This window comes from Camelus bactrianus, chromosome 21 (assembly GCF_048773025.1).
Source record: "Camelus bactrianus isolate YW-2024 breed Bactrian camel chromosome 21, ASM4877302v1, whole genome shotgun sequence".
In the NCBI taxonomy this organism is placed as follows: Eukaryota; Metazoa; Chordata; class Mammalia; order Artiodactyla; family Camelidae; genus Camelus; species Camelus bactrianus.
Genome location: NC_133559.1, coordinates 5886126 through 5957498, shown reverse-complemented (window position 1 = coordinate 5957498; position 71373 = coordinate 5886126). Strand labels below are relative to the sequence as shown.

At 46.3% G+C, this 71373-nt stretch overlaps 2 protein-coding genes, 1 long non-coding RNA gene, 1 other non-coding gene and 1 pseudogene across 4 annotated transcripts; 3 read left to right on the top strand and 2 right to left on the bottom strand.

Moving 5' to 3' along the window:
* Window positions 1-22881: 22881 nt before the first annotated feature.
* Window positions 22882-46611, bottom strand: LOC123617870 (uncharacterized). Its single transcript, XR_006726147.2, has 3 exons — window positions 46392-46611; window positions 27164-27476; window positions 22882-25173 (listed from the first exon to the last, which is right to left on the bottom strand). It is a non-coding gene; the product is annotated as an uncharacterized LOC123617870 (long non-coding RNA).
* S100A11 (S100 calcium binding protein A11) lies at window positions 39580-44407 on the top strand. The gene is made up of 3 exons (XM_010958397.3): window positions 39580-39736; window positions 43083-43235; window positions 44084-44407. Exons 1-3 carry the CDS (start codon window positions 39734-39736, stop codon window positions 44237-44239), a joined length of 312 nt encoding a protein of 103 aa, XP_010956699.2. The 5' UTR covers window positions 39580-39733; the 3' UTR covers window positions 44240-44407.
* A 6979-nt stretch (window positions 46612-53590) lies between the features above and the next one.
* On the top strand, window positions 53591-54873 carry LOC105071783 (small ribosomal subunit protein uS10m pseudogene; annotated as a pseudogene).
* Window positions 54874-60819: 5946 nt separating this feature from the next.
* Window positions 60820-70902, top strand: S100A10 (S100 calcium binding protein A10). The gene is made up of 3 exons (XM_074349443.1): window positions 60820-61053; window positions 67452-67604; window positions 70489-70902. Exons 2-3 carry the CDS (start codon window positions 67473-67475, stop codon window positions 70648-70650), a joined length of 294 nt encoding a protein of 97 aa, XP_074205544.1. The 5' UTR covers window positions 60820-61053; window positions 67452-67472; the 3' UTR covers window positions 70651-70902.
* TRNAT-AGU (transfer RNA threonine (anticodon AGU)) lies at window positions 66337-66412 on the bottom strand. Its single transcript has one exon. It is a non-coding gene; the product is annotated as a tRNA-Thr (tRNA).
* Window positions 70903-71373: the final 471 nt, after the last annotated feature.

The following is a 71373-nucleotide window of genomic DNA, read 5'->3' as shown; positions in this document are numbered from 1 at the left end:
TGGAATCACCATTTGCCTTGTCTCTTTTATTCTCCATATCTAATCTACTGTAGACTCTTCCTTAAACCTGCTTTCCAGGGCCATCTTTCATCCTCCACTCTCTACGGGACTTCAGGTACCCTCCACCTAAACTAATCTCTCCCTTCCCTTTTACTGAATGTCCCAATCCTGCCCATCCGATGGGCTCCAACTGCAATGCCACTTCATTCAACCGTTCCAAAATTTTTACTGGAAAATCCATGTTAATTCCAAACACTGGGTGAGGCATTCGAGATACAGCAGTGACAAAACAGCCTTCATCTTGGAGCCTGTGTTCTAATGAGGGCGGAGGGGGGCGAACAACAGACAAGTACAGCCTTAAAGAAACAAGGTCATTCCAGGCAATAAAGCAAGACGGTGTGACAGAGAGGGGCAGGGCAGCAGGAAGGCAGAGGCAGGCAGGAGTGCTGTTGTAGGACACGACTTGTGCAGCTGAGCAGGACCCTGGGGGGCCTTCCAGGGTCAGACCCCTCCCTCATATCCTCTGCTGCCGCTCATCTCTGAAGCACCCAGGTAATAGTATCTCATGTACATTTCCTGAGTTTATCAGATGCTAAAAATGTCACCAAAGAGAAGAAATGAACTACTTGATGATCAAGAGTATGTGGATGCCAGACTTTCTGGCACCCAGGGGTTGATAGTGTTGACCACCCTGTTACCTCAACACCAGCCGATCAGAGAATTGTGCCGGAGCTGATCTCACACCCTCGACAGCCGTCTCCCTCACCTGGCCTCTCACCTGGCCTTTAAATATGCTTTGCTGAAACCCTTCAGGGAGTTTGGGGTTTTCTTGGGCATGAGCCACCCCGTCCTCCTTGCTCCCTGCAATTAACCTTTCTCTGCTCCAAACTCCGAGGTTTCAGTTTGTTTGGCCTCATGGCGCAGCGGGGACACAAACTTGCCTTCTGTAGCACTTTAACCTCTCCTGGTGCCCAAAGCAAAGCGGACGTTGTCCTCCCTTGAACTCCATAGTCTTTACTTGTGCCTCTCTTCTATTTTAACTTTCTCCCTTGAATTACAATTATTTGTGTGCGTGTCTTAGCTCCCCTTCCAGATGAGCAGCATCTTGACGGCAAGGTTCACAACTTACACATCTTGCTATCCTCCCTTAACATGGGGCTTAGCACCGAATATGTACTGCGATTTCAAAAAATCTGTGCTGCGTAAGTAAATAAATACCAATATTGCAACAGTCTCCTAGCTGGTCCCCCTGCTTCCATTCCTCATTTAATCACTTGTGAATTTTGCAAAGCGCTGTTTTCATCTCATTTCTCGCTGTTCTATAATCTATTCCTCTGATTACAATTTCAATTTTCGGTAGAAAGTTTGCTGAGAACATGAGTTTGCTCATCTAATTGTCTTTTAACCATTTCCTTGATCATTTAAATCTTTTTTTTTCCCTAGTTTTATTTTATTTTTTCACTCTAAAATTACACAAATATTTACATACTTAAAAACAGAATTTTAAACAAACAAACAAAAAAATAACCCTCCAGATTATTTAAATTTTATCCTACTAAATTGACAGGAACATTGCTGAAATTGAATGCATTCACTCATTTCATTTAAACACATTTATGAAGCAGTCACTATGCACCAGGCATAATGGTGGGCAATGAACGTGCCCTGGCGAATGGAACAGGCATGGACCCTGCCCTCACGAAGGATACAGCCCTGCATAAGACACCTGTAGTCCTACAAAGAGCTATTCAAAGGCAAGGTGTGTTCGTCATATTATTACTTTCATCTCCGTGCCTCCGCTCTGGTGGTTCACCTTCTCTGAAATGAATTTTCATTTTCTCTCTACTTCCTCAATGATACCTGTCCTTAAGTCCTAGAATAACGCCCACCTCCGCCAGGAAGCTCACACTGATCCTTTAACTACTGTCTCATTCATAGCCTGCACCACCCCGGTTAATATTTTAGTTCTTACTGGATCATATTACTGACTAATTGTTCTCTGAGTGTTATTTCCCCAACTAAATGGATTATAAACCACTGGAGAGAAGAAATAATCCTTATATTCTAATATTCCACGTGTCTTTGAACAAGTTATTTAATCTCTCCGACCTCAGTATCTGCTTGTGTAAAATGTCATTATAATAACTCATAGGGTTATTGTGCAGAATTTTTTTAAAATAGAATATATAAAGGATGCCTATAAGTCAATGACTAAAAGCCTAATTTCTAAAAAAAAAAAAGGGGGGGGGAGACGTAAACAGGCACTTCAGAAAAGAAGATATCAAAAAATCTAATGAAAAGATATCCAACCTCATTAGATGCCAAGTAAGTGCAAGTTAAACCACAGTGAGAACCACTCACACATACCAACGTCTGAGATTAAAGAGTGATTTCAAGTGTGTGCAAAAGGCAGACACCTAGGACTCTCACCCTGGCAGCAGAAGCACAAGTAAATACGGTAGTCATTCTGGAGGACTGGAGGGCAGTATCTGCTAAGGCTGAACATATGCAAACCCTACGACTTAAGAAATTCCACCCCAGACACATACAACATGACAGAAATGCACCAAAAGCCGTGTCCAGAAATATTCACAGCAGCATTGCTTGTAACAGCCCCAAAGAGAAGACAACCCAAAGGTCCACCAGCTGAGGAGAAACCAATAATGTGCACTACATTCATATAAAGGACTGTTTTACAGCAAGAACACGGAAAGAACTACAGCCAGTAACACACAGCATGGTGACTCTAGTTAACGATGCTGTGTTGTGTATTTGAAAGTCACCAAGAGAGATCTTAAAAGTTCTCATCACAAGAAAAAAAAAATTTGTAATTACGTGTGGTGACGGATGTTAACTAGACTTATCATGGGGATCATGGGGATAGTATCTACGAATATCAAATCATTATGTTGTACACCTGGAACTAATACAATGTTATATGTGAATTAATCTCAATTAAAATAGAAGAATTTCATAAGCATGATGTCAAGGAAAATAAGGCCAGACGCAAAAGAATTCACGCTGAATGACTGCATTTACCTCAAGTTCAAACAGAGGAAAACCTAATGTAAGGTGTTAGAAGTTAGGATGATGATGCCACTAGAGAGAAGGGAGGGGTTACGTGTGGACACACGAGGGACTCCTGGGGCACCGGTTACTCTCCATTTCTTGATTTGGGTGGTGGCTACGTGGGAGTGTCTACCTTGTGATAATTTACCAGCTACATACTATGACTTGAATGTCATACTTCAATAAGAAAGTTTTGTTTGAAAAGAATAAATGGAATAATATATGTAGACGTGCCCAGCAAAATACCTGGCATTAGTTAAGTGTTCAACGCATGCGTACTTACTATGCGCTGTTGGACCTAGAGTGGTACCAGATCCTCCAGAGGCACTTTGTTCATCTGTCAACTTAACAATCAGTCACCTACTGAACTATATATCCAGGGTATATAGGGATGAACAGAACAGACATAATTCTTGACCTCATAGAGCATACGGTCTGACGGAGGAAGTGAGTCATTTTAAAAGTTAACACAAAAACAATGCGCAATTACAGACGGCAGTAAGCGCTATGAGAAAAAACCAACAGAGAGAACTAATCTAAATGGAGGGGCCTCTGGGAAAGTGGCACCTCTTCACGATCGATTACTGACTCCTAGGACAGCAAGGCTGCCCCACGAAACACGTGCACGTGTGTCTGCGCCGATCAAGGGGCATTACTCCTACTAGTTATCATGGCAAAGGCGAATAAAAATTCGCACTTCTTCCTCGGAATGCCAAGAGGGAAGTATCTAAGAAGTGAGGAAATGAAGAAAAAAGGTGACCTGGTGGTGGTTAAGGGCGTGCACCCAGCAGTCAGACTGTGCCTAGGTTACAATCAAGCCTGGGTCCGCCACTCACTCATAGTGTGTCCTTGGCCAAGTTACTTAACCTCTCTGTACTTCCATTTATGCATCTGCTAAAAGTGTTGCATAAAATCTCAGGAAGTTCACCAATTAGTCCTGGACGTAGGTTAGTAACCCCTTTCTAGGGATTCCTGAACTTCAGAAGAAGAGGTCAGTTCATAGTCTACAGAAAGGCTAAGTGAAACCCAGAGAAGAAAGGTCACCTAGCCTCTGCTGGGGAGGCAGTCTCATGCATGCTGTCTTTCAGACTCCACTTGGCCACCTAAGAGTGGGCCTGGGACCCAGAAACACTTTCTTACCAGGAGATAAGGAGCCCACGAGCCTGCACTGGACTTACCACTTACTGTGGGACTGTCTTTCCCTGCTTCAGACCCACTGTGTACTCCTTTGTTCTGCTTAAGCATGTGCATCATATGACACCTGGCCCACTGCTATATGTGTCCCCCGCAAGGAGGGGACAGAGTCCTTTGCTCTGTGGCACATGAGGGGTGCCTGTGGGCCAATAACCCTACATCAGCTGCCAGAGCTGAGGCTGGGCCACTGGCTTCCTGAGTTCCCACCCTGAGCTCCTTCCAAATACCTGATTTGGCCCCCTGGGCACAGGAGACCTTGACTCACTTCATTGTTAGACCCCCGGGAGAACATTCAGGTCTGCACCCGTAAGTCTAGACAGCACACAAACCGAAAGATGGAGTGATCTAAAGAAAACAGCTGCACAGAGGCCACCTCTCCCCTCCAGCCCCGCACCCTCCTGGAGACACTGTCCTGAGTCATGACAGCACCTGGGTGCCGCCAGGGATTGTGAGGATCGACTGAAGGTGGCCGTGCCCTGAGTAACAGCCCCTGATCAAAGCCCTCAACAGGGCAGGCGAGCCAGGTTTCCAAAGCCGATCAGAATCACCTTGTAATTAAATCTAACACCTGTTCTACTTGTCCAGCTGATCCACACGAAGTGCCTGCTGCTTTCAGTCATCCTGACACTGATTACACAGAGTGCGGTAGGTCAGGGATTCTACTAATTAAGAGAAAGACTGACGCGGCCCTCATGGCCCACCTGCCTGCACGGCCATCTGTCCTCATCAAGGTGAGAGCACTGCTTCGGCACCTCGATTTTCACGGCGTCACCCTTCCTGACACCGGCCCTTCTGGTTTGTGGGGCATGAAGGCCCACCCTCCACCACACTGCTGAGGGGGCACCCGCATGCCGTGCTCGTCAGGGAGGACGACCTGACCCTCCTGCGGGGGAGTGGTGCTCATGGATGGCTGTGTTTGGAGCACAAACCCCCCACTCCTCAGGTAGCCCAAATTCTATCCCCGGCCTAAGCTAAATGCTGAGAAGGCCACATAAAGGGACCACGTTTATCCGTGCTTCAGAGTTGCCTTCACTGAGTTATCTTTTAAAATCACACACCCAATTTTTTTATACCCATTAAAAAACAACTCCCCATTCACAGCCTCAATTTTTGTCAAAAAATAGACACTTGAAAAAAAATCACTGCTTTGGCTGTTGAAACGCTGTTGAGAATTTTGTCCATTTCATCCTTTTATAAACTCTCACGTGAGATTTTTTTTTTTTAGAATTCAATTCTAAGAATGCTTTCGTTTCTCATAAGAAGAATGACAGTTTTATCACTTTACAATCACGAGGGCCACGTAACTGACAGTGTTTTCTTTTCGGAGCCACAGCCAGAAAGTCTGAATTGTAAATTGTAACAGCGATTGTGTTGACCCTTATGGTTGGTGTATTTGAATTCTCCTTTCCCCTAGTTATAATTTTCCACTTTTAAAAAAGCTTTTTCTAGTTTATTCTCTATGTATCTTACTGTGAGTGGCTTCAAATCTATCTGAAGAGGCTATAAATAAACAAATACATTTAAAAGGGAAGAATACATTTTCTCTCAAAGATTATAAATAATGAATAAAGACGTACTCTGGTTTATAGCCATTGATATGTATTTTCAATTTTACAACCACCCTTAATGATGGGAATATGTTTATCAGAATTCAGATTAGGATGGAGGAAGGAAGATCCAAAGGACATCAAAGATGTCACAGTCCTGCAAGCAGGACCCTGAATTTCACACAAAGGTCCCAAATCATCTTCCAACAGTCAAGCCCACTCTGTCCTTAGGGTCAGTCTGAGCCCACCAGGAGCTGCCATCAGATCAGTCAGTCACTAGGCAGTTAGTGACCACACACTGTGGCTCCACATTCAGCAAACTTTAATCCTTCTGTGGAATATGCTAGGGTCTGAATAAACAAACAAACGAATAACTACTCCTGGAGCTATTCTCAAAACCAGTGTAACCAGGGAAAAAGGAACCATCACGCTCCCCAGAAAATAAAGTCGCCTGTACTCACTCTAACAATGTCATAGTTCTTATTAGCTTGTCATTCCCACAAGGAGGTCTCTTTGATACATTTGACCTTGTAGCCATTAACAAAATTATATAGGACTAAGAGAAATCCACAAAATTAAGATGAGTGGAAATTATTTTTATCATCATAAGAGATTCCATAGGAGTGCATCTACCCATAATAATCTCTTTAGAAACTAAGGGACAATTTGTAAGCTGGTAAAACTGAAAATGGTTTTTAATAATTTTTTTTAAAACTTCCTTCTAGGTTTATACAAAGTTCAAGTGAATAGAGCCTCACAGAAAGGGGCCCACATTGGCAACATTCTATAAAAGCAGTGAAACTGCAACGGACCACCAGTAACTCTGCAGCCCACAGATTCTCTCCTGGGCCCGACGTCTGCTGCTAGGAGCATCAGAGGAGAAAACTATGATCTCTGATGTGGTGTGAGCAGCCGATGCCTTGACAGCAGACGGACCCAGGGAGAGGGGTCATGAGGAACAGAGCCACCAGCTTGGGGAACAGGCCAGATGGGAGTTAAGACAGACCATACGTGTGTTTATCATTACAGGAGAGCAAGCATATAATGTAATTGGACACTTCAGCCCCAACGTAGCCAAATCAAATATGCTGGTGCAAGCTGTGAAGGAGACCTTGCTTGGGTCTGAAGTGTCTCAGAGTAAGAATCAACATATTTTACTTTCAGGAGCTGATGCCACTGTTGGTTCACAGGGTTTTTCTTGAGAGAAGTTCGGCACACTGTCAGCACACTCTGATCGATGGCGCCATGGCCTTAGAGTGGGTGTGAGATGCAGCTGTCCCTCCCGGGCCAGGCTGCAGACAGAGAAAGAATGCAAAAATAGGAGTGGTATTCAAGGAAATGCTGAGATTAAAAGCCCGCTGGAGAAGAAACAGGTGGAATGGGGTTTGGTTGGCAATGAATCAGTCCATTATACACCAAGGGCGTTGTCTGCAAAAGATGTCTGGTTAAAAGGTGCAATTAAAACTCCTATATAAGCACCAGCATCCCCAAACCCAGTATCCCACAAGCTCTCGGCCCGAGGCCTCCATTTCCCTTGGCAACCTTGATAAGTCTTTCAAGAAAAAGATTCTATTTCTGTTTGTATAAATGTTTCCTTTTCTGGGTACTCTTACATAGACAAACTGTGCTGTTGTAACTGTGCCTTTCTGGAGAATTCTACGACATTGCCAACAATGACATGTTCTTATTAGAATGAGGGGCAAAATCCTAGTGGACTTTGCTTAAAAGGAATTATTTTGAGAATACTCCTCTGTCATCTTCAAGAAGGATAGCCCCTGAAAGACAGTTCCTGTCCTTGTCTCCAACCACTGCTATGTGTCTGCTATCGGACTTCACTGGGCTAACCCTGTATCTCCTCCTCCGGGCATTGAGTTCCTTGAGAAAATGAATTGTTTCTTATCCATTTCACATTTCTAGAACACACCAGAGCAGTGGCCCAAAAGGAACAGTTAAATGCTTGTTGAACCAATTAACTCATCACTATTGCTATCATTGAAACTTCTGGCTGCAAAAGACCTCAGTGTTCAGGTGGCCATTGATTCTTGAAGCTACATCAGAATCAGCCAGGAGCATCAAAATCCGGCCAGGGTCCCACTGCACACCTACTGAGTCACTACTTCTGGAGGTGGGACCTGGAGTCTTTATTTCTGTAAAGGTCCCCCTGGTTCTAAAGTACAAGGTGTGAGGACCACAGATCGAATCCAACAAATCACTCAAACTCGGAATCATTCGTTTGTTCATGTATGCATTCATTAAACACTTATGAATTTCTACTACATTCCAGGCACTAGGATAAATGTAAAATAAATAAATGTAAAATGGTCCTGGCGTTCACAAAACAATCTCTGAAGGCGTCAGATAAGAAATAAGTGATTAATGTGGTGATGGTGTCATTGGTTTATATATCCATCAAAATTCATCAAATTCTACATTTGAAATATGTGTCGTTAACTGTACGGGAACCATACCACAATAGAGGTGTTTTTTAAAAAGAGAAAGAACCGATTACTATACAATGTGACATGTATCATAACAGGGTTAAGTACAAAGAAAAAGATAATTCAATGCAGATGATGCTCTCGACCTGCTTTTGACTTCCTGGGCCAGGTAGTGCAGTGCAGACAGCCCTCGGGAACCCTCCCATCAGCACTATCCAGGGGGGACGCTTCAGGTGTGGAAGCAGGGGCTGTGCTAATGTCGGTCCCGGTGACGTCTGTGCAGGGCATTCACGGCCACAGCGCCAAGGGAGCCTGCTCAGCTTCTGCCCTCTTCTTTTTAGGGATTATAGTAAGAGTCTATCATTGGAAATGAAATATGAACTAAAAAATGCCAAATTTCACTAATTTCCAAAGCCAAGTAGACATCTGGCATTACCAGTAGGTCAGATCTTTACATTGTAACCTGCCTCCAAGAGATGGAGAAAGAAGAGATCATAGCAATTCAGGAATATGAAACAAGTTGGCAATTCTTTGTCCCCTCCCAGGTGCACTCCAGCTGGCTAAAGAAGACGCCTCTCTGTCTTCTGAAGAGCATCGTCAGTATCATCAACGTTTTCCACTCTTATGCAAAGGGTGATGGAGGCTGTCGGAGGCTGTCAGAGGCTGAACAAGACAGAACTTAAGAAACTTCTCCAGCAAGAGTTTGGAAATGCTCTGGAGGTGAGAAGGACCGTCACTCTCCGTGCCCACCTACTCTGCTACTTGGGACTGTCTTCTTGGACCCAGTGGCACTGCCCTTTCCTGGTCTTCCTCCTACCTGTCCACCTGTTTCTTCTCAGGACGATTTCAAGTTCCTCTTCTCTGCCCATTACTGAAGGGCTGATAGTCTCTGGGATTCTCTTCTCACTCTATGTGTTCCCCCTGCTAATTTCACTAACTCTCTTTGCTTTAACCGCCGTCTGCATGTTCAGTCTTTCATTCTCCTCATCAGGTCTCTCTCCTGAGCTTCAGACACACTGAGCATCTCCCCTGGATACTGCACAAGCATCTCAAATTCAACCTTGGCAAAACTCCCCCCTCAAATCCTGTTCTCTTTCTCTATCTCAGCAAATACAGCACAGTCACCCCCTCATTTGTCTAATCCAAGAACCTGGACACCAGCCTTGACAGCTCCCTCTCTGTTACCTATCAAATCTAATCCAGTCACCAAGTTCTGCTTATTCTGAATTCCAAGTAAATCTCTCTCTCAGACCTGGCCACTTCTCTCCTGCAATGGTCCAGGCCGTCACTTTCTCCACCTGGATTATTACAGTAGCCTCCTTCCTGGTCTCCTGCCCCGTTTCTTGCCCCTCCTGTCGCCACCACCTGCAATGTATTACCTAACTGCAGCCAAAGTGATCTGGTTTAAGCGTTCGTTATACAGGCTCCCATTTCACCCCATGGCACTTATCAGTCTGTCAGAATTGCCTGTTTGCACATCTGTGATCTTTCCCTTTGTATCCCTGGCACCTGGAACCATTTCTGGCACATATTCATTTACTCATTCATATTTACTTAGCATCAATTATGCGTCAGGCATCTTTCTAGGCTCTGGGGAAAATTCTCAAGCAAAACAGACATGAGACATGAGAGAACTCTACTTTGGTGTCTTGTATTTTATTTCTGAATAGGAAACAGACTCAACAATGTGAACTGGAGAAAAAGGGGGGTATTAGTGACTCATGAGTATTTACTAAAATAATGTTATATTTTAGTAATACTCGTTAGGAATAAATACTACATACATGGTCATCTCAAATTATAAAACTATACATAATACTGCCATGGAAAATATTATCCAGTGAAGTAACTAATAAAAAGGACAAAAAGAACTAGAAAACAGAACTGCTATGTGTCCCCTAAGTAATTGTCTAGGCAGCAAAGAAGGCGTAAGAAGAAAATAGCAAATGATGAATATACTACGTCCTTTCTTTTTTTTTTTCCTCACAGAATTCAAATAATTCTGGGACAACAGAAAAAATCCTCCAACGGCTGGATCAAGATGGTGACAAAACAGTGGATTTCAGTGAATTCATTTTACTTGTGTTCGGAGTGACAAAAGCCTATTATGCATGCATAAAACCTCTTCTCCGCCCAGAGTTAAAGGAAAGGGACAGAAGATCTGAAATTCAAGGACAACAAGCAACAGATCTGGAAGGCAGGCAACTGCAGAAAGAAAAATTCCAAGAGAGAGACCAGAGCCAAGAGTCCCAGGGTGTGCAGAGATATAAAGTGAGAGACCAGACCCCAGCACTGAGTGATGATAAGAGTCATGGAGTGAGAGAACAGAGCCTAGAGTCACACGACGTGCAGAGACATGAAGTGAGAGACCAGATCCTAATACGCAGTGCTGATGAGAGTCAGAGAGTGAGAGACCAGAGCCTAGAGTCACAGGATGTGAGAAGACACCAAGTGGGAGACCTGAGCCCTGAACCACAAGATGCTGGAAGACAGAAGGTGAGAGACCAAACCCAAATACCAAGGGATGACAGGAGGTACCAAGGAAGATGCCAGAGCCTAAGATACCAGGATGATGGGAGACACCAAGTGAGAGACCAGATGCCAACACCAAGGCATGAAGAAAAGCATCAAACGAGAGACTGGAACTCAGAATCCCGCGATGTTCACAGACACCACATGAGAGATCAAATCCCAACACCAGGAGATAACAAGAGCCATCAAGTGAGAGACTGCAGCCTGGAACCTCAGGATGTTGGGAGACACCTAATGAAAGATGAGATCATAACACTGAGACACAATGGGAGTCATCAAGTTACAGATCATAGGCTAGAGTCGCCAAATGTTCCACAAAATGAAGCAAGACACCTGAGCCCTGAATCCCAGGATGGTGAAGGACTCCAAATGAGGGGCTTGATCTTAATACCAAGGCATGATACAAGATATCAAGTGAGAGACCACGGTGTAGAACCCCAGGATGCTGAGAGACTCCAAATAAGAGATATGAGACCTAAACCTCGGGGTCTTGGACAAAACCAAGTGAGAGACCGAAGCCCTGAGACCTGGGAGTTTAGACGAAACCAAGTGAAAAGCCAAATCCTAACAGCAAATGATGATGGGCAACTACAAGTGAGGGACCCAAGCCTAGGATCCCAGGACTCTGGGAGATGTCATAGGAGAGGCCAGATACCAACACAAAGTGATTACAGGAGTCCTCAAGTGAGAGACCAGAGACTGGGACACCAAGATTATTCAAGACAACCTAGTAGAAATCAGATCCTAGAACCAAGAGTTATGGAGTGTCACCAACTAAGAGTCCAGAGCACAGCACCAGAGGATGCTGGGTGGCATCAAGTAAGAGAAGACAAGACTTTAGTATCTCAGGATGTAGCAAGCCAACAAGTGAGAAACCAGGTCCTGGCTCCAAGCAATGGTGGGAGACGTCAAGTGCAAGACCACAGACCAGAACCACTAGACCAGCCAAGGCAGCAAGGTGGTGTGCAAACACTACAACCAAGCGTTGACAAGAACATCCAAGTGGGAAACCAGAGCCCAACCCCAATAAATGAGAGGAGCCATCAAGAGAGAGACCAGTTTCAAAAACCACAGGATATCAGAAGGTATCAAGTGAAAGGCCAGAGTCCAGAAACCCAGTATAATGCAAGGCAACAAAGTAGGGAGCGGAACCCAACAGCAAAAGCTGGTCCGTGTCACCAAGTAAGAAATCATAACTCGGAACAAAGCAATAGTGGGATACAGATTGGAGAACAGAAATCCAAGGAAGGAATGAAATACAGGAAGTTAGTGATCAGACCTCAGCACCAAGCAATGATGAGAGAAGATACCCAGTGGCAGAGCTAAGTCCACAAGCCAGAGATAGGAAAGCACAACAAATTAGAGAACTAAGACTAGAGATGAAAGATGATGAAAGACAACAGGTGAGTGCTCAGACCTCAGCACCTGTGGATGAAGAGAGACATCCAGTGAGAGAGCTGAACTCAGATATTCAAAATAGTGGAAGGCAGCAAAGTAGAGAGCAGAGACCATCTCCAAGAGAGAATGAGAGTCTGAGAGTTAGTGGTCAGACTCCTATACCACAGGAAAATGGAAAATACAAGGTGAGGATTCACACCCCAGTAAAAAAGGATGATGAGAAAAACCAAGTGAGAGACCTGAGCCCGGAGCCCAGGAATAATGGAATACACCAGGTTAGAAAGCAGAGCTCAGAACCTAGAAATGATGCCAAGCAACCAGTGAGAGACCTAGATACAGAAGACAAGAATGAGAGGAGAATTCAAGTTAGGGGTCAGAGATCAGCTCCAAGAAAATATGAAAGATTCCACCATAGTGACCAAACTGCAGCACCAACAGCTGATGAGAGACATCAAGTGAGAGAGCTGAGCCCAGAACCCAGGAATGATGGGAGAAGCCAAGTCAGGGAGCAGAGATCAGCTCCAACAGAAGATGAAAGAAACCAAGTGAGAGACCAAACCCCAGCACCAGGAGGTGAAAGGAGACATCAAGAGAGTGAGCTGAGCCCAGAACCCAGGCGTGATAGAAGCCTAGTTAGAGAGCAGAGACCAGCTCTAAGACAATATGAGGGATTTCATCTCAGAGACCAGATCATCACACCAATGGATGACGAGAGATACCAAGCGAGAGACTTGTGCCCAGGACCTAATAATAATGAGGAATATGACATTAAGAATCAGAGATCAGCTCCAACAGAAGATCAGAGATAAGGAGTGAGAGACCAAACCCTAGCAGTAAGGGATAGTGAGAGATGCCAAGTGAGGGACTTGAGCCCTGAACCTGGGAATATAGGAAGAAGTCAGGTTAGGGGACAGAGATCAGCTCCAAGACAGTATGAAAGATTCCAACATAGAGACCAGATCCCTGCAATAAGGGATGATGAGAGAAACCAAGTGAGATACCTGAGCTCTGAGTCTACGAATGATGCAGGACACCACCTTAGGGAGCAGAGACCAGGACCCAGGAGTGATGAGAGAAGTCAAATTAGGGAGCAGAGAACAACTCCAACAGAAGATGAGAGATATGGAGTGAGAGTCCAAACCCCAGAACCAAGGGATGATGGGAGACACCAGGTAAGAGATGTGAGACCAGACCTTGGGAATGATGAGGGGCACCAATTTAGAAGGCAGACACCATTTCCAACACAATATGAAAGATTCCAACATAGAGACCAGGTCCTTGCAATAAGGGATGATGAGAGAAGCCAAGTGAGAGACCTGGGCCCTGAGTCTAGGAATGATGTAGGACACCACCTTAGGGAGCAGTGACCAGGACCCAGGAGTGATGAGAGAAGTCAAGTTAGGGAGCAGAGACCAACTCCAACAGAAGATGAGAGACAGAGAGGGAGAGAACAAACCTCAGCACAAAAGTATGATAGGAGACACCAAGAGAGGGACATGAAACCAGAACTCAGGAATGATGGGGGGCACAAAGTTAGGGAGCAGAGACCAGAACCTGGGATTGATGGGAGAAGCCAAATTAGGGAGCAGAGATCAGATCCAAGACAATATGAAACATTACAACATAGAAACCACACCCCAGTACCAAGAGATGATGGAAGACCTCAAGTAAGAGACCTGAGCCCAGAACCCAGCAGTGATGGTAGAAGTCAAGTTAGAGAGCAGAGACCAGCTCCAAGACAGTATGAAAGACTCCAACATAAAGACAAGATCCCTTCATCAAGGGAGGATGAGAGAAGCCAAGTGAGCCCAGAACCCAAGAATGATAGAGGATACCACCTTAGGGAACAGAGACCAAAACCCATGAGTGATGAGAGAAGACAAATTAGGGAAATCAGGGAGCAGAGACCAACTCCAACAGAAGATGAGAGACATGAGGTGAGAAACCAAACCCTAGCACCAAAGGATGATAGGAGACACCAAGTGAGAGATGCGAGACCAGACCTTGGGAATGATGGAGGACACCAAGTTAGGGAGCAGAGACCACTGCCAACACAAAATGAAAGATTCCAACATAGAGATCGCATCCGCACATCAAGGGATGCTGGAAAACCAAGAGAGAGAGACCTAAGCCCAGAAACCAGAAGTGATGGGAGAAGTCAAGGTGAGGAGCAGAGACGAGCTGCAAGACAGCATGAAAGAGTCCAACACAGAGACCAGATCTCTCCCCCAAGGGATGGTGAGAGAAGCCAATCTAGAGATTTGAGCCCTGAACCCAGCAATGAGGAGAGACACCCAGTGAGAGTCCTGAGCCCAGAACCCGATAATGATAGGGAACACCAAGTTAGGGAGCAGAGACCAGAATCCAGGAGTGATGGAAGAAATCAAGTTAGTGGAGAGAGACCAGCTCTAAGGGAAGGTGAAAGATTTCAACGTAGAGACCATATCCCCACATCAAGGAATGATGGAAGACACCAAGAGAGACACCTAAGCCCAGAACCCAATGACGATGAAGGACATGAAGTAAGAAACATGAGACCAGAACCCAGGAATGGTAGGAGACAAGAGGTTAGAGGGCAAAGGCCACCTTCAGGAAAGGATGAGAGTCATCTTAGAGGCAATCTTGAGAGGAACTCTGGAGGAGGGATATCTCTGAGGGAAACTGACTATGAAACAAAAGAGAAGCTGGGGAAGGAACAAGATCAGAAGCATTTCCCCAAGAAGAAAGAAGCTGAGCCTGAAGATCTACATCCTCCAGGATCTGCTTCCACCGGAAAAATTGGGCCAATTACCTGCGAGGTATACTTTTTTCCCAAACAGAAAGGTAACTGGTTATGTTATTGCTTACATGACCCATCAGAAATAGGAAATACAAGAAACAGGCTCGCTTATACAGATTTGGGGATGTTTAAGGATCACAGGAGTGGAGGAAGTTATGTCTACTCCCCAATTTGGGATCCAGAAGAAGCCTGTTTGTACCAAGACGAGGAAGAAAGATGGGAAGATTGTGTTGACGACCAGCAAGACAAACATTATCACATTTGGAAATCCGGCAACTGCAAGTGTGAGGAGAGCCATAGGGTTTCATATGAGTCCAGCTCCTCTGAGGATGAGATTCGAAGGTCCTTCCAGCTGCTCCAAGAAATGCAACCTCCCCATTGGCTGAGCTGGTTGATTTAGGCATTCTTGGCTTTTTCTTTCTCCATCAATCTCAGACATCTAGCTGTAACGTGTAACAGGTAGAATTGCTCAACTTTTGGTTCCTGGGACTCTAACATCTTTTAGGAATGGCTTACAGTGGAAGGAAGAATTAAATGTTGTATATTATCTTCCAATAACCCTATGATTTTGACATGAATGAATCATAACTTTAAAAGCTTATCTGAAGGGCCTACATAGTCAAATTATAAACCTTTTAAAAATTAACAATAAATCTTTAGCAAGCATTAATTTCTCCTTGGTTTTCTTTTTTCTACCTTTTTTAAATTCATGACCCTCAGATTGAAACTGAGATGAAGCATCATGTCACAGCCTCTAAAACAGGGTTTGTGTTTTCACCCAGAAAACATGTATTCTTTCCTCAACTCATTCAATAATGTCCAAAATAACATCCATGTTCCACTATTGGAGTCCAAACACAGCAAAAAATAATTCCTGCTATATGCTGCTATGAAAGAAACCTCTAAAACAGAAACACTCAGTTTGAAAGTTAAAGAAGGGACAAAATAGAATGTGTAAATGCGAACAAACAAAGCAAAGGTCACAACATTAAAATCAGACCAGTACAATGCAACATAAGAAGCAATAAATGAATCCGTTTTTAATTATTGAAGGGTACAGCCCACCATGAAAATGTAACTATCACGCAGTCACTGAGCAGCTACTATGTGCCAGGTGTTGAAGATGAGCTGAAAACAAGAAAAGGCCTTCCCCCACATTCTAGTGGGGGAAGTAATGTGTCAAATGCGCCTAATAATACAGCATCCAAATAAAAATAAGGAAACACAGAGTGGAACTGACAGGAAAACAATAGGAGTGTGGGCAGACCTCTCTCCAGCTTTAGCAGAAAAATAGAAAATAAGTAAGTTCATAGAAAGTTTGTTTAAAGTAGTGATGAACAGCATGCACTCTGTAGGCCAGCCAGTCTGGGGTGGTTTTCTGGCTCCATCACACTAGCTTTACGATGTTGGGCAAAGAAACCTGTCTAAGTCTTAGTTGCCTTATCTGTAAAATGAATTTAATAAAAATAGTATTACTTACTGAGATCATGTGTTAAATGTATTTAAATGCTTCATATAGCGCTGACACACAGAAAGGGCTCAATATATGTTAGTTAATACTTTTTTTTTAACTATTTATGATCTAAGAGGTATGTATGAACTCTACACAGTTCAGAAAATACACAGATTTTTAAGCACCTATAAAAGATTTATGGGGGGAAGGGTACAGCTCAGTGATAGAGGGCTTGCTTAGCATGCACAAGGTCCTGGGTTCAATCCCCAGTACCTCCATTAAAAATAAATTAATTATTTTTTTTTAAAGATTTATAAAAGTAGGGGGAGAGAAATAGCTCAGTGATAGAGTGCGTGCTTAGCATGCATGATGTCCTGGGTTCAATCCCCAGTACCTCCATTTAAAAAAAATTTTTTTTTAAGAAATTTCCTAAAAAAATTGTAAAAGTTAACCAAACACAACTTTTTATTGTGTTTTATTGTGTGCAATAAATTCAGGTCACATCTTTGACAATAATGCTATAGAACTAGAAATTGATAATAGATGAATATATCAAGTATATTTGGAATTTAAAAGCATTCTTTAAATAACTCAGGTCATTTTAAAAGAATTTCTTAAAAGAAAGGGGAAATTGCAATTAAGATGACATTTTTTTTAAGTAACAATAAAATGTCACCAAATATTAAAATCTGTAGCTGCAGCCTTAAGCATTTTATTCACTTAATGAAAAAAGAATAAAAATGGAATAAACTAAGTATTCAATTCAGTAACTTAAAATTCAAGACACAAAACAGATAAGAAAAGCAGGAAGAAGGAAAATGCAAAGAAATAAGTAGAAGTTCATCACTAGAAAACAGAACAGCCATGTAACTAATAAATGAAAGAATCCAAGGTTATTTGGAAGATCATTAAAATAATTAAGAAAGAAAAAAGACAATATGTACTTGGTGAAACCAAAAATATTTGACTACAAATAAAGAATAGAGTTGCAACAACTTTATTCTTAGAAAGACAGAAGAAAGGAGGAAGGAGAGAAAGGAGGGAGGGAAAGAAAAGAAAAGAAAGTCCAGGGAGGAGGAGGGAAATGGATGATTTTTGTAGAAAAACTGATTCCCAAAAAGGTATAACTGTAACCATCGGAAAAAAATTGAGAAGATTGTCAAATAATTACCCTCTCAAAAGCTTTAGGCAAAACTGTTTCACAGGTGAAGATTTTCAAACATTCGTGGAACAAATAATTCCTACACTATTTAAACCAAATCAGAGAATACAAATATAAAGAAAGCTTTGTAATTTTTTTTCAAAGGTAGCATAACCTCAACATCAAAAATCTCAAAGTGCCCGAAAACTACAGATCAACCCCATTTATACACAAAGACAAAGCGCCCTAAACAAAATACCAGCTAAGGGCAGTGTTCCTTTTCACCTGGATGCCATGAAGGCATAACGCGCACCATCACATGTGACTCGCCTCAGGAAGCCAGTTCACGGAGGGAAACTCATTTACACCCCGCATCCTAGAACCTGGCAGAAGGGAAGAACTGCGCGATCATCTCTCTGAAGGTTTGAGGGGTTTAATCCATTTTTTTTAATTTAAAATAGTGAAAGGAAAGTTGTAAAATCAACAGCTGGCATCGTGCTTAACAGTGAAACACAGCACATCATTAAATTAGGGAAGTTCTCGCACTCCCTGAGTATTTACAGAGCGCCCACTATGTGACAGGCGAGGGCAAGGCATCGTCTACATGATGGAGAAACAGCTTGGCAGCTTGCAGCCTCCTGAGGCTTGACATTAGAATTATAAAGCATAAGGAGAGTTATGCAGGAAAACAGCAGATGCCATAAAATAGAAGAACAGGAGAACAGCTCAGATCAGAAAGCCCATCTGAGAAAGTGACATGAGAACAAGGAGTCTGCACCGACGCAAGGGGACCAGCAGAGAAATTAAGGACATGAATTTAGAAAGGAAGAGACAGAATGATCATTATTTATATACCATAACATAATATATATACAAGATACCACAACATATATATGATACTATAACATAATAAATATATGGGATGTGTATGGGTCTATGAATACGTTTATAAGCCATGACATATGTATAGATATATATTATATCATGAAACACTGTATACATTATTATTAACATATACCTTAACACGTAGATGTTAAGATTTCTACCTAGGAAATCTAAGGGAATAGACTGAAAAAGCATTTAGATACAGAAAGTTTAGTAACATGCAGTTATGGAATAAGCAAACAAGAAAACCCACCAACACTATAACAACAGTAACATGATGCACTTAGGAGTAATTAATACGAAATGTGTCTACCATATAGAACCAACCCAAAGGATGGAAAGTAGACTCCAAAACGTAAAGACATGTCTTGTTCTTAGATGGGATGGCTCAGCGATTAAAGGATGCCAATTATCCCCTTATTAGTCTATGCCTTGAATAGGAACTGTATAAAAATGATATAGTTTTAGAGCTACATAAAAAATATTTATCAGGAAATTTACAGGCAAGAGTAGGCAGGAAAATTGGGGAAAAGATGTCAGTAAGAGGGCTTACTATACACTACACTGTTATTATACTATAGTATACTATTACATAGTACATATAGTGTTATTACACTGTATTATATTATGTATTAAAGTTACCATAAGCTAAAGTGATTAAAATACTGCAATAACAGCGGTAATTAAAATGAGAATGGTCCATGGAAATAAAGAACAGTTCAAGGATTATATCCAAGTATGACTATGAGAATTTAGTATTTTATGAAGAAGATATTTTCAAATCCGGACTCTCTGTCCAGAAGTGAGGCTGGGAAAGAGACAGGAGATGGGATATAACTACACCTCAGACACCAAGTCCAGGTTCTGACTCACGAGGTAAAATTAGAGGTTCCCCAAGCCCCTCCTCGGGTTCGATTAATTTGCTAGAGCCGCTCAGGACTCAGGAAACCCATTTACTCACTAGATCACCGGTTTATTACAAAAGAATGTAACTCAGGGACAGCAGATGGAAGAGACGCACCGCACACGGTATGGAGAAAGGACACAGGGCTTCCATGTCTCTCCAGGCAGGGCTCTCTCAGGGAACCTCCACGTGTTCACCAACCCAGAAACTCTACCAGCCCCATGGAGTTGGGGTTTTATGGGGTTTCCTTACATGCGCATGGTTGATTAAGTCATTGATCATCCATGACTGATTCAACCTCCAGCTCCTGTCCTCTCCCCAGAGGTCAGGGCGTGGGACTGAAAGTTTCTACCCTCTAATCACGTGGTTGGTTCTCCTGGCAACCAGCCCCCAACCCTAGGTGCTTTTCAAAAGTCACTTCATTAACCTAACAAAAGACACCATCAGGGATTTCAGCACTTAGGAAATTCCAAGTGTTTTAGGAGCTCTGCACCAGAAATGGGGATGAAAACCAAATACTTATTTATTACAAATCACAATATCACACCCCTTTAAAGGCCCTATCGCCAAAGATAGTCACGTTCTGAGGGTCTGGGGCCCAGGGCTTCGACATATGAATTAAGCCCGTCACAACTCCAAAGTCCCTGCTCCTTCCCCGGAACCAGACCAGTTATGCAAACTCTGTGGGAGTGAGGACTGTGTCTGTCTGCTACCCCGCCCCTGTCCCCTACATCTAGGCAGTTGAAGGCATTCGTTCAATATATTGTTACTCTAATGATTGAATCCTAACTTCTCTCCCAGTTCATGCGGCCCAAACCCTCCTCCTGCTGCTCCACGGAGTCTTTTCTTCACCTGGCTCAACCTGCCCACCCATGGTAAACAAGTCAGCAGATCCTTCAAGGCCATGCAGAAAGGACGGCGTCTGGGAGGCATGTGGGCCTCAGAACTTCTTGCCTGGGGCTTGTGCGCCACCTTGTGGTGACTGACTGCAATCGCCCCAAGCAGATTCATCAGTTGGCAGTAAGGAATGCGGAAAGGAACCCTCAGTTCACTTCCCTGGCCCTGGGCTGACAGTGAGAGGTGACACGTGTGTTCCTTCTTGGAACTGCAAATCGACAAGAGATTCTCCCCTTCTGTTCATCTGTAACTGAGGCTGTAGGGTGGGAAGGGCTGCACGCTTCTTAAACCCAGATCGTTTATGGATGGATAGGTGTTCCCACAGAATTTCCTTTATTCTAAAATGTTGTGGGATGTAAGAGACACCACTGATGAAAAAGCAGCACTTTTGCTGAGGGGTAGACAGAGCGCTATATTAAACGTGCATTTCAATTTTAAGACACATCTGAATCAGGAATCTGGTTACATGTGAGTAAATAGGTCTTAGAATGTGACTTTCATCTACAAAATCTGATTGGAAAGGTGGTGTCCACTGCAGGCTGTGTGTTTCTTTCAGCATCTGTGATTCTGTTCATGATCACAGGCAGCTCTAGAGGGCAAGTGTTTCAAAAATCACTACCCAGAGGAGCTCCCCTGGCAGCTACCTGCTGGAAAATGTAGAAAGCTCCTGCATGAAGGAAAGACTAAGGTAGAAATCACAAAAATGACTTGACTTCCATTAGTGGAGCTGTGCAGTGCTAACGAACGAGTATTCGTTTGTTAATGACCACGGCTGTAGACTGAGGACTGGCTGCTTGCTGAACCCTGCAGCTTCCTAAGTAGGTAACGTTAGAGCTAGAAATTACTGCCCCTCCTCACCTCACCCTCTGAGTAGGAACAGGCCCAGGGATGTGCATTAAAGGGGGGTGAGTTTTATTATAACAGCAAAATAGCTCTTTGGAATGGGGTTACTGAGAAAAATGTCTGGACATGAGCTCAGGGTGGAAGACAAGACCCAGGGGGTGGGCACAAGGGATAAAAGATGGCTGATGAACTGCTAGTCGTGGAAAGAGGAGTCCAGGTTTTTCCAAGAGGGGAGAGAGAGAGAAGAGCAGGGAGGAGTCCACAGGTGGGGGGTGGGGCTGTGCGAGGTGGGATGTAATCCTTCCCAGGGCCCCAAATCTAAAAAAACAAAACAAAAAAGAAAACCACAGATGTTTGTGTGAGTGGTTTTCTAGTGGACATGCAAAAAGAAAAGAGGCTGAGTTATGTGTGTCAAGAAGGCAGAAAGCCAATACAGGTAGGAGGCAGCCCCACGAATATGAGCCTCAGGGAGGCACAGAGATCCCCCAGAAGACTTGGGACTACTGCTGGCCAAGATTTAGTGTGGGGCTGGTTCAAGTTCATTTCACTCAGTCCTGAGAGTCAGACAACCTCTGGCTGACCCACGGGCAATACATGTCATGGGCTTCTGCAAGCCTTCATCACCCTTGACTCTATACCTTTAAGTCAAGCTGATGTGCCCATTAACCAAGCCTCCCACAGCACCAGGGCAGCACAGAATAGCACCACTGACATTAACTGACAGACATGACTAGTCCCCTCCTCACTGCTTCCATTCTGATCCTAGGACTCCTGTGTGCTGGCCTTCAGTTTCATGTCCCAGTTCCAAACCTGCCGCTGTCCCTTAGACTTGGTGTGGCATATTCCTCAGTTCTGACTCCAACAGTCCCTACCCCAACCCAAATTCAACTCTCTGATTCAGTCTCTTAAATATCTAGTGTAGCTTCAACCACGTTACCTTGAGGGGAACACCCAAGATCTCCATGAAGTGGAGAAGGCAGTTATGACTATACATGTTTCTCCCAGAAGTCACACCAAAGACTCTCACAGTGGGCTCTGGGACCACCCACCTCACAAGCCCCTGGCTGGGGAGTGAGACTTACTGAAATGCCGATCCATGACCTCCTGAATTAGAGTCTCCGAGTGTGGAGCCAAGCATCTGAAATTTTAACAAGCTCCCCGGGTAAGTTCTACGCACTGAAGTCTGAGACCCACCCCCCTAAACACACGGAACGTACTTGAGTGTCGACGCTGTCACAGTTAGGGATGGCATGCTTTCGGCCGGCTAGACACTCCGACCAAATAGCTTCCAGTTACACCGTGCAGCCATTAGAAACCAGCGGGCAGGAGGTTATTCGATGACATGCAAAGGTATTTACAATGTAAAGTCACATTAAATAATCAAGTGTTGCCCTGCTTCTGAGTAAAACAGCAAAGTCTACGTAGGCAAAGAGCACAACCAGGAAGGACGTGCCCTGAGGAATCAACCTGGACAACAGACCTGCGTGCACTTTCCTCCTTTCCTCCCTGCGATTCCTACATCGTGCGGCAGGTTCCCAGCACTGGTGTATAACGTGGTTTCTGTGGGAGCAGGGACCTCGTTTTGTTCCCTGCTGAGTCTTCACTCCCTAAAATAAGGTCCGGCACAGATAGACCCTCAGTAAACATACTGGATAACTAAGTAATGAAGGGAAGTTAAACTTTTAAAAATATACTCCAAATATAACCTACCTTGAACACAGATGGGCATCTAATACCAGTTTACTGTAGTATAAATAAATGGCTTTGCTGGGTGCCAAGTGAATTCACAGTTAGCCTTACACAGCGATGTTGTTTATGTATTTACAATTGAGTCTTTGAATGAACACATATTCAATTTATGCAGTAACACGAGAAGCATTTAACATTTATCATTTCACCTAACATCTTTAAAATCCCTAACTATGCAGAACTGTGAAAGCAGTTGAGCAATTATTCTAAAGCATGCCAACTATGACTCGACAGACAAGAGGTACCCAATAATTTACAAGAGAAAATTAAGGGGGCCAGGTGTAACACTCAGGACTCCTGGTGCTGATACAGCAGTGAGCAGAGTGGACGTGATAGTGCGACAAAGCGGGCAGTGCCATGCCTTTTCCCAGCACCCAGCACAATGGAAAGCACACAGCGAGGCTCAGTAAGTGCATGTTGCATTTCCAGGACTTGGGGAGACAGGACTTGTGGTTGGGGTCCAGGAGGGAAGTGCACACCCTGGCCAGAAAGGAAAGAAACAGAGTCCAAGGAGGGCAGGAAGCACAGCGCTGGGTGCTGGGGCAGAGCGGCGGGAGCCCTGGGGTGGAGACGGGGCACACATGATGCGTCAGAATCTGCCAGAGGCGTCCTCGGCCAGATGGAGAGCACGCATGAGTCGCCCTGAAGCAGATCCCAGACGTCACCGCAGAGCACCCACGGCTGAGACAGGAGGCAGCGCGGCAGCACTGGACGGCATCGGAGCCAGCCCCACTTCTGTCCCTTTTTGACTTTGTGAGATTTTTTTTTTTAACTCTCTGAGGATCAGAGAAAACGTGTAAAAAACATTGATCCCACATGGGGATTTTTCCCGGCAGACAGTAGGTGCTGAATAAGAAGCAGCTGATATCATCTCAGCGGTGGACGGGGTGGGTCCGGGTGGGGCGCCAGCTAAAGTGGACTCCAAACCTGTGCTTGAAGGACCACAAACCTTCCCGTGGCTGGGTTGCATCTGTGGTGGCACAGTCCGCTCAAAGTACGGTATTTGAGAAGAGCTTGACTTTCCTTCCTCTTTCAGGCATGACAGATTCATCTCTCACAATAAACAAAGTGCTACACTGTGGATTAAAGAAGAAGTAACTGACGCTGTGAAAGCGATGGCAAATCTCGAAGGAAAACAGCATCATCTTAGGTTTCATGAAAGCCAAGTGACATGGTGTGACATAAAAATTAAAATTCAGGAAGGCAGATGTTTAAAAATTCAAAAGAAAGACAGGCATAGCTCCACGTTGTGCTTAAAAAAAAATCACTGATGTACTAATTTGTGATTGCATTGTTTGGCAACAGTCTATCATAGGCTCTCCTAAGCTTTGTTTATAAAATACGCATTCCTATGAAATCATAAAATTTTACTGAAGAGGTTTTTCATTGTTTTTCTTTAAATTTTGAAACTATCAAAATAACTTAGAACAGAAAATGGACTTCAATATGGACATTTTTCTAATTGACTTAATAAAATCTTCAAGGGGAAAGAAAACAGGAGGAGAAGCATATTTGAAGGCGAAGCTACTGAGTTCACCTCTAGGCATATTTAATTTGATGTGGCTGTTGGACACCCTGGTGGAGAGGGCCAGCAGGCTGGTGGAGTGTAGAGATAAAGATTTGGCAGTTGGCATGGGGAGGGTATAGCTCAGGTGGTAGAGCGCATGCTTAGCATGCACAAGGTCCTGGGTTCAATCCCCAACACCTCCTCTAAAAATAAACTAACAAGTAAACAAACATAATTACCACGCCCCTCCCTGAAAAAAAAAAAAAAGATTTTTGAGGTCAACTTATGTATAATACTCAAAACCATGAAACAGAATGAGCTTCCTTCCCACCCCGTCGGTGGGAGAGGGGAGCGGGGTGTGCACAATAAGAAAGGGAGTCGGAGCCTGGAGCGCACGGGCATTTGAGAGGAAAGCAATGAAAGGGACCCCGGAAGAAGAAGCAGAAGAAACGAGCACAGAGGCACACGGAGAGACGTGTGAGCAATCATGGGAGCCAGCGTGTGGAGGCCAGGTCCGCACATGCCTCCCTCAGGGAAGCCATGCGAAGCAAGCACAGGAGCAGGGACTTGGTCATTAGAAGGCCTTTTCCAAGCAATTTCAGTGGCACGATGATAGCAAAGGCCATGGAAACAAAAGAGCGGCAGCTGAGACAGAGCAGGTGCTGCTGGAAGACTACTGAGCACAGGTGTGTAGGAAACAGGAGGGGAGAGCGGGGGCGCCAGTTACTAAGCTAGTGTCTGTCAGCTTCAGAGCTCCTCTTCCATGCACGCTTCGGGGTGCCGGGGTTGGGACGCCACTTTGCAGCTGAATCCGAGGTAGCTCTGCCAATGGGGACCCTAGAGGGAGACCAGAAGAGGAGAGGAATCAGCCTCTCCGCGGCTTCCGGTCCTGCCTGCCTGAGCCTGTTCCATTCCTTCACCCCGCAGGGCGGTTTCCCCACAAAGGAATGCGGTGTGCAACTGAGGAGCCCTGCAGGAGGAATCTGAACTAGCTTGGACTTTGTTCCAGTGTGCAGTTTTTCCAGCCTCACAGAACCAGCTCTCAGAGACCCCGCACCAGCAAGAAGCACCTCTTCGCAGAAGCTTAAGTCTCAAAGCCCCTCTCCAACCTTCAGAGTATTCCAGCCTTTCCCCGTGGACGTTAGCCGTGGGGGTAAAGGCTGCTTCCTGAAACTCTGCTCCCGTGTGCCCGAGGGTACTCTTTACCCTTTCGGATACCTACTTAAGTCTCTCTGTTAAATTCTTTGTTAAAATAACTGGTGTGTTTTTGTCTCCTGCCTGGTATGTGGCATAGAACGACTTTTTTTTTTTTCACATTGAGACTTCAGTGTATTTATACACTGAGAAAGGAACCCCTAGAGAGAAGGATTAAAGAAACGTTAAGGGGAAACTATAGCCAAAGTCAGAGGGTATACAAAAGAGGCAGGATCAAGGGCAGAAGGGGTGCTGGCCCGGGAGAGAAGGGGTCCGGCCCCCAGGCCCCCGAGAAGGGAGAAGAGGTGAGGATGGATGTGGAGGCAGATTTGCTTGTGGATGGAAGAAGCTGAGGGAAACTGTGCCTAAGAGCCTGTGTTTCTCCAGGAATTAGGAGGGAAGCCTGTCTGCAGAGGTGGGAGGATGAGAGATGAGAAAACGCACCATCAAATGTGGAGTGGTCCCTGACAGGAGGAGGAAATTTACGGATCAGAGACACGTAAAGAGCTGACAAGTACCCAGGCTGAAGCGGGAAGAGCCGAGTCCATGACTACTGGATCTTCCCCACGAGCCCGGCCACAGCTGAGGGGGCGCAGTGGGGCCACAATGAGGGTCTCCGGGGGCCTGCTGGACAGACAACCACTTCAAGACATGACCAAAGGGAAGCGAGACTGTCATTGACTGAATTGCTCAGGTGGCTCATGGGGTCCAGCCTGGGAGGTCAGGAAAAGAGGCCTAAAGACATTCAACAGACAGAGAAATGAGGGATCAGGGACTCCATGGGGTGAAAAAGCAAATAAGGAGGTGATGCCCATGTCAGCTGTTCCAGAACCATGGTGTCGGGCTCTGAACAAATGACACCTGCCACACTCGAAGCAGGGCCATTTCACCTCTGTGTACATGGTTGATCTCTTCCCCAGCAAAGCCTCCAGACGCTGGGAGGAAAAAAGGAAATTATGGTGTCAGACAAATACTGGTTTTTGTTGTAAGCTTCAAATAAACGTACATTTTACATTTTGAGTTTCTTTTTTGAGAAGTTCCATCTATTTGCAAAGATTTATATTTCGTAACTTTTATTCTCTCCTAGAGTTTGTCTAAAGAACAAAGGGTAGACTGACTGACTTTTTTTTTTAAAGTACAATAAAACTCATTCTGTCTTGTAATTACCATATGAATCCACTGGATCCTTTTAGAAATCCAAGCTACATTTTGAGGTCTTAGTGATCATATTTTTTTTTCTGTTGTCATGAAACATTTCAAGATAAAAGAATGATGGGAACGCTTAGAGGATGCTGCGAGAGTGAAATAAATCACCATGACATCATCTACATCATCTTTCAGGTTTCCTAGGCGGTACCCAAAGCACTGCATCCTCTTTCAAAAAGTTATTTCTGAAAGTCTTTATGTGTGGCATAGATTTGTATTTCTTTTCAGCTTTTTTTGAACATGGTTGAGAATTCAGAATTTTTCATTTTCTTCATTTTTCATTTTCTTCTTTCTTAATGGCAAAGAGAAAAAACTGGCCAAAGAAAACAGCTCACAACTATCAGATGAATCAAAAGTTAAAGAGAAAAAGGCCCATAGCCAGCTCTCCGTGACCAAGGGGAAATCGATCATAAGTGAAATCTCATACCTGGAGTCTTGAGAGGGCAACAGCCGAGGTGAAGTTACTCCAACTCAGGGGTCAGCGTGTGGGAGGGTGACACGTAGTCCCAGTGAAATGCTGTCACCTCAGTGGTTAACAGGGTTTATTCTGCTGCTCTGGCTGGCTGGCTGGTTGCCGCCTGCCTTCCTCACACCTCTGTATGTGTCTATCCCGAAGCTGAATGCTTGGTAGGGGAAGACAGCGTGCCCTGACAGAGAAGACTGTTGCTTCAGAGAGAACACGAGGAGCTGTCCTGGCGTCCAAATAAGATCGCAAGAACCAGCGAGTGGAGGGAGCACTCCTGCAGGCAAAAGCAAGCACGGAGTTCTCATCTAGTGAGCACTTCGGCTGGAAGAACCGCGTCACACGATGCTATGCATGAGCCTGAATACCCCCATTCTGCTAAAAAGACGAGTCACATTATCTTCTCATCTCTTACAATGTTTATGCACCAAAATGTACTTGCTAGATATGCCGTATCAGTGCTGAAGACAGGTGTGTGTAACAAGGCAACTGGCAAGAAACAGGTGATGTACAAATAAAAGCAGTCACTGGGTGGATCATCTGGTGTTCATAAATCTAAAAATGAAACTGTTTTGCTGTTATGGATCAAAGGTGGTACACATATATATGTGCCTAAATATGTGTGTGTGTGTGTGTGCGCATCCACGTACACGTATGTACACATGCACCAAAACACACACACACAAAATCAGTAAATACATATGTATGTGTATCTTCAAATCCAGGTAAATATGAAATATTTGCGTTTTCTAAATCTAAATTCTTATTATAATTGCTAATAAAGTTATTTTTACTAATTCTTATTTCTACAAATTACAAAATGATTCAAAAGATAGACAGACAGACAGACAGACAGGTAAAAAGGGTGCAGTTGGACCCGGATGGTAAATGGTAATGATTACTTTTCCTGGTATGCTAAGGATTTAAGGTCTCGTGTGATTCCTGCAATTCGAGAACGTCTTCTAGTTGAAACCTGTAACGAATGAGGTGTGTTCATGAAATGCCTTAGGTGTGTCCACCCCACCCTCCCACCACCAGCTCTGTGACCCGCAGCAATGCCAGCCCTGGCTGCGGGGCCCGCTTGAAGGCACAGGGCTGCCACCTTCTGAGGCTGCGGGCAGTGAAGGAGGTACAGGGCCTGAGGTACCACAGCGGCAGTTCTCTCCGGCAGCCTCCGGCCAGGGCTTTCCTGACATTTTTACAACCACCAAATATTTGTGACAACAGGTGGTGCTCACTTCTCTAAACTGTTAGAGTTCTGGCTACGGGGGTGTCCAAGGTCAGGAAATCGAGGGGCGCCTAAGAGAGCCAGACCACTGAGCCCACCGCGGCCCCACTCAGGGACCCATCCCCAGACCCACCCACAGGCTCTCCAGAGAGATAAAGAAAACTGCAGCTCAGACATTACATGTTTCTGAGTCACTTCCTGAGTAGTGGCTCTGCACCTCTACCCTGCCCTCGGCCCCAAATCCTGCCAGAGCAAACGTAATTTTTTCCACTTGAATCATCAAAACCACTACAGTTTCCTGCCCACAGTGAGAGCTCCCACTGGCCAGCTGGGCTGGGAGGGGAGAGACAGGGCAGCAGGCCTCTCTCCCCAGGGAGGGCAGGCTAAAGACAGGGTCCCCTGCACCCCCGATACACGGAACCAGCACCGGCGGCCCAGCAGGCGCGCGGCCACACTCACACCCAGCACCCCTCCTCCCACACACCCCCTCGTTGTGCTTGGCGCACTGAACTGGCACAGGGTACGTGCTCAGTAAATATTCCCCGACTAAGTAACCTTCCCATCCCCACGTTGTGAGCCTCCTTAACATGCCTTCTTTGTGTTCTAAGTTTGCCACTTAAAAATTCAAACTGTCTTGCTCTGGAAGTGCATTTGCTTCTCTCGGTTCCTCTAAACAGCACCCACAAGCCACAAGAAGAGGCCACACTCGGGATAATAACTGGGAAGCTGCAGACCGCTCTGGCAGGAGGGGGTTGACGGAGAAACGGGTAATTCCTGTTCCTGGGACTGGCCCGTGTTTTTGCTTTGGCTCCTGATCAAGGGGTAACTAAGCAACGGGGGGATTTTGCCAAGTGTTGAAGTGGAGCAAAGGGAGCTCCAAGGCCTGGGCGGGAAGCGAGTAAAGAGCGGCTCAAAGAAGCCAGCCAGAGCCAAAGCAGCATTCCGCATGGGCTCCAGAAATGCCTCACATCCAGGACGATCAGGAGGCTGCACCACAGCATGTCACCCTTTTGTACCCGTCCGATGTTTTACGTCTCAGCAGGCTTGCAGATTCACAGACCTAAGAAGTGATTTGTTTTCTCTATGAAAAACCACTAATCCTTGAAGGACAATTTTGCAACTTCTGTCAAAATTTTACATGCTTATAACCTGGAAACTACTGACTACTTCCCAGAGGTTCTCCTCAGATATGCCTGCATGGCTGCAGGATTTCTGGGACATTTCTTAGGGAAAAACATGAAACCATTTAATTGTCTTTCAATAAAAGTTTACTATTAGACTTTTGACACTGTATCTGTATTATAGAATACCATGCAGTCATTAAGAAATACAAGGTGGAAATACATGCACTGATATAAAAAGATCATTAAGTGAAAACAAAATAAGTGGTGAGTGAGTGTACACAGAGTGACTCCATATGTGCAAATCAAACAAAGTGAATACTGAAAGCACCTCAAGAAACAGATTACAGAGGAAGGAATGAGAAGCTTTTTGCTTTTTACTCTAAACCCTTCTGCCTTATTGGAATTTTTTTGTAATAAATCTGTATTTCTTTTTTAATAATAACTATGAGTTTAAAAAGAAAAAATGAAAATGTACATATATAGGCATATATACACATAATGTCTAAGGAAAATACTTTATTATAAAGCATTGAAGCACTTGATCTGACAGGTCTGATCATAAAGCAGGAGAACAGAAAGGCTGAAATTCACTATCATGGGAGAAAAATGTAAGACATGCAGCCACCATATGCACTTGATCGTCCATTCAAACATCCGTTCATTTACATATTGAAGGCCAAAACTGCATCATATGCTACAGATTTTTTTTAAAAACTGAACTAAAATATGGCCTCTGTCTTCAAGGAGTTTATACTCTCAGCAGGAAGAGATGTACATAGAGATGAATAACTGCCTGAAACAGCCAAGGACATCTGTACAGGGTACTGTGGGGACAGTGGACAGCTCTGCTGGATGGGGAGAGGGCCAGAGGCCAGCAGGAACGCCTTCAGCTTCTTTATCTAATGCAGTCAGCTCCAAGATTTCATAGAAAATCATTCATTCATCCAACTAATATTTACTGAGTATCTCAGTGTTCGAAACAACAGCAACCTTGAAATAATGAAAACCCAGAGGGAGCAAAGCCACAGGGACATGTGGTCTTATAATTCAGGAGGCAACCAAAGTGGGGGACAGAGAAGAGAGACTCTCTCATCTGGAATCTGGAATTTGTTCTTTCTTGCCAGAGGCTCAAATGTTCTACAGAAGCCCAGCGGTTACCAGGCTGCAGGGCAAAGGGTGTGCAGAGAAAGGAAAGCCAGTTCCAGGAACAGGCCACTTCAGCAGACGCTGCCAAGTGCACTCAGCAAAGAGGATAAACCTCCTATGTTTTGGCAACATTCAAGTCTGCAACCGCAAATTAGTTGGTGAAGACAGTGCATGAGGTCTGAACTTTACTAAATTGTCGACAAACCCTAGGACTTCACAATAAGAGCTTTGAGGATGAGGAAGGGACCGATCTGCATCGTATGACGGGGGCAGCAAGGCGAAGAGCAGGTACGTGAAAGTTCAGGGAAATAAGCAAACCCGAGATGACAAAGTAGACGGTCAAGATGGCAATAATTCCTTAACCATACCTAGTTAAGGAGTTTGGTCAGATCCCTAAGAGAGACAGGATTTGTTACCGACAAAATGACGCCCTATACTGTTACTCTATTATGTATGTATTTATGGTGGAATGAACACTTCAAAAACTATATAGAAGAAAAAACACTTCCTAAAGTGTGAATTCAGCCATTCTCTTCTTCAGTTAAAACAAATAAATTCCTTTGGGGGATATTTACTTGAGTTGAGTGGACCCTTCTGACAGCGAGTCAGGATCCTGGTTCCTAGAGTAGGTAAGACAGCTAAGAAGATAGCTTAACAAGGCTTACTCCTCCCAGAGCGAGCCACACTCTAAGTAAAAAGGGAGTAGATACTAGTCATGATTACTTTCCTTGGATCCCAAACATCCAAGATACAACCAGCCATCTTCCACTACAACTTTTCGAGGGAGATGTGCAAAATTACTGTATATTATTATAAAGCTTAAACCCAAAATCCCATATAGAATTCTCAGACTTAGTGAATGAGTTGAACTCAACAATAAAATTCCTTTTAGGCCTCAAACCTTCTCAACGTCCTCACCTTAGGCCTCGCCCCGGATATCTAACAAACCCAGTGACAAAAAGAGTGAGACACCAGGGAAAACACTGCGGAAGCAGAACCATTTCCATAGTGTGCCCCTGTTCCAGCTGCCTGTTGCTGTTAACAGACCACCCCAAAACTTAGTGGCTTACAAAACAGCTCTTCTCTGTGTCCCACGGTGTCAGCTGGGCACTCTGACAGAGGCTGGAGGACCCGCTTCCAGGACGGCTCACTCTGGCTGCTGGGCACCGGCTTGTGTCCGTCTGCACGTGGGTCCAGCCCCAGCAGTGCGGGCTTCCTCACAGCGTGGCGGCCAGCTGCCTTGCGTGAGCATCCCAAGGGAAACCCAGGTAGACTCCACGTCGCCTTTTAACGTCAAGTCTCACAGCTCACAGAGTGTCACTTCCAAATTAGTCACCACAAGCCCACACAGATTCAAGGAGAGGAAACAGATCCCACATCTCCATGAAAAGACTGTGAAAGTCACCTTGTAAGAAGGCCATGTAGGAGGGCAGATACCATTATGGCCATTTTTGGAAAATACAGTCTCCCCCACACAGCTCCCCAACACCCACTCCACCCCCAAACAGTTCATCTCAGCGAACTGAGGTAATTCTATCCCTTTGACCATCTGTTGGTTCAGGGATGGGCAGGCCGAAGCCATTTGGGGCAATGAGATTTAAGAAAGCCTGCTCATGGTTTCTGGAAAAGAGAAGCAACTTCTCTCTCCTGGGTGTGAACAAGGAAATACACACCCTGGATGTGCCACCTGTGATTATAATGGTAACGTGGACCACGGGATAAAAAGACAGAAAAACCCCATCCCTGATGACACCACAGAGCTGCTGAATCAATCAGCCGGGAGCCTCCCCTGCCGCGGAGCCTCCTGTTACAAGGATAATAATAATTTCATGATTCCTTAAACTATCTTAAGCCAACTTCCTATTATCTTTACCCAAAAGTGACCTAACTCATATATCTTCTTCCTAAAGCCTGGGAACACAGCAGAACTAACCTGCCCACTCCAAGGCCTTCTAGGAGATGGGGTTGGGGGTATGGGATCCAGGGAGAGGTGAAACAGAGGGAAGTCTGATTGCACAAAAATGTCAAACCATCAGAAAAAAAAAAAAAGACCACAATACAGACAAGAACCTTTAAATCCTTCACTTGTCACATAAAAGTCCTCATGCCTCCTACTAACCCATCACACCGTTGTCCTGGACCCAGCATATGAGAAGGAGAAGGACTCTGAATGCCCTTTAATTTTGGGGGGTGGTGCCCCCATAAAAGGAGTTATACTAGATCTGGCCCCCAAGAAGCTGACAGCCTAACACGAAAAAACTGGTGCATACTTAAATAGCTATAATTCAAGACAGGCTGTAGCACACGCCACAAGAAAAGTGCAGATAAAGGGCTAGGATAGGTCCGTGAAGAGACAGACCCTTTTTAGTTGGAAGAGATGAGTAAAAGCTTCCTGGGGAAGGTTTCTTTGGTCCAGGTCTTCATGTCAGTAGAATTTGGCCATGAGAAGACGGAGGAAAACATTCCAGATGAAAGGAGGTATCACAAGAAAAAAAAAAATCAGCAAGTAGGAAACCCTGGGGTCCCCAAAGACTGGAAGGTGTTCAAACTGTGACCCAGTACTGACCAGTCAGAACAGCGGCCAGGGGACCAGGCAGAGCAAGTCTGAGAGACCCTCACCACGCCGTGCGTTAACCCTTCCGGTACTGGATCATGGGGATCACGTGGCCCAGGAGCGGGACTGGGGTGCCTGGGGCTTCAGGTGACTGGCACTCAGGGGTTCAGGCAAGAAGAAATGACTTTTAGCGACTGGTAGGGAAGAACTGCAGTCTCTTAACTGCTGTGGGCAAACCAGTGAGAATCAGCGGGAGGATCAGCCCGCCCTAGGGCAACAGCAACAAGTTCCACTTGACCAGAGTTTGCAGTGAATGAAAGGGAATAATGAAAAAATAGCTGGGATTAGACCCTGCAGGTCCTTGAATTCCAAGATAAAGAATTTGGATTAAAAAACCAAGCAATACAGATCCACTGAGAATATTCTAATGACACATTCAGATCACAATGGATTAGACGTGGATCTGACAGTGTGGCCTCCTTGGAGCAGAAATTTAATATATGTGCAACAGTCTGCTGTTGGTCATTGTGAAAGAGAATTTCTCAACTCTGCCCAACAACAGCTGGAGGCTAACAACTATGCAGAGGACTGCGATGGTTTCCAGCCATCCGCATGACAGACGTCTAGAAGAGTAAGAAGGAAGGTGCAGGTGTGGGCAGACAATGGCGGAAAGCAGTGAACTCCCACCAGCTTGCGCAGGACCGCCTGCCGGTGGCTGCTCCGAAGGTACCATCACAAAAGCACAAGAGAGGGAGTTCATGAGGGCCGGCAATTAGGGCAGAGGCAAGGGGAAGTGAGAGGAGGGGAGGGCCGGAAGGGACAACAGTAATGACGCCCAGGATCTGCCAAGTGCAGTCTGCAAAGCACACCTTCATTTAATCCACGCAGCAATACTGCAAGTAGTAATTAACACCTGTATGACATGCCACCATATAGAGTCCTTTTATATTTATTATCTCCTTAATTACTGTCCCCATTTCACACAAGAGAAAACTGAAGCTCAGGATAAGAAACAGCTTATCTAGTCAGGAGAGTGCAGGAACTCAGAGTCAGGCCTTTAGATTCCTTGTCCAGCGTTTCCATTTGCACCACGGTGGCCTCAGAGATTGTGGAGTCATTCCTTAATATTGCAAATGTGGCCCCAGTGCTCTGGGCAAGAGCTGTGGATGATGGGAGAAAACGAAGGGTCTCTCCCACAGTGCTTATCTGCAAGAGGTAAATCCCGAGCACAGGACTTAAATGGGAAGAGCCCCACTCAAGAGGCTGAGTGCACACCTTCTGAAGCAGACGGCTGTCTCTGGAAGGATCCCACTCCTGTTTTATTCACAGAATTCGATTTGGTGATTCTCAGAGGCAGTAGCCATGACTTTTTATCTCTGTATCCTCAGGATCTGCTAGCACAGAATCTGCTACTCAATAAATATTTGTTGAATAAGTTAATTTATATACATTTAAAACTGTTAACAGTAATAGCTTGAGATCCTCCCCGCCAAAAAAACACAAAAAACAAGACAAAGAGTCAAACAATTCTTGGAACAAGTTATTTAACATTAAGTCCTGAATGTTAGGTCACAGATAATTAAACCAAACACAGCTCCTCCTCTGAAATTACACTATTTGTTCAATCCCATGAACATCCACTGGGTCTCACTGTGTGCAAATTGCCATGAATGACACAAAGATGAACAAGAGAGATCCATAATTTCAAGGAACTCAGTCACAATCAGAAAAGATCAAACATTTATTAGCATAAACCCCTTAAATATATAGCAGAATATTAAAATCCTCCCTCCCAAATTTTTTTTAGAAAATATTATTGGAGGATATCGTAGGGGTAGCAGAGATCAGGAAAGCTCCATGAAGGAGGAGCTTCACTGAAGGAGCCACAGAATTTCATCAGAGGGAACTGAAATGAAGGATGTTTCAAAAACAGAGAAAGCTTGAGCAATGGCAAAGAGGTAAGAAAACACAAAGGATTTTTTTGGTGATAAACAGTGGCTCCGTTTGTTAAAGCATAGAATACACAAAAGGAAATGGCTGATGACACTCTGAGACCCTCTGCCACAACCTATCGGTGTCTTGTACCAGTTTCACGTCAGACATCATAACCCGCTTCACAGTCCTGCGCTCCCGGCTAACTCCTCCCACCGTCCTGGACAGCTGAGCATCGGCGAGGATGACCCACCCAAACCCCCGCCCTCACAGCTTCTTGCCCTCCTTCCTTCACGCCTACTCCATGTAAATGGCAATCAGTTTGAGGCCCTTGGCCATGCCTGGATTTTGCCATCACAAGAGCTTTATCTACAAATTATTAAACCCACTGGAAGATTATCTTGTACTGCTAACCTCTTTCATCCCCAGCTCTCTCCATCCCCCTGTTCCATTTAACTTGTCCTTTGATTTCATGGAGAAAATTTTTGTGCCCACCCATCTTCCTTGTCCTTGATTCTTCCTTTTTCGTCCTGTACTCAATGCCCACTCCAGTGGATTATTTTCTCACTCACACCCTCAACTCTTTCACAGCCTTATCCTTCTGTCACACCCATTTGTGAATCCCTAACCACACTCTCCCTCTTGGATCCAGTGACCAGACTTCTAAGCACCCCTGGAGAAAGCCAAGTATCCACACAGTCACACCACCGTGTGTATTAGAGTCACAGCAAAGTTACAGCTTCCTGAGCATTTGCACTGCTCAGCCAGGCAGCTCCCCCTTCCAGTTCCCTCTGAGACCACTGAGAACCTCCTCAAGTCTCCTACTCAAGCCCTGTGGCCACTATCAGAGATGTCCTCGCCCCCTGCTTCATGCACCAACAGGGTTATCAGGGAGGATGCTCCTCTGCAGCCCTCCCAAACCTACGGACCATCCACAGCCTCCCCCCTGAACACACATCTGCTTCATGCTTCCTCACTTTTGCACAAGCCATTACGTAAGGCTACCTCTGAAGACACTGCTCTCTGTTTGAAGCATTTTACATAATTATGTCTTTTTATATATTTTTTTTTGGTCTATTTGGGTTTTGGGGGGGTGGTAATTAGGTTTATTTCTTTATTTTTAGAGGAGATACTGGGGATTGAACCCAGGACCTCATGCATGCTAAGCATGCTCGCTACCACTTGAGCTATACCCTCCCCCCATGATTATGCCTTAATCCTCACAAGAACCATGTGAAGTAAGTACTACCATTCTCTCCACCTTATAGATGAGGAAACCAAGGCCCAGAGCAAATAAATGATTTGCTGGAGCGCATACAGATAATATGTTGTGGCACTGATTTTGAACCCCACAATCTAGTCCCAGTCCGTTGTCGCAAACCCTGTGCTGTAATGACTTCACCTTGCGTCGCCACTGTGCCCACCCACCTGGTGAATTCTTACTCTTCCTTCACTGCCCAACTCAAGCATCACTCTCTCCATAACACTTTCTCTGCTTCTCCAGAGTTAACTGCTCACTTCCCTCCCAGCATTGTCATTGTGCCTGGGTCACACCCTGTTTTCATGTTTGTCTACTGTGTCCTTTTGAGAACCTGCCCAGCCCTGAACATAGCTCAGGTTTCACGTAAGAATTACCCTGCACCCTGGGAGTCCCCACATTTGTTTCCTGAATAAATTGACTCATCTGTATCTCATTTTTGTCTCTTAGTATCAATTTACCAGCCCTCACTCAGCCTCAGCTCCTTGCCCACTTTAGCCCTTCACTTTGAAACGCTGTTTACCTACTTTGCCAAATCTACTTTGCCTGCCACCTTCCCGGAACTCTTCCTCCTTTGAAAACCCCTTTCATCATGACCCTGGGGAGCTGCCACCACAGGCAGCCCTAGCCGGGCGGGGCCGATCCCCCAATCTGATTCTGGACAATTCATGCCTACTTGATTTAGCTCTTTTCTTTGGTTTCACTCAAGCTACCTCATAGGACAGGGGAGTTATTGAAAGAACAGATGCCTTACAGGAATTCAAGAAAACTAAACAACCGGGTGCAGGGAGAACAGGAACACTGGGAAGGTTGGAATGCAGGCTCCTCCGGCTCAGGGCATCACCACTGACACAACTCAGCTAATATCCAAGTAGCTACTTATTCATTTCCAATTAGCAATTGGTTTATTTCCCCCTCTATTCTGCACATTCTTTCCAAACTTCATAGCTTCTACTTACTCCATGGTGTCTGCTTCTTCGTGGTTTTGATTTGCCATGGCCTCATGATTCTCTCCATGCACAGCTTCACCTCGTCCAAATGCCCAACTCACCATGTGTTTCTAACTTCAGTTTCCCAAAAAGCTGAATGGTCCCAGCTCAGCTCATGTCATGTCATGAAACACCCACTACCTTTCTATGGACAGGCAGTCCTTGAGTCCAGAGCTAACTTCAATCAAATCAGCTGTGACAGTGGGCCTGGAGTCAAATCATGCAAAAATTCACCAACTGGGCTGCCTTTTCAGCAGAGGTGGTAAATGAGGTGCTTCCCTTAAAGAAGTGTGGTATGGGAGGTCCCATGATGCAGGTATAGCATCATTTAGACTAAAGATTCTTTAATATTTTTGATCAGAGTTTTTCTGAGAATCAGATAAAAGTTATGGATACTTCCCAAGAAAAAGTTCTCTTATGCAAAAAATTTCACAAATACCTTTAGGGTATTTGTGGACCCCAGCAGCCACCCTTAGAACACCCTCCAAACCAGCACAGGTCTAAAATCTATCCACAGATCACCTCCAAGGCAGGCACTGTATCACATTCATGTTTGTACTTCTTGTGCCTAACACTGGGCTTAGCACCTAGTGTAGTTTTCCAAAAATATTTTTGAATGAATGAGTGAACTGAAGAATTCATTCATTAATTAAGGTTAAAGAGGTTTTTCAAAACCAGACAGAGGCTAAGAAGTTTGGATTTGATATAAAAGGCATTGGAGAGTCATCTTGCTTGGTTCTTTCGTTTTGTTGTGTTTGTAAGCAGGCAACTGATCAGAGCTGTACATTAGAAAATACGTTTTTAATAGTCAATAAAACAGATTGGAGGGCAAGAGACCAATTAGGAAATTGGAGGAAAGAGGAAATGAAAGCCTAAACTAGAACACTGGAGGTGGGAACAGAAAATATGAGGGGCAGATTCGGGAGAGTGTAAAAATAAACCTGACAGTAAGTACTTGGCCCTTGATAAGATTTGAGGGTAAGAAAGGGATTCAGAGCCAAAAGCGGGCTCTAAAGTTCTCAAGTCCAGAGAAGAGAAGACTGGCAGTACAGTTAGCAGAGGGGGCAGGGTGGGAGAGAAACGGATTTAGAGAAAACAAGTATCTCTTCAAGTACTGAGTTTGAGGCTCAGGTGAAACTTTCCAGTGGATTCAAGAGCAACTGAAAATGTGGGCCTGATATGAAAACCAATTTATGTATATGTATATGCATGACTGGGACATGGTGCTGTACACCAGAAACTGACACACTGTAACTGACTACACTTCAATTAAAAACAAACAAACAAAGTGGGTCTGGAGTAGCTGAGGAGCAATGAAAATCTGCTCAGAAGTCACTAGCTGAGGCTGCAAGAGCAGAGGGGATGCCAGGGAGCCATTCACACAACGCCCCGAAGGCTGCTGTCTTTCATTAGAATCTACTCCGGTTTTTGAAGCTTTCTCAAAGCCATCATTTTATTTGATAATCGTAACAATCTAAATAGGAACGGCAACGTCACCTACTTTTGCAGATAAGGAACTGGAGGCTCAACGGAGTGAGGGCTTTTGCTTAAAGTACTGCAGTAAAGTAGTAGGCCCCTGATTAGAACCCAGAGCTTCGGATTCTTAATACAACTCCCAACTCCGTTGCCAACTGCACACAGATAAACGCCCTACTCCCACGGGTCAATTTTTAATTGCAACAGTTTGGGGTCAGGGGGGTTGTTTTATTTTGTTTTTTAAACTGTTGTCGGTTTAAGAGAGAGGTTCAAGAGAACAGGGCTCCGGTCGGCCGGCACAAATCACCAGTGTAGTCTGTTAACTATTTCCAGTGTTAAAGAATAGACAGCCTGGCTTCCGGGGAACCCCTACTCTGCGATTACGGCCCACATGCCGCGCTGCACGTTTTTAAAAGGGGTCTTTCCGCCTGTCTGACTTGAATGAGCAGGAGTTCGTGAGCTCGTATACCGACAAGTCCACGGACTTGGACAGACTTCCCGAACCCCTCTATGCAAAACTTTTAATTCAGAAAAGTCCAAAATCTTCCAGTTTCACAGGACAAGGAGAAAGAGATGGTTTAAGTCTCGACGAGGACAAAGGGTTTTGTGTGAGTTTCAAGGAGAAGCCGTGTGTTTGGCAGAGGGCGACGGCGACAAGCCCAGATGCGCGCGGCGGGCGGAGCGGAGGAGGGGGCGCGTGAGTAAGGCGGGAGCCGCGCGGGGCGGAGCCGGGTGGGGCCGCGCCGGGGACGCAGGAGCCCGGCCCGCCGCCCAGAGCTCGCCGCGCCGCTTCCCGCTCGCAGCCCCGTGCCTCGCTCCTCGCCGACATGGTAAGGCGCGCTTTTTATCTGTCTTCCTTTTACACGAAAAGAAAAAAGCAACAGCATACTTTTCCCCAGGCTTGGTCTTGGATTTTTCTGTTGACGTGGCAGGAAACAGAGCAGGAAAAATGAATCTATGGGAAGGAATTAGGGAAGAGAGGATGAGAGAAAGAAACCTTAAATTATAGCTGTAATAACAGCCTCGACGTAGCACCGGCAAGTTCTTTTGTTTTCCCGGCGAAAGTCTAGGGCCGGGTTAGAGGCAGCGCATAGCGGGCCGCGCCCCGCCCGGAGCCCTCGCTCGGCCGGGAAGGGGGCCGGGGTGCCCGGCCGGTGCGGGAAGCCCCTCGCCGCCGGTGTCCCCGGAGCCCGGGAGACAAGTAAAGGCGGGCTGGAATTCTGCGAAGCGGCGCTGGTTATGTCTAGTAACAGAGACCAGAAAGAGCACGTCTCAGAACCAGCCGTCTGAGCCCTGGGGGAAATCAGAGTTTCGGCAAACTCCCCGCAGACGCCCAAGACCCAGGCTGAAACTGAAGCCCGTCCCAGGCGGCGGGCCGGCGGCCAGGAATGTGGGAGGAGCCCGGCCCCACGAAGCCCCCTCCTTTCCTTTTCCTTTAGCCCACCATCTTTTTAGGCGCTCACTCCGTCACCTGTTTCTCTCCTCTCAGCTCTTGCCACCCCCACTTTGAATTCTCTCCGTCTTTTCCATTCATCCACCTCCAAAATCTGCCTCCTCCTTGGCCCCTCTTTCGTGAAGGAAGTCAGCAAACTTCCGCCAGCGGGCCAAATGGGGGTTCCGCTCCGCCGTGGAGCTAGGAATGGATTTTACATATTTAAATCGTTTAAAGAAAATCAAAGGAAGAATAATCCTTTGTAACACATGAAAATTATATGAAAATCAACTTCAGCGTTCATAAATAAAGTTTTATTGGCACACGGCCACGCCCATTCATGATTTTTCTCTGTGGTTGCAGCCCTGTTGCAAAAGCAGAGGCTCAGAGACCATATGGACCACTTGGGCCTGAGATACATTCATATACCATCTGGCCCTTTAAAAAACTTGTTTCAGCCCCTGCTTTAGTCTGTCAGGCTCTTCTTTCCATGCAAAAACGGAGACTTGAAGTCACATGGAACTTTGAAAAGGCAGACCCAGCACCACCAGGTGGTGAAGACCTGGAATGACTGCCTTGAAGGAAGGTGCTTGTCACCAGGGCTCCTTGGGAAGAAAAGCATACTAATTAAGAGTGAGAACCGCAATACTTCAGGTTTTCTGTTAGATGTAACTTCTCTTTCTCTCTCTCTCCCTTTTTTTTTTTTCTTTCTTTAATGTTGAATGTTTGGCATGCATTTTTAAAATTCTTTCACAGCATCCATGTATCATACTGTTTTCTCCTTCCTGTCTGAATTCCCATCATACACAACTATGAGATGCAGCAATGGGGAGCAGTGGCTTCCAGGCAGGAGATCTCATTCTCTTTTCCCCTCAGCCACTGCTCCAACCTGGGCAAGGCTTTTCAGTCTCTGGGCCTCTCTGTGGGGGAACCATCTCCAAAATCCCCTCCAGGACTACAAAGTTTACAGTTCCACTTAAGTAATTTGATCATTGTTTCTTTCTTTTGCTCTGGAAAATTACCTCTGGGGAGAAATGCAGGGGTTTTAATTTTCTCCATGTGGCTGGTAGCAAGTTTTCAAGGGAAAAAAAAAAACAGTCAAGACTGACGCTAAGCAGGGGGAGGGAGCAGAAGAACACTGGAAAATCAAAGCTATCTGAATTCCGAAAGCAAGAAGGGGAAAGGACACTTCTGTAGGTCTAGAAAAAGGTCACAAAGCCCTTGCTCCTACCTTGGAAACTTCTGCCCTATATGGTGTGCCCTCCCAGCCAACCTTGTTCCTGTCATCTGACACATTGGTAAGACAATGAAATTTTAGTCCTGATAAGAAAAGCAGTTGTGTAAACACATCTGTTTCTAGGCTGTGGTATTTTGTTTCTCCTCAAAACCCTGAACCTATCAATACTTTTCTCAAGAAAAAGTTTCAACAATGTGACTGTTGGGGAAGAATCCACTCCAGAAGAGTTCTTTAGAACCCAACTCTGGAAGGGGCTTTGTAGATGCTCCAGGATGCAGTGAGCAGCAGGCACCTGGCTAGGCAGTTAAAAGCACATGGAAAGATTGAAAGAGCGAAGGGGACCAGCACTAAGGGCTCAGATCAGTAACAATCTTTAGCATGTTAATTATGGGGCCTGAAATCCTCCAGCTCTGGTCTCCAAGAAGTCCATCCCAAGACAAATAAATGGCTAAATGCTACGTTGCAAACATCCAAATATAGATCACTGTTACTGCGCAGAGATAAAGCTTCGAAGGAAGGGTGTGGCCCGGAAAGTTTTCCTGAGAGCCTGCAGTTGCGGCTCTTATCCACTAGAGGGAGCCCACCAGTTTCTCACATCTGGGGCCCCAGGTGCCAGCTGGAATGATCGACAGACAGGGAATGACAGAATTTCCTTGAAGAATTCCGTTGTAAGGAAAGCAGAGCCGAGAACAGGATTTTAATCTCCCAGTCCTTCTGGTGCAACCACTGCTGTGGCTCAGCTCCCCAGGAGCCCCCATATCAACTTTCCTAGTTTGCCGTGACCAGTGAGGTGCCACCAGCCATTCCTGTGGGAATTAGTGGCATCTGAGAATAGAACAAAGGCCAGGACTGCAGAAGGCGACCTGGAGGCTGAGATTCTAGGAGTAGCTCTGCTATGTCAATTCTCTTCTCATGCCTCAATCTCCTCACATGTAAAAGTAATGGTTCCTAACTCTCAAATATAAAAGCTGCTTTTGAACATGCAAAAAATTCTCAGATCTCCCACCTCATACACAATAATATCTACGCTTTCAGTTTTCTTCTGGAAAATGCATGAGTCCAGGGAATTCAGTATTGCTTTAAAAAGAACTGCCACTTCATTCATCACAGTAGCCTCTATATACTTTTGGAAAACAGGGATTTTTTTTTTAATCTATGGACATGCTTGTTGTGTACTGGATGTGTAGGTATATAGCTATACATATATTTACCCCCAATTTGAGAAACATCAATAAGCCATGACACCCTCATGTCATCTAAGCGGTGTCAGCATGCTCTGTATTTACCCTCACCCCTTTCACTTTGAATAAACATGAGGAGATAAGGGAAGGAAGTGAACAGAATGTGACTTCTCGTGGTTATCTCGGGCCCCTTAGCCCCCTAAAAAATGACCCAGCCTTTTAGGAAACTTTGACCCAATGAAGAGATGAGATCCTCTAGAGTGTTTCTCTAGCATCCAGCCCTTGACATCTTGCCCTTCTCTGAGCCTGAATTTTTTTCTCCAAAGGCAAAAATATCCAGCCCCACAGAGACTGAGCGGTGCATCGAGTCTCTGATTGCTGTTTTCCAAAGGTATGCCGGAAGGGATGGTAACAGCTGCAAACTCTCCAAGACCGAGTTCCTGACATTCATGAATACCGAACTGGCTGCCTTCACAAAGGTACTGGCCCCACCCCCACCCCCCCAAACCACCTACAGCATGAAACCAGAGCCAGGCTGAGTGGCCAGGGATGGAGAGCAGCAGCTGAGCCCCTGGGGCTGCGTGAGCACTGAGTGACTATTAAAGGGCCGCCTCTTCTCTTCTTTGAATCAAATGTGTTTGAAAGATCAAAGTTATCAAACTGCATGACATGGGGAACAGTGATTTTTTTTTTATTTAAAAAGGGCTAATAAAATGGAGTAATTGGTAAATGGAATAACAAAAGCATTTTCAAATTTTATTCCTCCGCCCCAAAGCCTCTAGGGTAGCCCTGTTCAGTAGAACTTTCTGTAGTGATGGAAATAATGTTCTGTACCTGTAGCCACTAGCCACATGTCCAACTAAAGGACTTTCTAAATTAATCGAGTCGCCATATTTAGCCAGTGGATTTAAGCATGTGTGTGTGTTGGGGGCTTGAATGAGCGCAGGACGAGGCTGATTAGACAGGGCCTGCATCTTTCCATCTCAGATCACTCCACTCTTGTACTTGGAGTTTTGTACCTTTGTAATTGGAGTTGCATGCAACACTTGGGAAAAGTTTCCCACTGCTTTTATAAAACTGAATAACCCCTGATTGTCACAGAAAGAACCCTGGACTGGGAGCCAGAAAAGCTGGTCAAGTCCCAGGTCTTCCTCTTAGGCAAGTCACTTCACCTGTTTCAGTCTGTTTCTGTGTCTGGAACATTAATACCCCCTACCTTGTACCTCACATTCTTAGGAGAATAAAACGTGGCAACATTTTTGAAAGCATCTTAGAAAGTGCAATATAAAGGTACTAATGTCATTGTTGTTAACTATTATCTTTACAGAACCAGAAGGACCCTGGTGTCCTGGACCGCATGATGAAGAAACTGGATCTCAACAGTGATGGGCAGCTAGATTTCCAGGAATTTCTTAATCTTATTGGTGGCCTGGCCATAGCTTGCCATGACTCCTTCGTTAAGGCCACCCATTTCCAGAAGTAAATCTGAGGAGCCTTGGGGCCTGGTGTCCTGACTCAGCCTCTTTCCTTCCAGCCTCCCAATTATCCACTCCTCACAGCCCACACATACCCTGAGCCCAGTGCACCTACCCCCCATGCAGGCCACTCCTGCTTGTTATAATAAAATAGTATTGTTTTTTAAAGCCCACAATGGAGAGTTGGTAAATTTGTGCAAAGGAGGGAAAAGAGTGGGAAGAATATATATTAGATTGATGGAAGCAGTTAGCAGAAGCTGCAGAGTAAACGGTAAAAATGCATCTTGAGTGAATACATGATCATGACTAGTGATACCACCAGAATCACCTCTAAATTACTCAGGCTGATGGGGAACTTGTCACTGCTCACTCATTAAATATCTGTTCACCCCCTACCACAGGCACTGTCATGAGGATACAGTCACAAAGTCCCTTCTTCATTGAGCTGACTTTCTAGTGGGGGGTCAACAATGAGTGGATAAAAGGACTCTGTGCAAAAAGATAGTTGTCTTTCTGAAAGCCAAAGTGAATTCTTTCCAAAGATGTTTAGGAAAATGCACTGAAGATCGCTGTAGTTGATGCAGGTGGAGCTGAGACAACTGTAAACAAATGGGGGAAAAACTCATAAAAATCTAGAAGCATTTTGCATTTGGATTGTCTGGCAAGTATCTTTAAATTCTCCATTTTAAAAAAAGGAACTAAAACTACAAGTATAATTTGTGCAAGAAAGGCTGTAAAGCAAAATACTGGTAAACGTACATGTAAATATTTAAAATATCATTCTTATGAATATCCATTTTAACTGATTTTAAGTTAACCAGCCAACTACTGGTCCCTACCCTTCAGAAAAGACAGCCTTGACCATTTCCCAATAAACACCCTGCCCCAGCTTGACCTCTCCCACACCTTCCTCCACTCTTTACAGAGGTTTTAAAGGCAAACTTGATGGTGTCACTCCCATGGTTAAAACCAGGCACTGGTTCCTCGTAACATGCATATTCTTCCGGCACCCGATGGCCTTCATGATGGGTCCCCGCCCCCTTGTCCAGCCACATTTCCGCTTCTCTCCAGCCTTGCCAGGCACTCCTGAACTGATAACTAAGTGCTGTGCCTCTGTGCCTTCATGATCTCTTGCTGCCCTGAAAGCCCTCTGTGCCCTTACCACCTCCTCCTACTCGTCCCGTAGAGCAGCATGTGTCACGTCCCCCAGGGAGCCTTCCCTACACCCTCCCCTACCGGATTCTGGTTTGATGCCCTTATTCTGTGCTTCCACAGCACTGTTCTCAACTCTGTTACAGCACTTATCGCTCTGTATTGTAACTGATTTTACATCTCTGTCTTCCCACACTTCGAACCTAGTACCTAATGTGGTGCCTGGCATATAGCGGGTCTGAAAAAGTGGATAATGCTATAAAATCAGACTTGGGACACTGGATCCCCAAGGGAAACATAGGGTCACTCAGAAAGTTTAATGAAGAGACTTAAAGGTGTGCGCGGGCATAAGACAAACACGTGGGATAGCGAGGCACCCGGGACTAATGAAATTAGGAAGCTGTTAGCCCTGCCAGGCCTGACTGGTCAAGGCAGGGAGCTGTTACTGGAAGCCATCAAGAGCTACAGGCAAAGGAGAGGAGTCCCCACAGATGCTGTGACCTTCTTTATGGAAATAGCCACTGTCAGAGCACAGAGGCAGGAGGGAGCCAGGGGGATAAATACACATTTCTCTCTCTTCCACCTTATGATCCCCTGCCAGGGCCACCCCCACCCCCCATAAGATAACCCAACAGGAAGGCTGAGCAGGGCAGAGAAGCCTAGAAATAGAGCCTGGAGAGTATTCATCACATGGTAGAAAGGTGAGACCAGTATTTCGCTACCACGTAGTCCTGTCGGAGAGAAGCAGAGAATAAAGTGCCCACACTAACGCAGACAGCTCTTTTTTATATAATGTATAAATGAAACGAAATATGAAATGAACTACATAGTCACGCAAATATATAAAGGATCGTGAAGTTAAATGTTCCACCACCAATTCCTGGCCCAGCTCCAGGGATGAGGGAGAGGACCCGTCCCCGCCCCCGCACCTCAGGAGGACCTGGGTGACTCACTCAACCACCCTCCCCCCTCCAGCCTCACAACCACCCTACTGTACTCTCCGCGAACCTGGTGCGAGATGTTTTGAGAATCCGGGCAGAGACGCCGAGAGGACCACACCTGTGCAGCCCCGGCGGGAACTCACGCTTTGTTTCTCTGCTCTCCCTAATCTGAATCTCCCTCAGTCACCGGAGGAAAGCATTCCTGGATGGCCACAGTCAAGAAAGGAGACTCTGGGAGGGAAAGGGAAGTCCGCACTGGCTGGGAACTGGGCCGAGACTGGAGGCGCCAGGGGGGCGAGGGCGGGAGAACAGCGGCCCAGCGCGCCGCCCCGCCCCGCCCCGCCGTTCCCGGCTGGGAAGGCCGCGCCCGCCCCGCCCCGCCCTCCCCGGCTGGGTAGGCCGCCCCCGCCCCGCCCCGCCGTTCCCGGCTGGGAAGGCCGCCCCCGCGGCGAGAGGTGCTACCGCTGTCAGTTTCATGTTTTAGCCTCACAGCGACCTGGTGTCAACGTTATCCCTAAACATAATGTGTGGCGTCACCAAGGGCTTCTGGTAGAGATGCAAAACAAAGACGATTCAGGAACGTTGCAAGTCCAGCCCATAAAGAGATGAACTTCTGGCAGAGGAAGAAAACCAAGTGTGAAGGTTGGGGAAGGTGTCCATGCAATACCAAGTGGGCAGCAGAGGTAGCCTGGTAAGTGCTAGACCCCCCAACCTCGTTTCAGCCCCGTGAACCTCCTCAACTCCCGGCAGTCAGGCTGCTCTCTCCCGCCGCTGCTGCAATGGCTTTACCGGGATCAGACATGGCGGAGGAAGGGTGAATTCATCCATCTTCTCCTGCTCTCAGACTTGGACTCTCCTGGCTCTGATTCTTAGACTCCTTTGGGGACTTGAACCATCAGTCCTCCAAATTCTCAGGCCTCTGGACTTGAACCAGATTATACCACCAGCTTTCCTGGATCTCCAGGTCACACACAGCGCATCATGGAACTTCTCAACGACCTCTGTCCCCTCATGAGCCAACTGCTATAATAAATTTCCTCCTATACGTATCTGTATGCATCCTCTTGGTTATGTTTCTCTGGAGAACTCTAATACACTTCCAAACCGTATCCTCACCACTAATGCATCTGTCCTTTCTCTCCCCTCTCTTGGACCTAATTCCACATACTCCACAAAACTTACTTCAAATCTCCTGTCTTCCCAGAAGCCTTCCTTCCCACTCTGATCAGCCTGGCTCTCCCTCTCCTTGAACCCCTTGAGATCGCACTGCCACGCAGCTTTGTCGCACTCCAGCTGCACATTCTGATTCCCTGAGGGTCTGCATTTCTCACAAGCTCCCAGGTGATGCCGCTCAAATCCTTTCCGTGTCCCCCATTTCTCTTTAGTAGGAAATAGGTTTCATTCAGCCTCCTTGGCCCTCCCTGAGTTCCAAAAGGCAGATTCAAACAGTTGCTAATCTGGGAAGGGAGGGGATGCAGAGCCAAGGGAGGAACTGTCAAGAAACAACAGAGCAGCCTTGGGGCAGAGTCCTGGTTCCTTAAGGAATATACATAACAATGCTTGCGTTCCTCTGCAGGAACTAAGGCCCCCACTCAGGTGGAGGATGGGAACTTCAGGTCAAGCACAAGATTCTTGGAGCACCGCCCTGTTACCTCACCACCAACCAATCAGAAGTCACACACCCTGCAGCCCTCACCCCAAATTTTGCCTTTAAAAACCTCCCTGAAAACCATAGGGGAGTTTGGGTTTTTCAAGCACGAACCACACATTCTTGCTCGGCCCTGCAATAAACCTTCCTCTGCTCCAGACTCCTACATTCCGGTCTGTTTGGCCTGACTGTGCATTGGGCACGTGGACTTTTGCTCAGTAACACTGCTGCTCCATGAACCCCATTTTAAGCAGCCAAGATGTAATGGACCTATACGTACACATTAGTCAAGTATATTTACCAAAATATGAACAATGGTTATCTCTGGATGCTCCCTTTCTTTTTCTTTATATGTTTCTGTATTTTTCATTTTTCTATCAATGGATGCAGATTACTTTTATAATCAGAAAATGTATATAAGTATTCAACTTTTAATGTTTCTCACAGTATTCAAAATTAAGTTTACACTCCTTCCCTCAGCACCAATAGCTCTTTGTGATCTGGCCCTTGATGGCTTCTATGTCCTGATCTTCTGAAACCTCTGAATACATATCCGCGTGTCCACTCAACCTTCCAAACCATCCACAGTTCTCTGGATGCCTCTCCCTTACTCCCTCATCCCCCCACCTTCCTCACCTGGCTCTTACTCTTCCTTCAGGTTAGCCTCAAGTGGCTCTTCCTCCAGGAAGCCTCCCCTAACTCCCCATCTCTGCTCTCCGCTCTGCACTCCAGCAACGACCAGAGACACCTTGGCCATGATACTTTTCACCTTACATGTTGCTTTATTTGCCCACCTCCCCTACTAGGCTGGGTTTACTGAAGGCACAGACTATGTCTTTATTTCTATATCCTCAGCGTCTAGATGATGCCAGGCATATAGTTGGCACTCAGTACCTGAACGAATACTGATTTGTAAAATGCAATGGGTGTTCCAAATATTGGTTATTGTTATACTCACTTTGAAGATGAAAAAATAGGTTCGAAGAGGTGATGAGACAGGAAGGAGGCAGGAAACAGCCATTAAAGGAATGACACAGCAATTAGCACCAAGATGGTGGAAAAGTCAACTCCCAACAGATGTGGAGACCCAAGATGGCGGAAGATTCGCCCCCCAGTGAACCTTGAGCTTCATAATACACACTGTAATGTACTAGCTTGGGGAAGTACAGGTGCCATGACGTTCCGAAAGCTAACCATGGAAAGTCAAAGAGAGGGCGGTGGCCCAATTGCTGGGAATCCCTGCCTCTTCCCCATAGCAGTTCGAACAGTCCTCACTTGTTAGCATATAAGAACTAGCAACACCACGCCCAACACCATGCCTCGCAGTCCCGTTCGCGCTCTCTCTCTCTTGCTTTCTGAGACAGTCCACACTCTGTCTATGGAGTGTGTATCTACTTTTACTTTAAACACCCAACCCCGCACCTCTTGGCCTTTCTCTTGCCTTCTGAGACAGCCTGCGCTCTAGTGTACATCTCCCTAAGTAAACCTACCTTAACTCACCTACGGCTCACTCTTGAATTCTCTCCTGTGCAAAGCCAAGGACCCTCACCTGGGGCGTGTCCCAGGGACCCGCTTGAGACCTGGGACAGGGTCATCCTCTCATGTCCCATTTTCCTGTATCAGTTAGGGGACTTGCCCTAAGGCTCAAAGCTAATGCATCAGAGAACCTGGTTACTGTGGGATTTATATATAGCAATCTATGTACATGCATAATTATTTTAAGTTGCTAATCTCTTAATTTCAGATGCATTCTAACAATCCCTCCCCCGATGATCATTTCTCATGATATTTTTGTCTTTTTGTTTTGTGTGTCCCTCAGCTGCTTACTGTGGATACAGATGATTTCACTACTTTTATCTTTTAACCTTCGCACTCACTTTGTACGTGGTTGATTTACTACCTTAACTGTAATATTTACTTTTACCGATGAGATTTTTTTTCTTTTGTAATTTTCATGTTTCTAGTTGTAGCCCTTTCTTTTTTGCTTAGAGAAGTTCCTTTGACATTTCTTGTAAAGCTGGTTTGGTGGTGGTGAACTCTTTTATCTTTTGCCTGTCTGTGAAACATTTGCTCTCTCCATCAAATCTGAACAAGAGTCTTGCCGGGTAGAGTATTCTTAGTTGAAGATTTTTCCCATCCATCACTTTAAATGTATCGTGCCACTCCCTTCTCCTGCAGAGTTTCTGCTGAAAAGTCAGCTGGTAGCCTTGGAGAGTTCCGTTGTGTGTGGTGTGTTGCTTTTCCCCTGCCACTTTTAATGTTCTCTCTTTATCTTTAATTTGTCCCATTTTAATTACAACATGTCTTGGTGTGGTCCTCTTTGGTTGATCCTGTTTGGGATTCCATGCTTCCTGTACCTGGGTGTCTGTTTCCTTTCCCAAAGTTTTCAGCTATTATGTCTTCAAATATGTCTTCTGCCCCCTCGCTTCTCTTTCTAGGATCCCTACAATGTGAGTGTTAGTACACTTGATGTTTCCCTGAGTTCTCTTAAACTGTCCTCATTTCTTTTTTTTTTTCCTGTTCAGTTTCAGTGATTTCCACTCCTCTGTCTTCCAGCTCACTGATCTGCTCCTCTGTATCATTTGATCTATCATCAATTCCTTCTAGTGTATTTTGTTTTAATTTCAATTATTGTATTCTTCAACTCTTTTTGGTTCTTTATATTTTCTAAATCTTTATTAAAAACTTCTCACTGTGTCCATCCATTCTCCTGAGTTCTTCCATCAGCTTCATGAGCATTACTGTGAACTCTTCACCAGATAGATTGCTGTTTCCATTTCACCTAGTTCTTCTGGGGTTTTATCTTGTTCTTTTGTTTGGAACATGTTCTTCTGGTGCCTCATTTACCTAATTTGCTGTTTTTATTTCTGTGTATCTGGTAGGTTGGTTATATTTCCCAACCTTGGAGAAGTGGCCTTTTATAGAAAATGTCCTATGAGTCCCTGCTGTGCACTCCCCTCTGGCCACCAGAGAGCTATATTCTCTAGGGGTGCCCCTTGGATGGTTGCCTGGGTCTTTCTGTTGTGTTGGCTGACTACTGTGGGCAGTCTGGTTGGTGTGACTGACCCCTGGTCCAGCTGGCTGCCAGGCCTTGCCTTGGGTGGAGGCTGCCAACTGCTGGTTGTTGGGGCTGGGCCATGAGGTAGCTGGCTTTGGAACCCCGGTGAGGGGGGGGGGTGGTTCTGGGGCTAGTACAGGCTCACTGGAGGGCAAAGCCAGGTTCTGGGATGGATGGTTGTGAGGCCAGAGTTCCTGGATCTAGTGTCGACCTGCTGGTAGGTGGGTCCAGTTCCTGACACAGATCACTGCAGGTTCTGGGGTATCCCAAAGCTGGTGCTGGTGAGTGCAGCTGGATCCAGGGGCAGCTGGCTGAGGAGTCCACGGTATCTTGGAGCTGGTGTCCAGTGGACAGAGTCATGTCCTGAGTTCTCTGTTTACAGAACCCTGGGGGCCCTGAAGCTGGTGTCAGTCCACTAGCTGAGGGGCCCAAGATGTCCCAGAGATGGTGCTGGACAGTTGGCAGTGAAGGCCAGGGCCTGGGGGATTCCTGGGACTGGTGCTAGCCTCCTGATATGTTGGCTGTGTCCTGCCAAGGTAGGCTGGGGCTCGTGTCTGCCCACTAGTGGGTGGGGGATCCCGGAGATGCCAGGGCTGGTGCCCAGCCACCAATCAGTGAAGCTGAGTCCCAGGGCTAGTGGCCACTTCCAGTAATGCCAGGTCCTGGCATCTGTGGCTGCAGGGCCCTGGGGTCTCAGAGCTGGTGTCTTACCGCTAGTGGGTGGGGCTGAGGTCCAGGGGGTCCCAGGGCTAGTGCTAGCTCACTGGTGGGCAGAGCTAGATCCCAAGATCTCTGGATGCAGGGCCCTGGTAGTCCTGGAGCTGGTGTTTGCCTGCTGGTGGGTGGGGCCAGGTCCTGGGCCAAATGGGAGAACCTGAAATCAAACCCCAATATTCTAATCCTCTTACCACTGTTTTCATTAAATACTAAAAAGAAAAAAAAAGGCATCAATAATCAACCTTTATCCCTCACCCAGACCCTTTTCCTAGCTGCGTTTGCTGCTTCTCCTGCCCATTCGCCCCTCTGTGTGTTTATTTGTGCTCCTCCTTCCCCTGGATTGCCCTCCCCTCAGCACCTGTTCCACATGCCCCACTGATGCCTATCAAAGGGATAGCGACCCAGCCTTCAAGGCTCATTTCAAATCCTGTATCTCCCGTGTAGTTATTCTTAAGGGTCTTAGTGAAGGGGCCGCTCTTCTGAATTCCTACTGATCTTACTGTCTACACCTGCACAACACTGGCACACACACTACCTCCTATCAGAGCTATTTGTGAACATCCCATGTTCCTGCCTAGATTATGGTTATGTTCCTAAGCAGCTGTCCTTGTCACTGCTCTCCCCAGAGAAAGGCAGAGTGGTGCAGTGGCAAGAAAGAGGCTTTGAGCCTAGGCTTATCTGGGTTCTAATAGGGCCATATATATGCCCTCAGGTAAGCTATTTAACCTCTCTGAGCCTCTCTTCCTCATCTGAAAACAAACTTAGCATCTGTCTTACAGGGCTTCTGTGAGATTTAGGAATAATATATATAAAGCACAATAAAATGTTATACTCATAACACTAATCAATCTAAAATACTCCTTGGGCTGATTATAAGGGACACATGAGATAACACATGAGACAGAGATTTGTAGACTATGAAATTGTCGTGTTAATTTTTAGTAAGTGAGACCTGGAATACACTTTTTGTTCTTACATGATATGACTAGTATAGACCTCGAAGATGCCCCCGTTGATTAACAGCAAGTATATCCTCTAATACCCAGGCACTTTGGCTTTCAAAATATTTGTGATCAAAACTGTTAGACTGAATTCACTTAAAAGCTAACCAATAAAACTGATTAAATTCTGTGCCCCAGTTGAGGTCTTGATCTATACAGCACCAAGCAATGTTGAACCTAACGTCTCTATTTTCATTAATTTCGTGCTTTTTTTTTTATCGTAAACACAGAACATTACCATTTCCACTACTGAAACCCTGAGAATGCTACCAAAGGCATGAGAGAATGGCAACATCTGTCTCAAGCCAGCTCAGTACACTTCCCAGCACCATTTTCAATCCTTGGGTTTCTAGACAAAGGCTTCCTGCTCCATACTCAGCCAGGACCATTCAGGAGAAAGCAAATCCCACTGCAGAGCTATTCTCTCTGCAGCCGCCAGAGGGCCCCACAGCATTAGCTAGGAAGCAAGGACACACCCTCTCCCAGTACAAACCACCACCCATCACCCCCACACAGCAGCTTCTCCTAGCTTCCAGCCCTGAAACAGGATTGCTGGGAAACCCCAGAGCTACTTGCTGGCTAATATTGTTAAAGCTTCATTTTATACCGAGCAGCCAGCTTGTCACAGGGAGTCTGAGTCACCAGGGCCCCACAGAGTCACATTTCTGTGGGTCTAAGCCCTCCCCAGCCACATTCCAATATCCATGAACACAGAGTATCTATCTGTTAAACAACTTTCCCCTTCATACAGCCCTCAGGATTTCTGTCTGAAACACCACTTCCTCTCAAGCTTTAGAAAAGAAAAGGTAACTGCATATGAGACTGGCAGACTACAGCCCACGATGGGCAGGCTCTATCTTGCAGAGCTCTCTCCAACGGTAAGCATTCTCGGGGTCCAGACAAACTGGTGTTCTGTTCTGGGATGATTACCTAACTCAAAGTACAGCGTCATTTTCCCCTCCTTCTTTGAGAAGACATGAAAAATCAGAGTTCCTCATGACTAAAGGATGGAAAAAGAGGTTTAGAATTCCCAGGGGTTTTTTTGTTGGCCACCCAGTCCATAACACAAGCAGACCCATAAACTTGTGACTAATTTTCAAGGCTTTGTCTGTCTCTTTTTTTGAGTGTTTTCTAAGAGGCTGGATATATTCAGGAAAACACTTTAAAATAATTGAAAGGCCTTGTACATAAATCACTTCATATAATCCCCATAATAACTGCCCCCCAGGACAGGCATTTGAAGCCCACTTCATGGATGAGGAAACAGAAGGCACAGAGACTCACATGCCCGTGGCATAAAACAATCGTCAGCAGAGCCAGGACCCCACACAGGTCTGTCTGGCTCCAACCCACCCCCCACTTATTAATAATAATTATAGTTAACACGAGTGGGGTGCTTACTATGTGCCAGGCCCTCTGCCAAGTATTTACATGCATTTTCTCATTTATATTCACAACATCCCTGGAGGTAGGTACTCCTTTAAGTCCATTTTCCAGATGGGAAAATTGAGGTTTGGAAAGGTCGATGTGATGTGTTCAAGATCACATAGCTGGCCCTGGGCCGGCAGGATTCAAGGAATTTTCCTGTAATCAGTACAGGAACAGTACAGCCAAAAATAGTGGCTTCATCCTCAGTTCCAATAGGAAGCGGGTACAGTTTTCAAACTCACACATTGATGTTCCCAAGGATTTGACCAAGCCTATGATAACCATTTCTGATGAACCAGACACATTATATAAGCGCCTGTCAGTTTCAGTAACAGGCCATGATAAGGCTGTATTGGACAGTTATGAATGTTTTGCCATGCTTGCTGCTAAAGAACGTGATATCTCTATCAAAGTACATGAACCTCCAAGGAAAACAGAGCGATTTACTCTTCTCAAATCAGTGCACATTTTCCAGAAGCGCAGAGTTCAGCATGAAATGAGAACACTTTACAGATGCTTAGAGTTAGAACATCTCACTGGAAGTACAGCTGATGTCTACTTGGAATATACTCAGCGAAACTTACCTGAGGGAGATGCCATGGAAGTTACAAAGACAAAATTAGAACAGTTACCAGAACACATCCAGAAGCCAACCTGGGAGACAATACCAGAGGGAAAAGAAGAAGGCAAGTCATGAAGTCTAAGGGAGACCACTTGCGCTGGGATGTGAAATGAGGGTGGACCAGACGTGCATGTTAAGTGGAGGGCGTCTCCAGTGAAGATGGTGTCGACAAAAATGATCAATAAACAACAAGAATCAGGGGAAAAAATCACACAGCGAATGAGTGGTAGAGAAAATATGAGTCACTCCCAATTCTGGGCTCTTAACCCCTCTGTTCTGTAGCCATACCATCTCTCTGAATGTCCAGCCCCCTCCCCCGTGCTCCCCTGCTGCAGGCACACTGGTGGTTTCCAATCCCCATCTCAGACCAAGCCCTTCACCACCTCCCAGCCTCTGCACACACTCTTGCCTCCACCCAGAAAGCCTCCTTCTAGCCTCTCCCTTATTTGCAGCCAGTTTCTCTTCTTCCTCTAAGTCAGGTTTAAACGTCCCCTCATCAGTGTAGTGTTCCCTGACTTTCTACTTCAGTTCTCTCATTCAGAACTCTTGTTTTTCCCATCAAGGCACTCATTACAACTTGCCAAAAATTTTATATTAGTTTTGTTTTTCTGCTTTACTTGTATTTTATTTGCCTTTCCCACTAGACTGTAAGGCCCATGAAGGCAGAAATTCGTCTGTCTTGGTCCCTGACACATCTCCAGCCCCCAGAACATTCTGGGTATTAGTAGGCACTCTGTAAATATTTAGTAAGTTGTAATCACTAGAATGTGCAGCTCACCTACAGAAGAAAGCAGACGGTTTCCACTCCAAGCTCAGAGTCCTCCAGTGTTTAAAAAAAAAAAAAAAAAAAGGCCTTCAGCTTCTGCTGTTCAAAGAGATAAGTCAGCATAGCCAACGCAGCCTCAGTGGAGCCCTCCCAGTGCCCAGAAGGAGGTCTGCTCAAAGGTGTTCACCCACAAATCCCACACCAGAGACCTTGGGCCACAGAGCAGCCCAGCCTAGCCCCCTTAAATCTTCTTTTCTGCGGCCAGGGATCACACGGAAGCTGACCTGCTGTCCAGAAGCTGCTGTGTGCTGGGGCCAAGCTGGATGCCCTCACGGCCAGGAGTTGGTTCACTCTGCCACCACCCCAGAAGATGGGTGTCTAGCCCTATTTCACTCTTTAGGAGACAGGTTCACCGTGGTGAGATGACTTTCCCAGAGCCACTCAGTTGGTAAGTGACTGAAAGGATGTGAACATGTAGTGACAAAAACAGCAGTTGGGCCAGAAGAACTAATAAGAATTTAAACAGTAGATCAGCCATATGACAGTCACAGAATCTTGAGTTCCTTCCTGAAGTACCTGGATAACAGTATCTGATGCTCATTTCCTGAGTTGTTTTACAGATGCTAAAACCCCCCACCAAATGGGAGACGGTAACTACTTGCTGACCGTGAGCACAGGGCCCCCAGACCTACTGGGGTATGAAGACCGACAACAACGTAAACCTTTGTGACACCACCCTTTTACCTTCCACCAGCCAATCAGAGAATTGTGCATGCGTTGATCACACACCCTGTAACTCCCCTCCCTCATTTTGCCTTTAAAACTGCTTCCCTGAAACCCATCAGAGGGTTTGGGTTTTCTGAGCATTTGCTGCCCCAGACTCCTTGTCTTCAGCCTTACAATTAATGCTGCACTTTCCTTCGGCACAAACTGATGTCAGTAGATTGGCTTTACTGCTCACAGGCAAGCAGACCCAAGTTTGGTTCAGGAACATGTTCAGGGCATCCCAGGTTCCCCCAAGAAAGGCACCTCTAGGGACTCATCGCCATCTAAGGCCCTAAGGGACTTTGCGCTCTCCCCATGCAGAAGTGGGGCAATTCGTGGAACAGATAAGATACCTCGCAATTCCCTGCTCTGATACGTGCTTTTCCCTCCTGTCAGCCCCTGTTTACCCTTTAAGACCCACATAAACAAACAAAAATGGTAGTCCCTGACAAGAATCTATCCTAAGAAAATAAACCTGTGGGCAAAGATGTTTATTCAAAAACAGCCCTTTTATATATAATTATTATATGTGACAGTAAGAAACTGATAACATTGTAAATGTTAAACAATATGGGGAAAATTTAATAAATTATATTTCCCTATTTAGGTTGCACTAGTAAAGCCACACTTGGGGGTCTGTTTTTCTGTTTTGTTTTTGGGGTTGCCGGCAAAAGTCTTGACGAGGGAACTGTAAATCAGTAATTCTCAACCAAATTGCCACAGAGGACCTCTGTGACTCCTTACGAGGGCTCTGTAACTGATGGATAAAGTTTCCTATTGCTACAGTTATGATTCAGGCCATTAACACAGTGTCTGGGCAGACAGAACTTGGCTGCCCATGGTTTCTGTGTGGTGCAGGGCATAACCTGATGAGTATGAAGAAACAAAGAAACTGTGCACTTGCCAGACCTGCCAGAACTTTGCCCTTTGAGTATCTAAGAGAGAGTTATCAAGGCAGTAGATCATTCGACTTGAACAGTGCCACCATGATCCTGAAGTGTGATCAGTATAATAGTGTAATTAGTGTATGTGCCATTTAATCTTTTTTTCTAATTGAAATATAGTTGATTTACAATGTTGTGTTAGTTTCTGGTATACAGCAAAGTGATTCAGTTTTACATATATATATATATATACATATATTCTTTTTCATGTTCTTTCCATTATGGTTTATTACAGGGTATTGAATATAGCTCCCTGTGCTATACAGTAGGACCTTGTTGTTTATCTATTTTATATATTATAGTTTGTATTTGCTAATTCCAAACTCCTAATTTATCTCTCCCCAACTTCCTTTCCCCTTTGGTAACCATCAGTTTGTTTTCTGTTTCTGTTTCATAAATAACTTCATTTGTGACATATTTTAGATTCCACATGTTAGTGAATCCACACTTAGTATGATAATCTCTAGGTTCATCCATGTTGCTGCAAATGGCATTATTTCATTCTTTTTTATGGCTCAGTAGTATTTCATTATGTGTATGTACCATATCTTCTTTATCCATTCAACTGGGGTTTTTTTTTCCAGTGCTTTTTTTGGGGAGGGATGGGGAGTAATTAGGTTTTTTTCTTTTTTAAATGGGGTATTGGGGATTAAACCCAGGACCTTGTGCATGCTAAGCATGCACTCTACCTCTGAGCTATATATACCCTCCCCTCATTCACCTGACAATGGACATTTACGGTGCTTCCATGTCTTGCCTATTGTAAATAGTGCTGCTATGAACATTGGGGTGCATGCATCTTTTCAAATTAGACTTTTCTCCAGATATATGCCCAGGAATGGGATTGCTGGGTCATATGTTAAGTCTATCTTTAGTTTTTTAAGGACCCTCCATACTGTTTTCCACAGTGACTGCAGCAATTTACATTCCTACCAACATAGGAGGGTTCCCATTTCTCCACATCCTCTCCAGCATTTGTCATTTCTAGACTTTTTGATGATGGCCATTCTGACGGGTGTGAGGTGATACCTCGTTGTAGTTTTGCCACTTAGTCTTTTTGAGTATGCTGCCAAAAATACTAGCATTCAAAAGAATGCCACTCTATTCATTAGAGTTATGCTGTAACAAATAAATTCTCCAGTTCCTGGGTTCTTTCCCACCCACATAACTAGCCCAGTGAAGATGTTCCTGGTCAGCTAGTGGTTTTCCTCCACTCAGTGACTCAGGGACCCAGGCTCCTTCCAACTGTGGCTCTTCCACCCCTAGCGTTTCAGAGTCCAGCAAATGGAGAGAAAGAATGTGGAAAAGTCACTTCTTAACCCCCTTGGCCTGCAGGTGACATACATAGCTTCCAGCCCCATTCTGCCAGTGACTGGTCCCAGAGTATCACGTAGATGTAAGGGGCACTAGGAACATAATTTCTGGCCTGGCAGCCACTTCTCAGCAACACCTCTACACTATGATGGGAAGAACACACACTTTTGGTGGACAACCTGCCCTCTTTGCTGCAACCACCAACCTAAGAATTGAGAATCACTGGGTAAGAGGTTTTCTTGCTAGTGGCATGGAAAAATGGGAAAATACCCAACACTGCCTCATTAGTAGACAGAACGCTGCGCCCTGCTCCCAGCGTTCTGTACACTGGAGCACGCCGTGGGCCTGGTGGTGAGCACGCCGTGGGCCTGGTGGTGAGCACGCACACTGCCTCCTCTTTGTTCCAGGAACCACACTGTCCAAAGCCTCTGTCCCCATGCCTTTGAAGGACATTCAGTCTTCTCTCCCCACATCTCCCCTCTCCCCCAGCCACTTCCCCATCCTTGCTGGACAGCTCTGGCTCAGGGGCTAGACCCTGGTCTGACCAGCTGTCACTAGGAAAACAGAGCTGGCTCCACCGTATGCGCGTTTGTACACTGTATGTAACTACTTTCTGGAGAAAGAACTGCCTGGGACCATTTGCCCTCGAGAGAGGTCACAGGCACAGCAGGTACTCAGAGCTCCGTGGCCCTCCCAGCACCTAGAGTGAAAAGCGCTGCGGAGGGCAGAGCCGGCGCCCACCCTGCACTTTGACCGCTGCGCCCTCAGCAGCTGGCACAGCAGGAATGTAACCTTTTTTAATAATCAGACTTAAAACTCACAATAAATGTTATTGTTTTTTTTTTAATATCTATTAAATGTTCCTCCTCCAGGAATTGTTCGGCAATCACTCCACAGGAACTTGGAGACCCCCTCCTCAGTGTTCTCACAGTGTCCCATAGTGTCCTTGACCATTCACTGAGCTCACTGGATTTTCACTGCTTGTTCACCTATCTCCCAACATAACTTGAAGCTCTTTGAGGGTTGGGACCGATTTTCCGATTTTCGAATCCCCAGGGCCTAACACATACTCTAAGAGCCCCTAAATGTTTGTGAATCAAATGAAGAAATCAGATAAGCAGTATAGCATATGCAAACTCCGGTGCTCCGATCCTAAATCCAGCTGCATCTTTCCTGGAACTAAAGGGATCCAGGATTTTCTCCACTCTTGACTGTAACCGGGGGCCTAGGAAGAACTTAGGGAGCCTATGGGAAGATTGCGCAGGACCTCCCCCGAACATGTAGCAACAGGATTGTAGGAACTCAGCAGAGTGAGAGCTGCAATACAAGCGGAGTTTTCCTGGCAGGAGCCAAGATTAGTCACATGGTGGCACTTGGAGGATTCCCCAAGTCTGCTCATTCCTTTGGGATCACTCACTCCTCCCAGGACCTCCCCTGGGAACAAAGGAAAACCCAGGACTTGGCCCTGGGCCCTTTTTCACCAACAGCTGCTAGTAGTTTGCAGTTAACCCTAAACTACAATAAACGTCTAAGGCGGGGGGGGGGGGTGCGCAGGGAATAGTGTCAGCTAGGAAACACTTCCATTTTCTCCAAATTTCTTCTAACGGGCTTTGAGACCCAAGCAGGCCTATTTCAGGACAAGAAGGAGATTTTGAAGCTGGTGTTAACAATAGCAACTATAGTTGAAACTGAACTCTCGACTAAGTGAAACCAGTCACACTAAGAGGGGTAAATCCCCAGTTCAACAAAGGGTTTGTACCGCCCTGAGGCCAAGCCAGGCAGCACCCTCCCTCCCCAACCGCGGGCAGCGGGCAGGCCGAGGCAGGAACTCTGCTTCTCCGCAAGCCGGCCGCCGAGCCGGGGGTGAGGCCCCGGAGCCCCTCCGAACTAGCCTCCTAAGGCCTAATCTGAGATTGACCAAGCCTGACGCCTTCGCGGTCTTTAGGACTCCACGTGCCCCTCCCTCCAGTGTCATCTAGAAACTAATTCCTAGACCTGTAGGTTACAGACGAGCCGCTAAAAATCTCGTTCTGGGCCAGCGCACTCCACCCGCAAAACGGCTGAATTCCTTGATTTCCACATTCACTCGCTCTCCAAAACCAAACCCAAGAGGAAGGGCACGGCCGAGGGTGGGGACGTCCTAACACATTCGAGAGCATTCGAGTAGGAAGAGACGTTTACAATGTTGCTCTCACTGGGGGTGGGTGGAGGCTTGAAGGAGCTCCTCTGCACTGCGGGAGAGCGGTGGGTGCGCTGCGCCTGGGGTGTGAGCGCTGGGGCGGGGGGAGGGGGCAGGAAGAGGAGGGAGGAGAAGGGGTGGGGTGAGCAGAGGCCCCGACGCCGGCACAGGCTCCTCCTGCCTCCCCCCTCCCCGCCCCCACGTACTAAGGCGCCCAGCCCACGGCGATCTGCTCACTGGCCGCGCGTCCCAGCCAGCCCGGAGTCCCCGCCGCGCCTCCTGCCTAGGTGAGTTCCGCCCGCCAGTCCCGGGCCGTCCGCGGCCCCAGACCCCTCGCTCTGGGGAAACCTCCACATCGGCTGCTCCGGCTCGCGGGGCCGGCGTCGCGCGGCGTCCCCGGCGCCGGGGGTCGGGGTGCTGGTCGGGAATCGACTGCGGATGCGGGGGCATCCGCTGCTCCGCGCTCTGGGCCACACCCCGGCGTGGCGAGCAGCGCGCCTGTCCCACTGCGGCGCGACCCCCCACATCCTCGGGGGCGGGAGGAGGGGGCACTTGTCCTTTACTACAGTACCTCCGTGCTGGTGTCCTGGGCGCTGCTGTCTCCTACCTTTCTGTTTTTCTTTACGCTCACTTTTCTACTAATTTCCCCAGTTATCCAAACCCCCGCTTCTGGCCCGCCTGTTTCTTTGTGGGCTCCGGCTGCAGGCTGCCCTCTGTCCAGATATTCGTAGCCTCCTCCTCCTTCTAGCTGGACGGTCCTCGGGGAGGGCTGGCGGCTCCTTTTCTAAAGGACACTCCTGAGGCCCACTCCCCGATGCTTCAGATTGGGCTTCCTGTTGTTTGTCTGCTAGACGGGAAGGTTCTTACTGCCAACGGATGGAAGAAGGTCCATTTGTTTTCTTTACGAAGCAGTTTTGCGGGGTGGAGGTGGGCACAGTGGGGTATGTGAAGTGATATTTGTACAGAAAGGGTTCCCTTCTTGCTATCTGAATTGAACAAGTGGAACTATACAGAGATAGAGGAAGAGCAGGCTTCATGAAGGATATCCCAACCCAGAATAAGCTGGCCCAGTGCAGTGAGCCGTTGGCACCTGGTCACAACTTGAGCTTGGCCAAAGGAATGGCGCTTGGCTACCCCCAGCCCAGGATGTTGCACTCTCCAGCCTCATCCGGGCTCCACCTAACTGAAACCCTGGCCGGGGGGCGAGGGGGGGGTGTGCTGGAGGTTGCGGGGATATGAAGCAGAGCTGCTGGCTGTGGGCGGGGCACCGCTTAGTCCTGGGCCAGACTCTGGAATACATTAAGCCAAACTCTGGAATACTTTAGGCCCACCCCTTCCCCTCCCTCGAGCTGGGAGCTTTCTGCAGGGCGTGGTTAGCACAAAGGGCTCCCGGATACACCTAGTGGAGGCCTGCGACTCAGTTGTGAGACCATGTGGGTGTGGCGCTGATGGTCCCAGCTTCTCTCTGCCTGGTGGTTCAGGCAGAACACACCCTGAAGGAAAATGGGAACTGTGCCATCTTAGAGAGCATTTTCCAAGAGGAAGTGAGTCACACCAGGACTGGCCAGCAATCTGAAGGACAGGTTTCTTGACTGACCTGTGGGTGAGGGCTGCAATTAAGATTGGCAGGGCCATGGCAGGACCGCTGCTGGGTTATCCGCCTGTATGCCTGCTGGCAGGCTGCCTCAGCTTTACTTGGGAGATAGCTTTTCCCGTTAAGAGGTCCCCAGTAGCTACAGATTCTTTTCCCCTGCAGCTTGAATTTCAGCCTGCAGCAGTCGATTTTTACATCCTGCCCTTCAGGTGAGACCAGGCTCATGGAAACCTATCAGTGATCTTTGCCTCCGATGTGTTGCAGCAAATTGCAAAAGATAATGCCAGGGGTTAGGGCAGGAATGAGTTCATATAACTCATATGAAATTTCTTCATCAGCCCTGTCCCTAGAGATTCCTGTCTGATTTCCATGTCATCATCTCTTCCAAATGATGTAGTCCTTCCTTGACAGCCAGAAACTACTCTCTTCATCGTGGTCCTTGATCCACTATTTGGAGATTCTTATTTCTTCAAACTTTCTTGCGGGTCTGCAGGGCAGAAAGCACCTTGATTTCCAGCTGATGCTCTTCCCTGGCTTTTCCTGCACACATCAGATGGGCCTTTTCCTCCCAGGTCTGCCTGTCCAGCAGCCACTCCAGTGAGGTCAGGCCTTGGGCTGTGTGGAGCTGAGACTGGGTGGTTTCTTGCTTTCCACAGACAGCTCCAAAAAATGTGACTTTTAGAGCACTACCCACTTGGTGTGCCCTTGATACAGTCCAGTGTTTTAAAGCTGAGGGAAACAACAGAATCCTTTCAGAGTTATAATGTGTAAATTAGCACTCAGAGTGCTGGGAAAGCTAGACTGAAGTTTTAGGATCTTTCTTAAGCTTCTCGTTTTCCTGGAAACTCAATAATATTGGGGATCACACATCAAATGTAAAAAGAATGAATTTGCTTATTTTTAACTATTTTCAGCACTTCCTAGCCCTCCATTAAATAATTACCACCCAATCCACCAATGGATTTAACAGCAGTTGTTGCAATGGCTGTTTGCCTATTCTGGCTGATGCCTGACAATTCTTTAAGGAAAACTGAATGTACTCTGTTGTGGTAGAGAAGGCTTCGGAGGTTCTTCTCCTCCTCCTCCTCCACCTCCTCCTCCTTCTCCTCCTCGATTGCATCTGGAACTTTTCTTTTGCTGCCCACTTTTTTGGTGGGTGAGTTTTATGTCCGGTGAAAGATGGGAGGGACAGCCTGGATCAGATCCATTGAAAGAATTTGATCCCTAAAGGGAATTCAGTTTTCTTTTTCTTTTTAAAATCGCCAAAGCAAAAGGAAGGAAACCTTAAACACATTTTAGGTAACAGATGTTTGTTTTTAGTGACACTCTGCCAGTTACTTTCTGGGTGGGCTGTAAGAAAACTGCGGTATGGACATGACACAGAAGAGCAAAGTGAATCAGACCTCTTACTCTTTAGAAGCCTCCTTTTTGAAATTATGGCCTGGATCTGGGCATGAGTCCAGAGCAAACATTTGGTACTGCTTAGGAGTAGACACTTTGTGAGGCCTCCTGCTTCCCTGCTACTCCCAGGAGGATCAAAATTTATATTGTTCCCATTTCCTTTTTTACTGATTCATTGAGCAAGCTCTGAGGGCAGGGTGCTAGCTAGTTGGACCCTGCTCCAGGAGCCCACACAATCTAGTGGGGAAGGAAACAGAAACACAGTAACTAGAATTCAGGATACAATTTTAAACAGTATGACATAGCTGGTGAACTCCCCAAAGGCAGGCACCATGGAGCTGGGCGGGTGGGGAGCGCCGGTGTATTATGTGTGCACGTGCACGTGTGCTTAACTCCATAACTGGGTGATGCAAAATAGTTGCTCAGTCTAGGAAAAGCAAAAATGGAAAACTGAATTCTCAACACTGTGACTAAATTTGTAGAGCCTAGAATTCTTTTCTGTAGAGAAAACTACACAGAGAAAGACATCTGAGCTTCCACTCTTCAGACCTGTGGACAGACATCAGAATAAAATGATTCAATAAAAAGTAGATGAACAATGAGGTAGATAGATCCTGTGAAACCCAGTGAGAGGGCGGTAAAGTGGGATGAACCAAAACTCGAGGTGACAGCAAGAGTGAGAAGAGAAAGAAAAGTCCTGTGGGTGGCCTGACCTGTTCAGCAGGACACACAGTGTTCTCCTCTGCTTCGGAATGCACTCTGCTGTTCATTCCTAGGCCGCCGCTCTCCTGGCCCTTCCCAGCCCTCACCTCCTCCCACAGAGCTCTGAGCGGCAAGGGTTTCAGCCCAGACCTGGGTAATCACACCTGCACCTCAGCTCCAGCCAAAGGGATTGTTTGATTCATTCATTCTCTCGTTAGCAAACGTTTATTTAGTAGTTCGTGGATAAGACAGAATAATTCACAGTTCTTAACCTAGAGGAACTTAAACCTAAGATGGAGAGACACAGGTAAATGATTACATGGACTGAGTGTTTCAGGTGCAGGAGTAGGTTGTCTGGGGGACAGAGAGGACATTGCTGTCTCTCAGCCCCAGGCCCGCCGCCATCCAGTGTGTGTTTCCAAGTCCCAACCCTGCCCGGCAGTGGCAGAGGGGTTGGAAATGCTGGATTCAAGACCCTCAAGTGCAGCTAATTTAGCAACCTACGGTCAGTGCTGCCCCCAGCCCGGCAGGCCCCGCCCAAGGTGGGAGGGCCAGGCGGGCGGACTCAGTGGGCCTCCGAGCCCTGTGGGAGAGCTGCGCAGCTCATCTGCTAGCCCGGAGAGCAGTGTTCATCACGTTTCCCCCTCTTCCTTCATCTTATTTTAAAACCAGTGTGCTGGCTTCCCCTTCAGAACAGAGTAACTTGCTCATAGCGCTGGTCAGCTGGTTCCTGATGAGACTGGTCATCTCCTCCGGTTTTCAAAGCTATTTTCACTCCCACTACCTCACATCTCCTGACTGGCCCCTGTTCTGCGTTCTTATTGCAGACAAATAGGGAGTCCGGCTGGCTGCTGCATCCACAGCCCATGTGCTGAATAAACAGCGAGGGGAGGCTGCAGAGGGGGTTCCGGTGGCCCAGGAGCGCTCCTGGCCCTTCACAATGGGCATGGACAACCTGGGGCTGGGTTTGGAGTGACCCGAGACCCGAGTGCTCACTCAGGGAAGGCTGGCCTCACTCTCTTGAAGAAGATATTCAAGGGTGGCCAGGACCTCCTCAGCCTTACAACTTTCTCAGAAGCCCCTAAATTAGCCTGGTTCCCCGTTTAGGGGTCCTTAACGTCCTGCAGTCCCTTTCTTACTTCTCTGGCTTCGCAATGCATTTTCCTTCGGCGCTGCCCTGTGATGGAAGTGATCTCGGTGCCCACAGCCAGTTCCAGTTTCTGGGATCTTTGGGCATCGGTTGTGAAGTGCTCTGCCACTCTGAGCGGGGACACAGGTATTTTTAAACTCGCGTGGTGGCTGCCTCCTTTCCTGAGTTACTTCAGATCTGGGGTCGGATGCCACAGCCTTCTCCCATAGGTGACTCAGTCCAGTTCTCTTGAGTTGCTGGACTTCAGAGCCAATCCAGGCAAGGCTGACTCCCTCCAAGCCCACTGCCGTGTGAAGCCAGATCCTGGCTGTGTGGGAAGAGAGGGAAAAGGGTGTGGTTCCCCTGGAATTCATCCCACAGTGGACCTAGAATTTGCTGCTCTCTCGAAGAGAACTGCCTTCCAGATGAATCATGCCTGACTCTGGTTTACTGCATTCTTCTAGAGTAGCACATTCTTTGGCGTGCTGATTCCTGTACTTTTCTGGGGGTGGGATTTTTGACTCAGCGTAATTGCTCAATCCCACATTCTCCTCTGAACGACAGCATTCAGGGATCTGTGTTGAGCACGTGTATGTCAGCAACAAGAACCAGACTGAAAGCATGTCTCCAGTTCCTGCTGGGGCTCTTCAGAGAAGGCACCAGCCCCTCCTCCAACCTGGGATCAAAGACTATTCTTGTGGCTTTTGGGGGGAGTGGGGGGTAATTAGTTTATTTATTTCTCGGTGGAGGTACTGGGGATTGAACCCAGGACCTTGTGCATACTAAGCACAGTGCTCTCTACCACTGAGCTATACCCTCCCCGCCATGACTTTTTGTTTTTGTTTTTGTTTTTGAGTGGTGTTACAGTCTCCATTCAAGTTGACCTGCTTCCTCTGCAGTCGTGATTTTAGGTGGTGTTAGCCAAAGCTACTTTGTTCTGGCCAAAGCATGCCTTCCAATTAAGCAGAATTCACTGAGCTTCTATTAAGTACCAGGCACTGGGTCTGGATGAGATGTACGCCACCAGTCATTATACTTGAACATAACGACCTGACGTGTTCCCTTTCCTTTCTTTTAAACTATTCACAATGAAAAGCTCTTCCTCTCCCCACTGTACCCCGGTCTGTAAAAGTAGCTCTTCTGTCAAGCGCTGCCAAGAATATATCAAGTCCTCAAAAGAATTAGGGCATACTATTACTTGTTCCTTCCCGAGGAAGTAGATAATGGGCTTTGGGGAAGCTTTTATTTGGGTAGGGCATCTGCACATTACCACCTAATATGCAAGTATCTTTGTTACAATCGCTAACGAGTTCAGAACTTTAGTAAAGAATACGTACCCAGCAGGCAAGATTCATTTTGTAAGCAGATTTCTAAACCCTAGAGTGAGACTGAACCAGGTTACCTGGTTAAGCTTGGAGAGCCAGAGTTTTCATATTAAGCAGGCCTGACTGTGTGGGGCTTGGTACTCAGCCATATCTAAGATAGAGTCCCATTTACCAGTGCCAAGAGGAATGTGAAACACCCGTTCTTTCAGCAGGTGCTCTGTCAGTTAAAAGGGGGGTCCCTGATCCTGCTTTTTCAAACGATCAGAGTTTTTATCCTTCATTAGGTGATTTATCCAAAATTAGCAGGTACCTGGATAAATCCCTCATTCAGAACATCAATACCTGGGGTGCCTCCTTCCATCAGCAGGAGGCCCAAAACCTGGGGTGATTCGGTCCTTATAGTCATGGGCGTTTACAGCTGGAAAGGATTGAATGGATGAGGTCATCTCCCTTCCTCCAGCCATCCTCAAAAGAACGGCAGTGCCTGTGGCTTAAAAGTTAATGTAAATTCCGTTTCTTTACATCCTTTAATAGGCTTCAACAGACCTCACCAAAATGCCGTCTCAAATGGAACACGCCATGGAAACCATGATGTTCACATTTCACAGATTTGCTGGGGATAAAGGCTACTTAACAAAGGAGGACCTGCGAGTACTCATGGAAAAGGAGTTCCCTGGATTTTTGGAAGTAAGTGTGGAAAGGCTCAGAAAGAACCAGGCATGAAGATCGATGCTTCTGGGCCCTGGTTCCTCTCCCTTCCTCTTTCCACCCTTTCCCTCTGGAAGTCACTACTAGAAAGGTGTTTTCATTCATTTACTTAGTAAACATTACTGAGTGCCTACTGTTTGTAAGATACTGGGAGGGAGACAGAAGGTAAAGAAGACACGGCCCCTGTGCTCAAGGAGCTTACAGTTTGGAGATGAAATGAGACTACACAGAAATCACCAAAGACGAGGTTTGTTAGAAAGATTCCATCTGGAGCCATCTGTGTCCACTGAGGCAGACTTGCAGGAAAGAAGGCCTTTCACCAGAGAATAATCCACCAGGCTGCCTGGTTGCCCTCAAGGTCCACCAGCCTGGCATTGGAGGTACCACATCCTGGTCACATCCACTTTGAGCAACTTGAATCTCCCTTCTTAAATACCTCCAGATAAAGGCTTTTAGAAAATTTTTTTCCAGCTCTAATCTAAAGGAATGGTGTCAAGTATCTGTTGGATGAGAGCCAAGCATTGCTCCAGAAATAACTGCTTTTCACATTGAAAACGCTGTGAAAACACAGGAGCACAGTTTGAGTTTATGCCTCACCTCTGACAGCCTGAGGGTGCCGTGAGGAGCAGACCAGGATCAGCCACCTGCTCAGACACATCACTCAGGACATTAGGCCCCAAGGCACAGCTGTCCTTTTACACCTGAGCCCTCAGGAGGTGGTTGCTGCATTTCACTGGTGGTGAAACATTGCCTAAAAAATAACCAGACTGAAATGCAGGCCCTTCTCTCCCTGCCACAGCCAGAGTCACCTGAAGGGATCGATACTGTGCTCAGTGTGGAATCACGCTTTCGGCTCTAAAGAGGGGAAGGAGGTGATGGGCAAAGGCAGGGTCCTGCCTCTTGTCCCCTGCGTGCTGAACAGCATTAGCCAAGCCCCAACTGCCGCCTCAGTAAACACAGGGCTTTGTAGTGCAAGTGATTTACATGTCATCAATACCAGTCAATAAACATATAAATAGCTTAACTCGTCTCTGAGGGCTGCAGCTAGCACGTGAGCTAGAGGGTACTGCTGCTCTGCTTTTGTACGGTTCTGAGACACAGCCCCAGGCCGGGAGTTAGAAGACCTGGCTCTGCCCTGACACTGGGGCATAGCTTCCCTCCTCTGTAAAATGAGAGGGCTGGGCCTGGTTATCTCCAAGATCGCTTTTACTTTTTGTGATCCTTCGAGGCAAGCATAAAATTCAAGGACCAAGTGTGCTCGCTGGGAGCCTGCCCATTACACAAACAAAGGTGCTCTTGGTCTGCTTCTGAGCACTTGCTAACGGTGTTGCTGCACAGAAGCCGGGATGACTATCACATGAGACTCAGACCCTTCCTCCTAAAGGCTTTGTGGCTTGAGAAACATAAAGGATGTATGTAGCACCAAGTACTGAACACTGCAGTGTAATTTATTCCAAGCATGGGCTCATAATTCCAGGCACACCCACACTCTCTGCACTGACAGAGTGTTTTGTTTCTAAAGTTGACCCCTTATGTCATCCAAATTTCACTCCTTCTGACCACAGCCAGGAAGCTGGGGTTGAGGCCAGAATTAGCTGAAACCCACCAAAAGCAGAGGTAGCTGAACAGAACAGGGTCTAGTTGATGGTTTAGGGCGTATACGAAATGCCACTGCTTCTTCACTCCTTTACTTAAGGGATTTCTGAGTGCAGTTTAGAAACATCCAGCACACTTGGGACGCTTGAGTGTCAGTCCCCTCACCCATATACAATCAATGGAATTCATAAATATTTTACGTGAGCCCTTTCACGCCTGTAAAGAGCCGTATTTCCCTCTGGTTGATGGCACAGACCCGACAGGAGAAACTGCACTTTCCCACTTCTAAGCATCATCACTGCAAAAGGGAGTGATCGAGCCAATCACCACGGAAGCAAGACCGAAAAAGAGGGATGGGGAGGATCTTGCCTGCGCATCTCGGCTCCACGCGTCGAGCGTCACAGGGAGTTTATGACTCCATCACACAGACTGCTTTTGAAGTACGTCCAACGTAAAACACCCAGCAAAGAGCACAGGACGGCGTAGACTGACCAACTTATTAAGAATAGAAGTGACCTTAGAGACATTCTAGTCCAACCTCAGTTCTTAGTTGCTACACAGAGGCTCATGCAGCGGTGAGACTTACAACAGGTCATCTCGCCAAGACTATGTGGAGCCGCACTAGGTTGGCCTCAGCGGTGCCAAGAGATGAGGACCACCTGCCTGTCCTCTTCAACCCTGACACAGCCCATGGCATCAGTAGCACCTCTTTAAAATCCACAGGACAATGATCTGAAACTTACTCCTCAAATAATCTTATGAGATCTTTCAAAAGGAGTTTCCTTTTTAAAGGACTTAACCACGCTATCAGGAATGAAAGCTTATTAAGAGAATGTCAATTTAAACTATAAGATGGGGGAGTTTGGGGTGACTCTTAGGCAGAATCTTATGATTTTGAAAACTGTGGTAACAGACTGTAAGAAAAGCAAGTCAGAAGGCCGTGCTGGGTTCCCAGTGAACTGAGGGCTCAGAGTCCTGGGTCTCCCTCCTCTGGCACTGAATCTCCTCTTTCTGGAAACAGGCTTGTTTCCAGGGTCTCTATAGGTGCATGAAAGAATGCCACGGAAACCTCCTGCCCAGCTTTAAATATGAATTTACTGAAATGCTCCCTCAAAGCAGTAAAGTACATTTAGGAGACCTCCAAATGTCACTTATGACCTAAACCAAGAATTCAAATGATTAGGAGAAGAAACTCAAAGAAGACTGTCATTGCAACCACTGACTGATATTTCTTGCCTTTTTTTTTTTTTTTTTTTTTTTTTTCCAGAATCAAAAAGACCCCCTGGCCGTGGACAAGATAATGAAGGACCTGGACCAGTGCCGGGACGGCAAAGTGGGCTTCCAGAGCTTCTTCTCGCTGATCGCCGGGCTCACCATTGCATGCAATGACTACTTTGTGGTGCACATGAAGCAGAAGGGAAAGAAGTAGGCCGCGCTGAGCAGTCGCTCCTGCCCTGATAAGAAGTCTCCCAAAGGGTCGCTTAAGGAATCTGCCCCACAGCTTCCCCCTGTATAAGGATTTCCTGAGCAGATTGGGACCCTTAGAAAATGTACAAATAAAACCCAACTCCCCTTGGAGAAGCAGAGAGAGAAAAGTCACTTAAAGCCAGATAAGCTTTTGATTTTTATATTGCTTGCATCCTCTTGCCCTCAATAAACCAAATCCTTTTTTAGTTCTGAATTCAAGACAGAACGTTTGTTCCTTCTTCAGAAATGCTTGTCCCTTGCCTCCTTTCACAGAGGGCCCGCGCGCCCTTGGGCGCCTAGCGCGAGGCGGAGCTCCGTCCGCAGAACCCGCGAAATGGGAAGCACTCTCCACTCAGGCTTCTGAATGGATCTGCCTGCAGCTGTGTCTAGCTAAGAGAAAAATCTCCAAGGATTAAGAGAAGGCACTTCAGGAATCTATTCTAATTCTGTAATTACTGAGCATAGTCCTGCCCAGTTAAATCAGCGCCTTTCTAACCAGCACGTTGAATACCTGAGACGTCTGAGTCCATTCTTCATAGCAGTTTCAGCAAAAATTCTAGGGTAAAAATAAGTCCATTTAAGACAACTAATCAAAAAACAGTCTAGTGTGATGCGTCAGTAACTGTCACATTAACATTTTTTGAGTTGTCGTGAGATGCTGTGACTATATTGAGATGTCAGGAAG

What these genes read in the sequence shown, in the direction of transcription:
- S100A11 (XM_010958397.3), top strand. An exon ending in AACTGGCTGCCTTCACAAAG is followed by an intron (nt 43,236 to 44,083) that starts GTACTGGCCCCA and finishes TTATCTTTACAG; the next exon opens with AACCAGAAGGACCCTGGTGT.
- S100A10 (XM_074349443.1), top strand. Translation starts at nt 67,473, where the DNA reads ATGCCGTCTCAAATGGAACACGCCATGGAAACCATGATGTTCACATTT. An exon ending in AGTTCCCTGGATTTTTGGAA is followed by an intron (nt 67,605 to 70,488) that starts GTAAGTGTGGAA and finishes TTTTTTTTCCAG; the next exon opens with AATCAAAAAGACCCCCTGGC.